The sequence below is a fragment of the Hordeum vulgare genome, chromosome 1H, assembly GCF_904849725.1.
Source record: "Hordeum vulgare subsp. vulgare chromosome 1H, MorexV3_pseudomolecules_assembly, whole genome shotgun sequence".
Lineage (NCBI taxonomy): Eukaryota > Viridiplantae > Streptophyta > Magnoliopsida > Poales > Poaceae > Hordeum > Hordeum vulgare.
In genome coordinates, this window is record NC_058518.1 from 29,247,816 (window position 1) to 29,319,904 (window position 72,089).

General features: G+C 44.9%; 3 protein-coding genes and 1 pseudogene across 3 annotated transcripts; 3 read left to right on the forward strand and 1 right to left on the reverse strand.

The window, feature by feature from the left end:
• The first annotated feature begins 1,985 nt into the window (after positions 1-1,985).
• LOC123405674 (adenylate isopentenyltransferase 5, chloroplastic-like) lies at positions 1,986-4,712 on the forward strand. The gene is made up of 2 exons (XM_045099280.1): positions 1,986-2,121; positions 3,498-4,712. Exon 2 carries the CDS (start codon positions 3,508-3,510, stop codon positions 4,684-4,686), a length of 1,179 nt encoding a protein of 392 aa, XP_044955215.1. The 5' UTR covers positions 1,986-2,121; positions 3,498-3,507; the 3' UTR covers positions 4,687-4,712.
• Positions 4,713-16,541: 11,829 nt separating this feature from the next.
• On the forward strand, positions 16,542-25,036 carry LOC123405686 (annotated as a pseudogene).
• A 14,364-nt stretch (positions 25,037-39,400) lies between these two features.
• LOC123403110 (glutamyl-tRNA reductase 2) lies at positions 39,401-41,825 on the forward strand. Its single transcript, XM_045097110.1, has 3 exons — positions 39,401-39,932; positions 40,040-40,281; positions 40,397-41,825. Exons 1-3 carry the CDS (start codon positions 39,728-39,730, stop codon positions 41,528-41,530), a joined length of 1,581 nt encoding a protein of 526 aa, XP_044953045.1. The 5' UTR covers positions 39,401-39,727; the 3' UTR covers positions 41,531-41,825.
• Positions 41,826-41,913: 88 nt separating this feature from the next.
• On the reverse strand, positions 41,914-46,591 carry LOC123403009 (protein Rf1, mitochondrial-like). Its single transcript, XM_045097018.1, has 2 exons — positions 45,606-46,591; positions 41,914-43,036 (listed from the first exon to the last, which is right to left on the reverse strand). Exons 1-2 carry the CDS (start codon positions 46,462-46,464, stop codon positions 42,525-42,527), a joined length of 1,371 nt encoding a protein of 456 aa, XP_044952953.1. The 5' UTR covers positions 46,465-46,591; the 3' UTR covers positions 41,914-42,524.
• Between the last annotated feature and the right edge of the window lie 25,498 nt (positions 46,592-72,089).

A 72,089-nucleotide genomic window follows, 5' to 3' on the forward strand; every position in this document is an offset into this window, starting at 1 on the left:
CTTCGAGTCAAACTTATTTGTGGCGTGCACGACCTATCGCCCACCACAGCTAATATCGGCGTCGGATTTTGGATCTGGTTGCAGGCATCCATCTATGACGGGGTCTTTTCCACATCTGCCACTGCTGCCTACAAGACCAATGGAGGGTTCGCGTATCCACTCACCATTGGAATCATTAATCATGTGGCCACACTCAGCGGTGCTTATTTGTGTTGAGTGGTGTATTTTGCCAGCTAGTGTTGTGCATGTAGCTCTGGCGGTCGTGTTGTAGCATCCGCCACTGATACTTCTCCAAATTTGTTGTGGTGGGTGACAAGGTGCGCCCTCCACTACTTTGAGTTCACCTATCAGCCCTTTCCCGGTAGTCTTCGTAGGCGAGTTTGACAATCTTGATGCTTCATCTTGATTCCACACCCGAGGACTCCCTTGGTTCCAGCATCTTTGGTTGTTCTTGTTGGCTCCTCCTCTTTGGCATCTTCCTCAATCGTAACCATGTGTTTTTCACTTTTGAGTATGAGAAGTGCAAACTCTTCGGACATCTGTGGAGGTCTAACCAGTAATCCTAAAGTAATGATTTTATTTGGTTTGGATCGAAGACCCCTACCAAATCTGGATAGTTTGGTAGCTAAGTTTAGTAGTGTTGTTGTGGCAGGTTTTATCGAATAGTACTCTCACAATTTTTAACAAAAAACCAAACCGTTGCCGAAAACTATTGAACTGAAAGGTCCCATCAATAGTTATTAGGTCAAGTTTATCGTGGCTCGAGGCCGTTTCTATTTGCATGTCCCATTGAAAGAGGCATCACCCCCCGAATTTTTGGCGATTTCATCAATAAAATCTCTCGACCCACGTGCACATAAAATGCAAATCGTGGTTTGGAAACGACAAAATAACCAAAATCTTCCTTCTGGTTAATTAGTGACCGTACACCTTTCATTAGATTACGTTATTCTATATATGCTGTTTGTGGATTATGCACATCCGTGTTAGAAGTCAATCAAACGACAAATAATGGCGGTAAAGACCTAATCTTTGAGCATGAATTCGCTTGACTAGAAGCCGGTTTACTAGGACCTAACGACGTCATCTTTTGTTTCTTATAGTGATGGAGAGAAGTTCTCGAACTTTTTATTGAAATTTGGTATTAATCTTAATTTAGTTTACAGAAAAGTATTTAAGGTGCATTTAATTCTTATAGATCTACGCCCAAAATAACCATTATGCGCTACTTAGGACTTTTTTTAAACCGGTACGGAGCTGTGGTATTCTCGAATACACATACGAACTCGGTTCATGTATACCGACTGCTATGACTACTAGCTCGTTTCATAATAAGTGACGTGGTTTTAGTTCAAATTTGAATACATACTTGAAACCATTTAACTATCATGATTTCACAATATTCTGTATCTTCTCCTACTTTCAGATTTGTAGTGTTCGAAGTGCATGTGTTTCCTTCCATCCTTAATGCATTAACTAGCAACTAAAAAGGCATTAACTAGCTAATTGTTGCTCCGCATATCTGTATGGTTAGGTAGTATTTGGATATACATTCATATTTATCGGTATATAAATGGCAGATAATTAACGGACGCTTATCCTACTACAGTCTAGATGGAATACTTTAAATCATGTCATTAATGACACATACGGTATATGTATAATATAAGTATATGTACTGCTATATATTGCTCCTTCTGTTTCATAATATATGAGTGTTTTTTACATTACTGTAATGTCAAACACGCTTTTATCTTATGAAACCGAAGGACTATATCTCAAGGCTCATATATCATGTGTTTTCCTCTGAATGTTTGGCAGTCTGAATTTGAATAATGAGATCCCAATTAATATACGCTAAAAATGGACATGTTTGTGTTATTCCAATTCCAGGGTAGTAACGGTAAGCTTTAGGATCAGGCTTTGGAGTCTGATGCCAAACTGCCTATAAATACACGAGGGCTAGCCTCGTTCTGATCACCCGATCATCGTTCTTGCCTGTACATCAACCTAGAAGGCAACCTAGCTAGACCAGCTATCTGAGTTGAAACTCCGGCGGCCGGCAACCACCGTGCAAAGATTTTCCACGGCTAGCTAACTCGTGGGTGATCTCCTCATCTGGTAAGCAACTAAACATATACTCCCTCTGTTCCAAATTGCCTGTCTCAAAAATAAATGTATCTAGACGTATTTTTAGTTTTAAATACATCCATTTTCACGACAAGTAATTCTGGATAGAGGACCTATATATATATGAAAGAAAATCAATATAGCTTTTTACCAGCTAGCATTCAGGGGTCACTTGTGTTGGTCGTGAATCCTCTCATCGTATGTTTGTGATTACTTTTTTATTTTAGATCAAGTTTGTGATTTTGTTTTAGAGAACAAACAATTAAACAATGTTATCCGCAAAAAACATTGACCATGGTTTAGTTTTTATCCTATGTATAACTGAAGCTAGTAAATCAGCTAGCGATCAATATCCAATAAAAACATGCAGTTCCCAAGGTTAAACTAAGATCATGCATGTAAACTCAAGCTGGTTTATTTTAGATCTGCTAATCTACAAGTTATCATATGACAGAATGTGTTATCATATGATGTAATGGTATTCGATTAATTGCTGAAAAGGTTATATTTTTTGTTGTAGATCTAGATCTGCTAGCTTGCTATAACAAGCCTTTTTCGTTCATGATGATTTAGTGTAGAGCAAGTTGAGAAATAGGGATGTACGGTCATCACCTCTTCTATGATTAATTATATTAGTCACATTTTTTGAAAAAATATATCTCATTATGCTAGTGTATTCAAAATTATCATGTCACAATTCGTCCTACTTTGTGTTAGCCTTATTAGAAATCATATATATTTGTTGTATTCAGACTTGAATATATATATATTCAATTTATGTACAGTTGGATGGGTGTCGTGGGTACAAACCATTACATTGTGTATGTGATGGTGCAGCATCCCATTGGTACAATCCATGATCTGCCACTAGCTATTACCGAGTCCTTAGTATGCACATCTTGCCAAGCTTGCTCCATCGTAGACGATATATCTGTCATTCCTTTTATCTTAACAACGTTCTTAGAGTTGCTTAGCGCATGGTTTACTTGCACATTAAATTACTTTGTACTGTTGTGCACCCATATTAATCTGATTTCTAGTTTGTGCATGCCAATTTACATGGTTGTACATATATATGTATATGTGTTTTTCCCCTATATATAGAGAGAAAGATTAAATTAACTGTGCATACACATTCTTCTCTCGGGTTGCTAAATCTCTCAATTTGAGACTTAACAAAAATGCTATATTCGTGAGACCTTACATGTAGATTCATTTTTTTTCTTATTTTTTATTATATGTATATAATATATATATTATGTCACTTTATTGAGACTTAGACTGAGATCTATGCACACCCTAGTATTTTTTCTTCTCTGAGTGAGTAGCAGTAAACATGGGTTACCCTCGTATTGTTCCTTGAGCAGCTGCTGATCAATGGAGTGCAAGGGCGTGAACGGCCAGTCCCCCAAGCCCAAGGTTGTTTTCGTGCTTGGAGCCACGGCCACCGGAAAGTCCAAGCTCGCCATCTCCCTCGCCCGGCGCTTCGGCGGCGAGGTCATCAACTCCGACAAGATCCAGGTGTACGACGGCGTGCCAATACTGACCAACAAGGTGACCGAGGAGGAGAGCGCCGGCGTGCCGCACCACCTCCTGGGTGGCGTGCATCCCGACGCCGACTTCACCGCGGACGACTTCCGCCGCGTGGCCGAGGCCGCCATCTCCCGCGTCATCTCCGCGGGCCGCCTCCCCGTCGTTGCCGGTGGGTCCAACAACTACGTAGAGGCGCTGGTGGAGGCCGACGGCGCCGCGTTCCGCGCCGCCCACGACTGCCTCTTCCTCTGGCTCGACGCCGCGCCGGGTTTGATGGAGTGGTACACCGGCCTGCGCGTCGACGACATGGTGCGGCGCGGCCTGGTGGACGAGACGCGCGCCGCCTTCGAGGAGGGCGCGGACTACACCCGCGGCGTGCGGCGGGCCATCGGCCTCCCTGAGATGCACGAGTACCTGCGGGCGGAGCGGGAGGGCGCCGTCGGCGCGGCCGAGATGGCGGCCCTGCTCGAGCGCGCCGTGCGCGAGATCAAGGCCAACACGTTCGGCCTCGTCCTCCAGCAGGCGGCCAAGATCCGCCGCCTCAGCACGCTGGAAGGCTGGGACGTCCGCCGCGTCGACGCCACCGCCGTCTTCGCGTCCATGGCCGAGGGCTCGGGCGGCCACAAGGAGGTCTGGGAGTCGGCCGTGTGGGCACCGTGCCAAGAGATGGTGCGCCTTTTCCTCCATGCTGAAGCTGCCACTCTGCCAACTGATCTCGAGGTGGATGAGGCTATGGCTGGGCTTTCCCTCGGTGTCTCGGTTATCCCCGTTGCTGCAGTCGGTGACGTCGGCGACGATGATGTAAGCGTTGTCCTGACCCCGCCAACAGTACTGCACGAGCATGAGAATGAAGGATCCATAAACAAGGATGGTGCTGCCGGCGTTGTACTCAATGGCACCCACGACGTCGTGGACAAGGATCCTGCCTGCGGTGGCGGCGATGGTGAGGATCATGGAAGCAATGCCGGCGTTGCTCAGGCTGCTCCGGCAGCAGCTGGAGCTAAGCCGGACGACACAGCCTAAGCTAGCTGGGAACATGCATGCATGCATGCATGGCTTCATTACCGGCTTTGTCGCATTCCATGGTGCTTGGAGTTCTCCACTCGTGCTTTGGACGTACTCCTCCACAGTCGGTTGCATGCAAGCATGGGAGATAGTGGCACAAGTCTCATGAGCTTAAGCTAGCTTTACTGTTTAATTTATCTCTCGTTTTCTGAATAATCATGAAACATCGCATGACTATGGTGATCGAATTTAAAGAAATTTGTGTTGTTGTTGTTATTATATATGTAATTCAACTGGAAATTAAATTTGTGTGAGTCGCTTTGTTGCCGTTTGTAAAATCTATGAAAACCCTCCTACTCCTCCGTAGAGGAGCCGCAGGGATTATATTGAGGGCAATGCTCTGCGTCGGCGTGCCGCCTTTCAACAGGCCGTGCGCGGGCCGCACGATCCACCAACCACCGCGCATCCGCATCGTTGGATCTTCATGCAACATTTTTTTCTTCCGATGCAGCAATTTTTTCAACGGTTGCAATAAAAAATAAAAAAATTAGCAAAAAATATCTACATGATCGTAGCAAGAAAAACGAAGCTGATGGTGCGTGGTAGCAAAAGTCAAACGCCGGTTGTGACAAAATCTACGTGAACGTGTATGTAACTTTTTTAGTGAACGGTTGCAGCAAAAAATGATGCCGGTTGTAGCAAAAATTAACACGGTTGTAGCAAAACAATACTGGTTGTAGCAAAAAATCTGACGAACTGAGGTTGCAACCAAACGTGTATGCAACTTTTTTAGTGAATGAATGTAGCAAAATTCAAAAAAAATGTTGCATGACCATAGCGCGTGTCACGTGGCTGTCTGGGAAGGGGATAGCGTGTGTGTGTGTGGAGACGATCGGCGCGTCGTTCGGCCGGCGCGCCGTTCCCAAGCATTGCCGTTATATTGGTTGAGGCAGGAGAACTCTGCCGTGGCTTGTAAGTAGATCAACTGAATCAACTCGGTTGGTAGTTGTACAGATAGACGACTAATAGGGAGAGGGAGAGAAGGAGAGTTTGTTGAGATTACAACTGATAAACTTATCTCTAATTCTAACACTCTCCCTTAATATCAACTATCTCATATTAAGATTCTTCTTGAACTCCTTCAATAACTTGACGGGCAAAGCTTTTGGAAAGCCATCTGCTACTTGATCTCTTAATGGAATGAATCTTTTGTCCAATTTCTTCTTCACAAAGTTTAAATAGGACAATAATATAGTATAACAGTAGCACATGCCTTTTTTGCATGTTTCAAAATTCAAATAGGACATTATTTCTTCATACTACAACAATACATATTAGTATTGTAGATTTACAAACCAAACAAAATTAGGACAATACGTGTACTGTTTTTGCATGTCTCAAATTGTGCATATATAATAGAATTATAGAATAATTGATATTACATACCAGATAAGAGATAACACTTAATAGTAGAAAGCAAATAAGGTGATAACAAGGTCCTGTACAGCAGTGCATATAATACATATTAGTGTTGCTGCTTTGCAAGCATATAAGACGGTAACAAGGCGAAAGTTCAAACGAGGTTAAACAAGGCCATAAGAAGGTCCAGAAAACACAAATAACATGGTTCTTGCTCTTTGATTCTCTCACAACTCACAACCAAAAGTCCAAAGTTGGGTTCTTCTCTCACAACTCACAACAAAAATCACTAGTGGAAAACGGGGCTATAGTCCCGGTTTGTAAGGGCCTATAGTCCGACCCCCTGTTGGGAAACGTTGCATGGAAAACAAAAAATTTCCTACGCACACGAAGACATATCATGATGATGTTGATCTACGAGAGGGAGAACGGATCCACATACCCTTGTAGATCGTTAAGCGGGAAGCGTTAAGAAACGCGGTTGATGTAGTGGAACAGATTCGTGATTCAAATCACCGACGTCACACGATCCGTCCAGATCTAGCACCGAACGGACGGCACCTCCGCGTTCAGCACCCGTACAACTCGATGATGATCTCCGCCTTCTTGATCCAGCAAGAGAGACGGGGAAGTAGATGAGTTCTCCGACGGCGTGACGGCGCGCCGGTGATGGTGATGATCTATTCCTGCAGGGCTCCGCCCGAGCTCCGCAGAAAACCGATCTAGAGGAGGAACTATGAAGTAGAGGTTTAGGATTGCACGTGGCAAAGTTGTGTCTCAAAAAGCCCTAAACCTCAAGTATATATAGGAGAAGCTAAGGGGTAGGGATTTCCCCTAGGGCGCCGGCCGAGAGAGAGGAGGGATCCTCCTCCAAGTCGGTTTGGAGGGAGGAGTCCCTTCCTTCCTTCCCACCTCCTCTTTTTTTTTCTCTTTTCTCCTTTGATTTTTTCTCTTGGCCGAAATAGCCCTATTGGGCTGGCCTCACCAGCCCACCAAGGGCTGGTGCACCACCCATGGGCCTATTAGGTTCTCTCCCGGGTGGGTGGCCCTCCCGGTAAAAATCCGGAACCCATTCGTCACTCCTGGTACATTGCCGGCAATGCCTGAAATCTTTCTGGAAGCCAAATAAAATAATCCTATATATCAATCTTCGTTTCCAGACCATTCCGGAAACCCTCGGGACGTCTGTGATCTCGTCCGGGACTCCGAACAAAACTTCGATCTCAGCACCTATAACCCAACTATACTGAAACGCACTACAAGAAATATGCTCATACATGACGTTTTTTAAGATGTCGTTGATGAATTTGTCATAAATCTATGACGATTTCATCCGAGATCGTCGTAAACCGTTTGAGGGGATCAAATCTACATATAAATTACGACGATGTGAGTCAAAAACTTCGTAACCGCATAAGATGACATCGTCATAACTTTTACAACGATTATAAAAATCTCATAACATGTACTAACTATGTTGACATGTTACTCGTGGGTCCATTCTATCTGACCTTATCCTAATTTGTGAATCAACCTACTATTCTATCACTCCAAAAAATCTCGAAAAAATCTCATAAATACTTTGGATCATATATTCCTCAAATATGTGAAAACCCTTTCTTCCATAGTTCAAAAATAATTCTGCAATATTCATTTTCCTATTCTGTTCAGAATAGCACTTTATGAAGGAAGTGATATTTCTATTTCTTTGATTACCCTCATATTTTTTGGACACTCTTTCCTATCCAAATGATTTTTCAGACACTCTGTTCAGAATAGTACAATAAGACATCATTTTTTAGAATTTTTCACGTGAAAGTTGTCACACGGATTCATGTGTTTTATTCTCATTAGTGGAACTAGCAAAATGGTCTGTGGGTTGTCACGGAAGAAAAAAAAACATAATCTCCAATAATGGTGACCACATTATGTTCACATATCATCGTTTGATTTAGGAAAAAAAATATATATCATGGTTGTCAAAAATCTTGGTAACTCAAAGATTTATTCTGAATTTCAAGATTTTTTTAGAAAACATACAATAATAATCCGATCCATCAAACAGTTAATTCTTCAAAATTCACACCAGTATATTGTCACAAAGACTTAGAAACATTAATGTTTAACTACATATATTAGATCTTTCGTGAACAATTTTACAAACATGAGAACAATTTTAAAACCGAGAACATTTTTTATAATTTACAAACATTTACTAAAAATCATGAATATTTTTTATATTTCGAACGGGTTTAAATATTTTCTTTGGATTTGGCGACCAATTCAAGAAAATACAAACATAATTTTTGATGTTGGAGGATTTTATATTAAATTCACAAACATTTTTTGAAACGCATGAAGTTTTTCTGAATAAACAAACATTTTTATAAATCAGTCATATATTTATTAAATTCATGGACATTGTTTTTGAATTTGCAAAAAAAATAAAAATCGGGCGCTTTTTTTGAATCCTATTTTTAATTCAAAATAAAAATTCGTCAGCATTTTAATTCAAAATTCCAATTTATTAATATGCAAAAGTTTTTGTAATTCTAAATTATACAAATTATAAATAAACAAAAATGGAACGGAAAATTTTAAATAACAAAAGAAACTATCAAAACAGGCATTAGCTATTTTTAAAATTTTAGGACATTTTTTAAATGCATTAAGATATTTTGAATTAGAAATCATTTTGTTAAATGCCTTTAATAATTTTTAATACATGGAATTGTATTTGAGATCATCGACTATTCTTATTGTACAAACATTTTTCTAAAATTGCAAATATTTTATTGTATATGCGAGCATTTTTTACAATACTCCGAGCAGTTTTTGAAGTCATAAACATTTTAATAAACTGAAAATTATAAAAAATGTTTATTAAAATTTTACTAATAAATATGTTGCTTTATAATTTTCAGTTTATTAAAATTTTAAAGATTATTTGAAGTTCTAAATTATTTAAAATAAAAAAATAAAACGGAATCAAAAATAAATAAATAAACCGAACTAAAAGCAGGCCCCTGTGCATGGGCCGGCCCATAGGGTGTGCTGGATATTCTGCCAGTGTGCAGAGCGTAATATAGGAGGTTTTTACATGGGCCGGCCCAGTCCAAGATTTTTCGCTTTGTGAAACGTTTTCTATTACTTACTGGTGGTATGGTGGGTAATTTATGCAAACTTTAGGGGTAATTTTCCAAGACGGGCGATCAGAAACCGTATTTGCTTTATTATTAGGGAAAAGATTACATCCCACCGGCTGATCCGGTTGACCCATCCGCTGCCTGCTCGTCCGTTAGATCTCGCCTCGATCACGGACCATTTTCCGAAACTGGCTCGTTGTTTCAGAAACTGGAGCGTCGTTTCAGGAACGGGGGCTGAAACTGGAGCACTCCAGGTTCCTCGTCGTGGCTCCTCTGCTACTGGGGACGAGCCTGCCGGAGTCCGGCGAACCGTCGCCGCCGTCGGTCCTCGCCAGCTCGCCGGATCCCCACCTCGCCGACGAGATCCAGCCCCTCGCCGGATCCCCACCTTGCCTGATCGCCGGATCCCCACCTCGCGCGGTGAATGAGGAGGCGTGCGGCGCAGACGCCGGCGAGCTCTCGTCGCCGGGGAGCTTCTCTGCCTCACTGGAGATGCGTCCCTGCTCGCGCGCCCGACTCTCCGTTGCGCATGGATCCCGGCTGCAACATGACTTTCGTTGCAAAAATTCATGAAACTCGACCGTTGCTGCAAAAAATTCTTCCGTAAAAATACCTATGTTACAGAAAAACGAAGAAAAATATATTCTGCAACAAGCAAATTGTTTCTGAAACTCGACCGTTGTTTCAGGAATTAACGGATCCAAACTTTATTTCTTGCAACAAAGCGAAAGTTTCCGCAACTCGAGTGTCGTTTCAGGAAATAAATACTGACCATGCGGCGAGGATGTGGGGCGTTAGATCGGCATCTGACGGCTAGCTTGGTGACGGATGATTTTTAAAAATCATCCTGCGGACGCGTAGCGTTCCCCTTATTATTAGGGAGAGATTAGTGAAATTAGTGGAATAAAAACAAAAGAAAAAACAAAATTCATGCGTTTTATTCTTATTAGTGGAATTAGTTGTCACACGGATCGATGACATGGTGTCCATCCATCCACCCATCCATCCATCCATCTCATATCCATCCATCCATCTATCTATAGAAAAAAAAAGAGAAGGGAAACCCCCACCCGCAGCCCAACTACCCAAAACCTAAGTCAAATCTGATCTAACCCCAACGAGATCTCGGCACCTCCGATCCCCAGCCCCCTCCCTCTCCCGCCGCCCCACCTCGTCCATGGCGATGCGGAACCGGATGTCGCTCTTCCGCAAGTACCGCGACGCGCTGCGCCACGTCCGCACGCTGGTCGGGCGCCCTCCGCCCCCTCCTCCTCCTCCGGGGGCGGCGCGGGCGGGCCGGCGGTGATCGAGATGGCCTCGCTGCTCCGCCCCGACCGCAACTACGCGCCCTCAGCACCGAAGACCACGTAGATCTTGCCGTTGTGGCCGAAGCCAATGCCGTAGTCGACGAGGCACTGCCGGTTGTTGTGCCAGTACGAGTCGCAGCGCCAGCAATCATCGATGGGGTTCCCCGTGCCGCACGATATGTACCCCAGGGTTCAGGGTTCTTGCGACGGCGGCGCGACTTCCTTCTCCCTCTTGCGTTGGTCTAGGGTTTGGCTGAGCAGAAAAGAGAGGCGCCCCCCTCGCCCAGTCAGGAGACGCCATGAGCCGATCGGGGCAGCCGCCAGATCTGAAGAAGTAAGCCCTCAGCCCTCTCATCTCGAGTTCCATCTGTTCCGCTTGGTTTTCTCTCTATTTCCTTGGGATTTCGATGCTGACTTTTTCCATTCTGGTGGTTCGCAGGTACATGGACAAGAAGCTCCAAAGTATTCTAGGTCTTCTTGTTTCGCAAAAAAGGTTCTAGGTCTTCTTCTGAATTAGTATTAATCGGACGCGAGATTTAGTTTGTAAGGTGCCCTGGACGTGTATGTGCTGGTATGACTGTATGCTATCGGGAATGAAGATTAGGCTATGGGATATATGTGACTTGGAATAGTCTTATGTTTCTGTTGGTTTGCACTGCATCTGACTAGCGATTAGTTCATGGTGTCGGTATGTGCTATTTCTCAGGAGCCAGTGAGGAAATTGTGGAATGTTTTTATTCATTTGTTGCGGTCTGTGCACTATTGTGGTGCAGCTGGATCATACTGTAGTGTTATTGCAACGTACAATTGCTTGAATTGGCAGCGACCTCTAAAAATATTTCAGTTGGCATCTTTGTTTGATAAGACGATATAGAAATTGTGAAGGCCGATTCATTTGCTTCAGGTTTATGAATAGAGCTGACTGTAGTTTACGCGTGAACGCAGATGTGTTACATGATTAATATGTTAACTAGTTGCCAATTTAGAATTTAGGTGAAATGGTTGGACCGTAGGCTTTGCTAGGCTTTGTGTTGTAGACTCACTCGTAGAGGGCGAGGCAACGGGCCAAGGTTGAGGCAACGAGGCAGGTTGTACGTATCTCCAGCCGTACATAAAGGAGAGAGGCCTCTCTGGTTTCTGGCCTCTTCTTTTATTCTCACATTCACCAATGTCCATGTTTACTAGTATTTTATTTTTTATGAACTGGATCCCTAAACTGCTTCTTACACGCATTTTGGAGTACAACATTGGTTTCCAGCCGTACAACCCTTTTTCATATCAATACCCATTTTATTTTGCTAAACTTCTGAGAGTGTGTCGTTCCTTACACTCCAGCTTGGGTTTGCAAGTATGTATCCTAACATTTGCATTTGCAAATATCTTGTTCATTGATTTACCGGTTGGTGTATCTTGTTTATAATCTAACACCTGTGTTGATATTTTGAGCAATGGCGATAACTGAACTTTAGTTTTGCTGGTTGATCTGTGTGGTTGAGGTTGCTCGAAACCTTGCATCTTCATCTTTGTGCTGAACTACTTGTTTATGATTGTGTTGAACTTTACTGTTTTGCCTATGCAACTTCTTTATATGCCACAACTTTGTTCTGTTATCACGCTTGACAGTGGAACCCAGTCATTTTGTGTTGCTAGTTGACCCTGTCGTGTTGGAAGTGTTTGCAGTGACACCAAACTTCAACAAGCACCGGGCCAACCTGAAGGTGGGCTCATCATCCGTCAAGTTGGGCCTGGAGAGTAGGAGTGAGGGGGCGGTTGGTTGCTTCCTCTGCTCCAGCTGCTCCCAGTGAGCCAGGGGACCACGACGCCGGATCCACCTCCATGAACATGCACCAGTAGCCATGGAAGATCAGGGTTCTTGGTCCTTTCCATGTGCTTCTTCTCCATGGATCTCCACAACATGGAAACCCTGGAGCTCGTCAAGGTCCCTCTCTCCCCGCCTCTGCCCCCTCCCCACCCCCTCCTCTTCTTGTTTCGGTTTGGCCGCTCCCTGACTCACGCACGTGTGCAGGTTCACCACTTAGAAGACCAACGCTCCTGCCGTGTGCTTCTTCTGCTCTCCCAGCTGTTGGTCGACTCTAGTATGGAGCTCAAGGTATCTCTCTCCCTCACTCTCTTCTTAGGTCCTAGGCTCCTAGCTATAGTGCATTTGAAAATTATTGTCCATGTTTTGATGGTGCTGCTTGTAGTTGTTGCTTGGTTGATGTTCAGGTCTATCCATGCCCATGTCTGGTTGTGTGTTGGTTTACCCAGCACTAGTCTTTTCTTCTTTTTGATTGGCAAAGTCGTTTTTTTATCATTGGATTAAGTAATTGACTGACATTTTCTCGTCTTACTGTTATCTTGAACTTTTGGATGTTCAGTTTCCATGAATATACAGAAACTTTTTTGGTTAAATATACACTGAAATTTCTCTCTGTTTGCGTATAATGAACGCTTATTTCTGTCTCTCTCCTGTGATGATGCATGTTCCTGTTGTATATAGTTGCACTGGTAGTTAGTGTTGTTTCTAGTACAGGATTGTGATGATTGGATGCCTGCCATTGGAAAGCAAATCTTTTCTGTTCCGTACATGTTGTGCCACACTACACTATGTGTCGTGCTATGCATATCTTTTTTCTATATGCCAGTGATAGCGGCTCTTGGCTAGTCTCTCTTCTACTTAATGAATCTTGCTCATTGCTAGCTTCCATGTGGAGTTGTGAACTAAAAAAGTTGTTTGTTAGTGATTAATTTGCCATCTTCCTAATTTTTTTATTTCTAATATTTTTTATATTTATTTCCTTTTGATTGATTCATGTGCAGTGTAATGTTCTTGTAGGATGACAAGTTGTCGCATCTCGAGCATGCCTCATGGGAGAGCGGAATGAAGTCCATTGTACTGTTGGGACAGTAGTAGATGTGTCATTGTGCTATTGTGCAATTCTATTTGTTCTTGCTATATTCCTGTGTAAGGAAATGTATTCATGAGATGACTTATTGTGTTTTGTAAACCTGGGATATGCATTTTGTGATGTTATATGATGGATGATTTTAATTCGACTTCGAGTTCTCTTGATTTGAATATGAAATAGTGTTGGATTTAATACTAGACAAATAATTGGGTTGAAAAGGCCCAACAAATAGAAACGAAACCAAGTTCTGGAACAAAAAGTTGCTGAATTCAAAAATGAAAAAGGCCAAAACTGAAACTGGACCAAATGTATTTGGGCACTAAAAGGCCAGGGCCCAAATTATAATGATAAAAAAAATTGATTTTTTTTACTAAAGTGGATGTAAATAGGCTAAGACCCAAAAAGAAGCCCCAAAAAATAAACCAGCCCATGTGATCAATTGAAATGGGTTGGGCTGATTTCAACCACGACGTTTTGATTTCATCGTAATTTTGCCACGTAGGACTAGGTTTGATTGTCAACGACGATTTAGGATCGTCGTAAAGGTTACGACAATCCAGGAATCGTCGTAAAAGTTACGACGATTTTGATCAAAACGTCGATGCAGTTCATTTGTGACGCTCCGTTTTCGACGCTTGGTTTTTCGTCGTGAGATCGTCGTAAATTAAAAACCGTGACGATGTAGCAACAAAAAAATAGCGTCGTGTATTAGCATATTCCTTGTAGTGACGTCACCGAACCTTAAGTGTGCAGACCCTGCGGGTTCGAGAACTACGCAGACATGACCCGAGACACTCCCCGGTCAATATCCAATAGCAGGACCTGGATGTCCATATTGGATCCTACATATTCTACGAAGATCTTATCGGTTGAACCTCTGTGCCAAGGATTCATATAATCCCGTATACCATTCCCTTTGTCCTTCGACATGTTACTTGCCTGAGATTTGATCTTCGGTGTCCCTATACCTATTTCAATCTCATTACCGACAAGTCTCTTTACTCGTTCCCTAATACAAGATCCCGTGACTAACACTTTAGTCACATTGCTTGCAAGGCTTATATGTGATGTTGTATTACCGAATGGGCCCCGAGATACCTCTCCGTCACACGGAGTGACAAATCCCAGTCTTGATCCATGCTAACTCAACGGACACCTTCGGAGATACCTGTAGAGCACCTTTATAGTCACCTAGTAACGTTGCGACGTTTGATACACACAAAGTATTCCTCCTGTGTCAGTGAGTTACATGATCTCATGATCATAGAAATGAATACTTGACAAGCAGAAAACAATAGCAATAAAATGACACGATCAGATGCTATGTTTATAGTTTGGGTCTTGTCCATCACATCATTCTCTCAATGATGTGATCCAGTCATCAAGTGACAACACTTGCATATGGTCAAAAAACCTTAACCATCCTTGATCAACTCGCTAGTCAACTAGAGGCTTACTAGGGACATAGTTTTATCTATATATCCACACATGCATTTATGTTTCCATTCAATACAATTATAGCATGGATAATAAACGATTATCTTGAAACAGGAAATATAATAATGACTATTTTATCATTGCCTCTAGGGCATATTTCCAACCCCCTAGTCCCGGTTTGCTACAAACCGGGACTAATTTTCACGTGGTGTGGCCCGGATCTTTAGTCCCGGTTGATAACACCAACCGGGACTACATGCTTTGGTGATTTTGGGTTTTGGTGTTTTGGGGTTTTGGGGTTTATTGTTTATTTTTGCTTTTCATTTTCTGTTTTCCATTTAATTCTTTTTCATTTAGAACATATCTTATGCTAGTACATATCGTGCCACGTTATACATATATCATAAGATATCTCGTAGTACCAATCATATATCACAAAATTTCGAGAGGGACCATATATATATATGCATGCGCATATTATATAACACACATATATACAATTTGGTATATACAATTTCTCCTACAACTTGCGGAACAATTATAAAAATCACTATAAAAGTACAAACATCGGAAAATGAATTACTATTTGCAAATAAGATACTAATACATAATGAATATGTAATTATACGACATGGGCTTCAACAAACCGTAAAATTCATTAATCAGGCAACATTTTTATAAAAAAAGAGAGAAAACATGTGAATTTTGAGGTCCTCACTCCTCAACTCAACTTTGGGATAAATTTTAAAGTCTTGACTCCTCAACTCAACTTTGGGATAAATTTTAAAGTCCTGACTCCTCAACTCAACATTGGGATAAATTAGAAGTACAAACATTTTTGGAGTGGTGATCTTTTGGGGCTTGAGTCAATTAATTAAGAAGAAAGGTACTAACGGCGACACTTTTCTAGAAATATATGAAACAATTAGCATTTATTACGGTACAAATAACCAAGCGAGTAGCAAATCTGGAGCGTCTCTCCTAGTGACCGGCCCTGCTGCGTCATTTTCTTTTCTTCATCTCTAGTAAAACCAAGTATACACACATGTACACAAGGTATGGGCCCTAGGTGGCCGCACTCGCCGCCATGGCTTAGGGCCGGCCCTGCCTCCACGCCAGACCTTCATCTTTGTGCTTGATTTTCATATGTACGGCTAGTATAGTAGAGCATTATCTATCAGTCTATGGTCCGATGTGGATTTCCGAGAAACAGAAATTTCGAGCTGAGAAAACATATGCTACCTAGTACCTAGAATCCTAGATTGAATGGAAACGGTGAACCAAGAATTTTGAGCTTGAAAAACATCACATTCTTTATATGAGTACCTTATCCAAATAATTTACTAGATAATCTGAGATAAAAATTTATTTTCTTAAAAATCAGAATTGTTTTGCTTCCCCGGTGAGTTTAGGTAACTCAGCAGCAATTCATTCTTTTGCAAAAACTAGCTAAGCAGTGCCACAAGAGATACATGAAGTCTAAGGAATACGAGTGGTTTGTTAAGTGATAGGTGGTGATAAGTTGATTTATTACTAGTAAAAATAAATTCGTGTAGATAAACTCTTTTGTCTTTTTAAGCCACTTTGTTTCTGTACTATTATTTTTTCATAAGTGTCAAAAATTCTTTTCAGTGACAGTAAGCGGACATAAAGACATGGACCATCACAAGAAGCTCAGTGCTGCTAGATTAACTGATGATCTAGTGGTTGATATCCTCTCCCGGCTGACGTACAAGTCTTTTTGCCGCTGCAAGTGTGCCTATAGGGCCTGGTGTACATTTTCCTCTGATCCAGACTACCGCAAGAAGCTGCCCAAAAAAGTAACCACTGGACTTCTGTACCAAGGTCTCAATAAGTCTGATACCCCGCTTGTTAGCATGTGCCCAGATGACGGGGAAATCGATGGAATTCTTGCTGATTTGCCACACTATGAACATTTGGAATTCCTGGACTGCTGCATTGGTTTAGTCCTTTGTAAGTATAGGAGCAGCTATACTTCTACTGGCATTTGCTGCTTCGTTGTGTGCAACCCAGCAACGCGAGAATGGAGGGTACTTCCTGATACAATCTGTCCGAGTATGATTATGTAACTATTTTAGCGTTTGATCCATCATGGTCACCGCAGTTCTACATCTTCAATTTTCATCTGAAACATCACCATGGTTTGATACTTGGTACCAGCAAACTTGAGATTTTCCGGTCTGAAAGTTCCACGTGGCTTGAGGATGATACCTTGGACCGAAATATAAATATTTCTCGGCGAACACACTTACTCCCTCCGTTTCTAAATATAAGACCTTTTAAAGATTGTATTATAAACTACATACGGATGTATATAGACATATTTTAGAGTATAGATTCACTCATTTTGCTTCGTATGTAGTCTTCTAGTAAAATCCCTAAAATGTCTTATATTTTGGAACGGAGGGAGTATTTGTTAATGGAATGTTGTATGTGACTGTTGCGTATGAAGTTTTGGTGTTCGAAGGCCTGGAGGCCTGGAGGCAATGAGTGACGACATACCGCCCTATCATCAGACCATAAGTTTGCCGCCTGAAGCTTCATACCTGAGCACTTTTACCAATGGTTGCTTTGGCAAATCTTCAGGGATCTTACACTATGCATTGCCACATGAGAATGGTCGCTCAATTGTTGTTTGGACATTGGATGATTTTGGTCATCATTCATGGACTTGGACTGAGATGTGTCATCTTAGTATGACCAATGCCTTTGGAAAGGATGAGTTTGTTCACTACGACGATGGTGGTGATGGTGGTGATGATAAGTGTTTTTGGAACTGCGATTATCGGATTGTCGACCTCGACTTGGAGAGAGGGCATGTTTTCCTCCATGACCAGAAGGCAAATAAGCTTCTTTCATACAAGAGCTCTTTTATGGTACCCTGGGTGAAATATGAGCCGTCAATGCGTAATTAAAGAACGGTAACGATTGAGTTGTACTGCCCAGCTCGAGGGTCCGAATCGTGGACAGTAGACCATGCACCGCGCAGCTGGAGTCCTCCAGTATAACCGTGCTAAGGGCATTTTGGGAAGAAAAAATCACAGTCGTGTGGGAAGGAAAAAAAAAACAGCCCGCCCACAACGGCCAGTCGAACTAGCCCATCGCATCTCACCCCATCCGGCCCTCCCAGTTCGTTCCCCACTGCGGTCAGTACGGTTCCGGCCGTCGTCGGCGTGCGTTGCCCTCCCTCCCCTTCGCCTCGTTGTCGCCGGCACCTCCCACTCCTGCTCCCGCTCCTCCTCATCGTCTCCGCGCTGCGGGGAGCGGCGCCGACCGCGGGCGCCGCGGATTCGTGCGCTCACTAGGGTTCTGGCCACCGCCGGCGTGCGTTGCCCTCCCTCCCCTTCGCCTCGTCGCCACCGGCACCTCCCACTCCTGCTCCCGCTCCTCCTCCTCGTCACCGTGCTGCGGGGAGCGGCGCCGACCGCGGGCGCCGCGGAGTCGTGCGCTCACTAGGGTTCCGGCTACCGTCGTCGTGCGTTACCCTCCCTCCGCCGCATAGAGAGAGCCTGCTCACGCTCCTCCTCCTCGTCGATGCGCCGTGGGGAGCGGCGCCGTTCGCGGGCGCCGCGGAGTTGTGCAAGGCGTGGCTGCTGCAGTCCATCCCCACCGACATGCCCCACCTCCGCCGCCTCCCGGGGGTCGTCTCCACAGGTACCGACCGGCTCCCCCTCTCCACCTCCCCACAATCAGCGAGAATGTTCTTGCCGTGGATCCATTCTGTTTGGTTCCTGGGGAGTACCAAAGTAGTTAGATTGGCGAATCCGGAGCATGGGTTAATTCTCATTTTGCTAGGCTCTGTTAATTGAGTACTGAGTAGTGAGGTTTGTTCTCTATAATAGTGTTTCAGCATAACCATGTGCCACTGAAATGCCACTAATGTCTTTGCTTCTTGCAGCAATGAAGATAGTATTACTTGCATATTGAAGAATATTGTTGCTGCAAATCAAATCATTAAAGAGGTCCTTAATAAAGGTGAATCACTCGTGAATTGCTTTGTAAGATAACTCAGAGCTCTTCATTTGTTTTTCTAAACATTCTCTTATGAGCAATTTTATGAAGTGCAGTTCAGGATATAATGATTTAACAAGGTATGAGTTAAAAATAGATAAATTGTGGCAACAAATTGAATATTTTGAAGTAATAAGTTCGACTTATGACTTCCTATTGTTCTTCCTGTATTGGCTGGTGGCTTGTGCATTATCAATATCACGATTCTAAGGGTTCTGTAGTTATGATATTCAATTGATAAGTTATTCTACACATTCTTAATTAGATTATATAAACTCAGAAGTAATTTGATGTTGTATTTATGCTGCACAATTTGCATTGTGATCATTTTCAATCTCGTAGTACTTATATTCGATTAATCAAAGTGGCATTTCTGTTGAGATACTCGAGCTCAATTTTCTTCTTTGTTTCTTTCAAGAATTCCTGGCAAGACCTTCAACTCCAAGTTATTGAATATATCAATAGTGATGCCCCCTGTCTTTCTGATTCACAACATCGTGTTCTTATGCAAAGACTCAAAGGGAAGACAAGTCGATTTCGTGGGAACTTGTCTGGGAAACGTACTGAGTACACTGGGAGGACTGTCATATCTCCTGACCCAAATTTGAAAATAACAGAGGTACTTGTCCATAGGTTATCGATTTCTTTATTTTCACTCTCCAATTGATTTTTCATGTCATACATCGAATTTCATGTGGCTATTCCTGTTTTGATGGCTCGAGTCTTGACTTATCCAGAACGAGTTTCATATTATAACATAGAGAAGTTGCGTCAATGTATACGAAATGGACCAAATAAACATCCAGGGGCAAATTTTATAATACAACCTGATGGAACAAAGCTGCAAGTTGTATTTGTTTTTTTTCTCGCAAAAAAATGTATTTGTTTTTTAAAATTCTGATTCTTTTCAACAAGCAGTTTTCATATTTTGCCCTGGACTACATTTAGGCACTTGAAGTACGCTGATAGAAGGATCGCCGCACGGGATTTGAATTATGGTTGTATAGTCGAAAGGCATTTAGAAGATGGAGACATTGTCCTCTTCAGCAGACAACCAAGCTTGCATAGAATGTCAATTATGTCACACAGGGTACAAATTGCTCCATACCACACCATTACTTGCTGAACTAAATAATTTGTCTAACTTTTGATTACTTTTGTATTTAAATACAGGCAAGGATAATGCCCCGGAGAACATTAAGATTTAATGAGTCTGTTTGTAACCCTTATAATGCTGATTTTGATGGAGATGAGATGAATTTGCACGTCCCACAGACAGAGGAAGCTCGTACTGAAGCATTTATGCTTATGGGGGTAGTACTTGCTAACTCTTCTCTGCTACAGTTTAACATTTTTGTTATGCTTTTTTATGCACAAAACTAGTTTGGTAACAAATATTTATTTTTGCAGGTTCGGAATAATCTATGTACCCCTAAAAATGGGGAAATACTGGTTGCTTCCACGCAATACTTTTTGACATCGTCTTTTCTAGTCACAAGGAAAGATACCTTCTATGACAGGTCTTATTTTACTCTCTTGTGTTCTATGCTTGAGCCAATTTGGTACATGTATGGATGTTCAGGTTATTCGTAACTCGCTGAAGATCATAGGTTCGAGTCCTCCAATGGTTTTTTTTTTATGTTTTGTCTGTAATTCAGATTTTTTTAATATGTTAAAAATGGTATTTTGGTAAAAAAAATTACCGGGCTCTAGAGAGCCCGGGTGCTTTTTCGAGCTGAAGAACTGCTACTATGAAGGAAAAGATGCATGAACGATGAATCTACGTGGATCCCCACCGACATGCCCCACCTCCGCCGCCTCCCGGGGGTCCTCTCCACAGGTACCGACCAGCTCGCCCTCTCCACCTCCCCACAATCAGCGAGAATGTTCTCGCCGTGGATCGATTCTGTTTGGTTCCTGGGGAGTACCAAAGTAGTTAGATTGGTGAATTCGGAGCGTGGGTTAATTCTCATTTTGCTAGGCTCTGTTAATTGAGTACTGAGTAATGACTACCGAGAAGAACATTTCCTGACTCTGTAGTATTTGATTTGTGGCGGATATGATGACTGATGACTGAAGTTTGCTCTGTGGAATTGAAGTTTAAGGCTATGTACTTAGTTTTTATGTGTGATGTACTTCATTATTTCTGTTAGATTCATGGACAGTGCCAAAATAAAAATAAGGAAGTGTCAAGGGAGTAGAAACTAACCTGCCCAACACGTAGGGTATGAACTTGACTGAAGTCAAGCCATACAGGTAGTTCCCAAAGGAGAAAGGTAATAGGGGGCTCAAACGAAGCAGAGTCACAACCTTGAATCCATTTTCACGGATTGCTTTATCAATCGCCGGAAACTTCTTGTTTCCTTCAACCATCTTAAGAATACGCTCTCTAGCAAAGTACCTAGCGATGAGAAAGGCCACAGCGGCAGCTAGCTATACGGTTGACAAAGTTCAATGAGAAAATGCATAACATCAGAATGAAAACAAAAATGTTATTCATGTTGAAGTTACTTACTGTCCCACTGATTGAAACCATAGCAGTACCAGTAACACTACCGAATAATAGACCTGCAGTCATGGTCAACGGTACTGCTGGAATTACAAGAACCTGAATAAAAAAAAACACCATCATTAGTATTGATCCAAAGTTGCAACCCTAAATTCATTGCCAAGATCTGTAGTGCAATAGCTACTTTAGGTGGAAATGATCATAAGCCTTGACAAGAAGGTAGAAGACGCATCACTGCAATGTTCCTAGCAGTGCTCCCCTTCTTCCCCCAGGCAACCCAACACACCGCTGTGTTGCTGTTACCGGGCGCTTGCCGGCTGGCCCTGCCTCCACCCGGACGACCCAGCCATCATCCTGCTGCTGCTGCTGCGGGGCGTTGGCCCTGCCTCTGCCATGCCCAAACTCCAAAGCTGAGAAACAATGGCACTGATCAGTAGGTAAATTAGTGGACCGGGACAAGCAAACAACACTACAATATTCATTTGAGCTGACATCATGTATGTGTTGATTTCCACATTGATGCATTTAAACATTTAACCGATTGAATTAAAAAAAGATTTGTCTGTATGTATGGATTGAACCCAAATTGATGCATTTTTTATACATGTCACAGAAAAAGATGCAGATATATTTTTGCTATCGCCACGCAACAATAGAAATGTCTACACATATGGGAGGAATGGATGGGCAAACTGTTGATTCAGTATTTTTTATATCCCTTATTATTATTTGTATTTTTTTGTCTTGTTTTATGTAGTTTGTTTTATCGTTAAGCATTGAGTTTAAGTTCTATATATATTGTGCATTGGAGCAAATTTTTGTATGCTTTCTCATGACGTGGTTCCTGGATAACTATTTTTTGGATAGTTCTTTGGTATACATTAAAATTTTACGACCGTATTTTGTATTTTGTCCTGGATAACTCAGCCTCATTCTTGCGGATACGCGATAAACAGTGATCCGAGTGCTCTAGCAAATCAACAAGTGACATTCTCCTATCCATATTCTTATGAAGCCTAGAGTTTAGGCTTTCGCTACGCTGATTGCTCTGCATGCCAAGGAAATATCTACCTTTCGTATAGGCCTTAGACCACTTCTTCCTCAGCTCGTACATCCTCATAATCCAAGCATCTTTTTCAGAGATATCATAATCCACCATAAACTCAACCCAACGTTTCTCAAACTCATCGACATCCCAGATGTGATAAACAAATTTCCTAAAGTCCTTGAGCTTTTGCTTCCGTAGGTTTCGTATCATGTTTTGCTCGATGTGCCAACTGCACAACCGATGATATGTGTTTGGCAAAACCGCCGCTATTGCCTTCGCCATCGCATGCATGTTCACCATCGGTGATTACTGATCTAGGATGTTTCTACTTCGTTGACTCCAAAAATGCTTCAAGCAACCACACAAAAGATGCCTCGGTCTCATCCGAGACAATACCGAAGCCAAACACGGTTGTGCTGCGATGGTGATTCACTCCTATGAAGGGGACAAATGGCAGGTTGTATTTGTTCACACGGTAAGTGCTATCAAAGATCAACGACGCCACCAAAGGCATCATAGTCAATCCGAGACTGTGCGTCTGCCCAAAAGATGTTCAACAGATGTCCTTCACTATCAGCGGTGTACTTGGAAAAAAAATTCGCCATCTGTGTCTTTTCGGGCTGCCATATAACGGAGTACAAATTCGGCATCACGGCCTTCTATCTTTTCCTTCTTGTACTTGGCAACAAAATTATACAGGTCCCGAGAAATAAAGCCTACCTTGCTGTAACCACCACTATCCTTCTCCATTACTTCCATTATTTGATGTGTCCGAAGGCCACCAATTTCATACTCAATGACATCAGCCTTTTGCACATCACTCAGTCCGCGATGTGATCTTATGAAAGCTGTCTGGTCAGGCTTAGCGAGTGGATGGTTATGTTCGTCCACAAAATCTTTTACAAACCATTCACCATTATCCATACGAAACTCGATCTCCATCCGGGCGCCACATCCACAACGTGACAGCGGCCTAGGAGTTCGCACTCGTTTAGTTTTTTCGAAGTGCTTCCTCGCCCGATATCCTTCTTTACAACAGACATAAAGGCGACGAAAAGCTATGTTCGTGCCCGACTTCCTGGTCAGTTCTTCCTTCCTAACACCAAAACCCTTTGACCGAGCATATGCATTATAGTAATTGTAACCTTCTTCCTCGCTGCCAAAAATTTGACTGATCACCATGTCATATTCTGCAATGTTCTCGAGGGTGGCACTCCCATATTCCATGTCAAACCCTGCAATTAAAAAAGAATCAAATCTGAGTTATTTGAATTCCACTCGTGAAACTTAAACACGTATCAGTAACAGTGCTTGTGTATATAATCAAACAGAAACATTACATATACTCCAGTTAGCACTTCCTGATTTGCACCAACAGTAGCAGCACCATAGAAGAGTGATTTAAGCAGAAACAATTTAGTACTACCTGCAGACTAGTAGGAATATGCAGATTTGCCCAAAGGCCAAACTAGTAAGAATATGCAGATTTGTCCAAAGGTCAAACTAGAAGAGTGATTTAACCAAAAACCATAGGAGAGTAACACGCAGATTTGTCCAATCGTCAAACTAGTAGGAATATGCATAAAAGAGAAAGATCATTTGTCCACGACTCTCAAAATATGCAGATTTGTCCGCGACAGAACAGAGGTCTGTGCATCAGGAGCATTCAACATTCAGCTGAGCACGAGTCAACAACAACAATGCATACTAATAAACACCATATGCCAAGATGACAATGTCATCCATAACAACATTTGTTTTCGCGTGCGTGCACTGCAAGATCTAACTGTGATTTTTTTCCCATCATGATGCAGTACTAATTAACATGATTTGTTGATAAAAATTCATGGGTCACAAGAGCAGTCCTTACCAGGTTGAGGAAGCGCTGCGGAGGTCCAAGATGGCGGGGCCAACTACGTCGAGTGGCGGTGGCGGCCGCGGCGGCGACAGGGAGAACGACACGAGCGGCGGTGGGGAGAACGACACGAGCGGCGGTGCCCACGACGGCGAGTGACGGCGGCAGCGACGGCGGCGCGTGGCGGCGACGGCAGGGAGAAAGAGGAGGGAGCCGCGACGACAGGGACATTGACGCGAGCGGCGGTGGCCACGGCGGCTAGTGGCGGCGGTTGCGACGGCAGCGGCGGCGACGGCAGGGAGAAAGAGTAGGGAGCCGCAGAGGTCCACAAGGGCGGGGCTACAGCGACGGGTGGCGGCCGCGGCGACGGCGACGGGTGGTGGCGGCGGCGACGGCAGTGAGAAGGAGCAGGAGCCGCGGCAAGGATAAGGACGCGAAGGGTGTGACCTACTTCGTGGGCGTGAAGTGTGTTCTATAGTTAGTAAATTAACTAACATATTTTTCTGCCCATTGTATCCGTATAAAATTAACGGTTTGATTATGTTATACTGCTGGCTTCCCTCTGAATAGTATAGGGTACCGTAAAAAAAACTCTTCATACAATATCAATGCGGGGAAACTCAACGAGATACAAGATGCCTTTGGGTGGGATCTATACTATGTCTACGTGCCATGCTACTCAGAGCTTCCAGCCCAAGAACCTTAGGTTTAATTAGTAAATGTCAACTTCTGTTCAGTGTGCATCTGTGGTTGTTCCACTGCGATGCTGAACCACCTTGTATATTATGCTAGTCGGTGTCATCGGTCCAGGAACCCTGCCTTTTGTACTTTGTTGTTGATGCAGAGCTGATATGTTACATTCCTCTATTAACCTAAAACACTTCACCATGTAGTTAAATACCTTGGTTATGTTTGTTATATGTAAGGATTGATGTGTTGCTTAGGCTCTGTTTGTGGGGATACAACTTATTTTTGTTGCTTTGAACTGAATTAGCGTTGCAATCCTACATTACACCTGGACCTATGCAAATTTGGATAATAGCCCTGCAAATCAAAAACATTGGGGGCCTATCAAAATTGGTGCCGGTGACCAAAACCACCAAATGCATTGCTTTTGAGAAGTGATATCAATCCAAATAGATTGTCTTTATATGTTGTACTGAAAATAAGCATACCCATCATTCTTTCCCTTTAAGATGGACTCTGAGAACTAAGGTATCTGCATTGCAAAATGATTTGGTGTATCCTTTTCCTGCACATGTAATGGCAAGAAATATTTTTCCTCGTTTTTTTCCCGCGACTTATGCCCCCGGCACCACTCCTTGGCGTCTCTCCCTTAGTAAAACCATGCAGATTTACTTGCTGAAATTTAAACGTGCATACAGTTGGTACATTGGTCGCATATGTACAGAATACAACAATTCATTACTCCTATGTAAAATCTTACTCATTACAGTGCTTTGGGAAAAGAGAAAAGGAAGTATATATGCTATATCTGCAGGGTCAATAGCTCCTGTGCGACACATTTGATGTGAATTGGATCCTGTGCGACATATTTGATGCGAATTGGATCATGTGCGACGTTTCTCTGGCCCAAATAGCCAAAGGCCCATTCGGGCGATTAAAATGGTCGTCAACGGGAGTGAGGTTATGTTTAAGACATGTGGGTCCTACTTGGCAGATCGTCAACTTACAGCCCCACTTGACAGTGCATCTACTAACGAGCCCCACTTGACAGTGCATCTGTCCCCGTGCCTGGCCTGTCTGTCTGAACCGCCCGTCTGAAGCTCTGTTGCTCCCGGCGGTGAGCCGAAGACGGCGGCGGCGCTTTTGTTGCAGCGGCGGAGCTTTCGATCTCGGCGACGGCGGCGGCTGTGGTGAGTGAATCCGGAACCCTTGTCGAGCCCGTTCCCTTCTGTGTCATCTCACTGCAGTTCCTGTTTTCCTCCTCTGTTTTTTTGGTCGATTTGATCCAAATTTGGGTGGGCCGGAGGGGGGCTAAAGGTGATGGAGCCTCCAGAGACAACAACAACGTTGACTAGGTAATCTGTGCATCCTTTCCATCCTATGCGATGCCTCGTCTGCTTCCACGAGCTCACAGTGCGCGCCATTGAAAAACAGGGCCGATGATGCTCAGACATTTGAATTCACTATCGAATTCTTTCCTTCTAAGGCGAAGCTAGGTGATGGTAGCTTGCGGGACATAGAGGGAGATACCATTGTGAAATGGGAGGTTGAATTATCAGAGATTGATCCACAAGAACTAGAGAGCATGGAAGAGAAGGCCGTGAAGAATGTGGTGGAAAAAATTGGGGAGAGCATTTTTTGGGGTCCAGAGCAAGAGGTAGCATTGTTATGGTTTGATAATTGGAAAGGAGAGTATGTGAGAATTGAGGATGGCGAAGAGATGGTTGATGAAATCGATCGACAAAATGGCTGGACAACCAAACAAACTACGTTTCGTGCAGAGCTGGTTGATCTGAAATTAGATTCTAAGGTTGGATATGTTTCCTCAAAATTGGCTGCACAAATGGTAGATGATGATTGGGCTTCAGAGAGGCAGATAATGCCCATGTGTATGGGTGAGGTGACAATATTACATGAGGGGGCTGATGCAGATGCACAAGAGGGCTCTGATCGTGTTGCAAGGGTTCTTTCTGTTGATTGGAATTCGGTTGAATTAAATGAACCAACTGATTTAGTCATTGCACCAATGGATGACACTGAGATGGCCAAAAAATTTGGCATTCCAGTACCTGATGAAGATAAGGAAGAGAATGATGAAACTACCAAACCGCTGATGTGAAGATGTGGCTGGACAGATGATGGAAGATGCTCAAAGAGATATATGTGAAGATGTGGATGGACAGCTGATGGAAGATGCTGCAGATGATGTTGATGATGCACATGATGATGAGTTGGTAAATGTCTATGACAAGGAAAACCCTGTTATTGCAGTAGGGAAGTTGTTCCCAAACATGGATGAATTTAGAATTTGTTTCAACACTTATGCCGTCAAACATGAGTTTGATGCCAAGACAAAGTGGACTGACAGAAAAAAAAAATATGCAAGATGCAGAGGTTTTGATGGAAGTGTCAAGCCTTGCAAGTGGTACATATCTGCTAGACGCCAACCTGATGGAAGTACCATTAGGGTCAATCAAATCCCACACCAACATACTTGTATTACAAGTTCACACAGAGTATCAACCATGACATCACAGCTTTGGATTGCAGAAAAAATCACTCCTATTTTAGCCAAGAAACCAAATACTACTGCAAAGAAACTTAAAGTAGACTTGGAAAAGCAGTACCCAATTAAGGTGAAGTATAACACAGTGTGGAAGGCAAAACAAAGGGCAATGAAAGAATTATATGGTGACTGGGCAAATACATTTAGGATGCTTTATAATTTCAAAGCAGAGGTGGAGAAGAGGTCACCTGACAGTGTTGTGGAGATAGATACTGAGGTAACAGAGGAAGGAAGAGTCCTTTTCTCAAAGTTTTTTATGGCTTTAAAGCCTTGCATCGATGGCTTCAAGGCAGGTTGTCGTCCATATTTGAGCATAGACTCATCGTTTTTGACCGGCAAGTGGAATGGTCAATTGGCAGCTTGCAATGCTTTAGATGGACACAACTGGATGTTCCCTGTTGCTATTGGCTTGTTTCAGTTAGAAACAGAGGTCTCATGGACATGGTTCATGATGCAGTTGAAGAGATGCATAGGTCCAGTGTCACCTTTGGCAGTCCACACAGATGCATGCAAAGGGCTAGAAAATGCAGTAAAGAATGTGTTCCCCCATTGTGAGCAGAGAGAGTGCTTCGGCCATATATGGATGAATTTGATCAAAAAGTTTAGAGGGGAAGAATTTGGTCGCATGTGGCCAGCAGCAAGATCTTACACTAAACAGACATATTCATATCATCTTGGTAAGATAATGACAGCATGCCCTGAATTTGGTCCATGGGTGAACACCTACCATTCTCTATTATGGTATAGGTCACGATTTAACATTGCCATCAAGTGTGATCATATCAACAACAACTTGGCAGAATTTTTTAACAACAAGGTGAAGCAGTTGAAAAACCTGCCCGTGCATGACATGGTTGACCAAATCAGGATCATGATCATGCGCTTGTGGGAATTGAGAAGAAGGAGTGGTGATTGTCTGCAAGGGGACAAGCTTCCTGCAGTGGTACAACAGGTGGTTAACAGGAGCAGAAATCTTACACATTTATCTGTTGAAAAATCTTCTGTGTGGGGTGCTGAAGTTAGAGATACCAAAAGTGGTAGAAGGCATGTTGTTAACACTGAAATGCATGAGTGCACTTGTTTGGAGTGGCAACACACTGGAAAACCATGTGATCATGCCATACTTTTCTTGGCCTCCCGACCAAAGATAAACATGCACCCTTATTTGCACGAATATTACTCAGTAGCAAAATCCAAGGCTGCATATGCAACTCCAATTCCAGCACTTACAGATGAGTCTCAGTGGCCTGAAGTGGACATAGAATTTTCCATGTGTCCTCCCCTAACAAAAAGAAAGGATGGTAGGCCTAAAGAGAGTAGATTCAAGGCATGGTTTGAGAGAGGTGGGAGTAGTAAAAAAGGGAAGGGAAAGAAGGATGGAAAACCAAAAAGGTCCCAGAAAGGTAACAAAAATAGATGCAAGTTGTGCCAGGAACTTGGGCACCGAGCTGGATCTTCCAAGTGTTGTTACACTCCTAAAAGGCCAAAGTATGTGTGCTAATGTTTTTTATGTTTACTATTTGGCTGCATTTTTCAATTACAAACCAATTGACATGCTTAAATTTTTTAGGAGGAAGTGTGCAGCTGAGCCCCTTGTTGTTGAAGATTGCTGGCCAAAGAAAAAGAAAAGAGGCAATGGTTGTAGAAAAAGAGAAGTTATGGTGAAACAATGCAAACTGAGCAAAATGAGCAAGACTTGGATGTGCTGCAAAATGAGCAACAAGACTTGGATGTGTTCCAAAATGAAGATGTGGTCCAAAATGAGCAAGACTTGGATGTGCTACAAAATCAAGATGTGGTGCAAAATGAGCAAGATATGGATCTGGTGCCAAATAATTATCTTCCAGCTGATGTTGTGCAAGCTGAGCCTATATTAGAAGTTGTGTTGCCTAACCCTGTTTTTCCAGAAGATGTGGTGCAAAATGAGCAAGATATGGATCTGGTGCCAAATGATTATCTTCCAGCTGATGTTGTGCAAGTTGAGCCTATATTAGAAGTTGTGTTGCCTAACCCTGTTTTTCCAGAAGATGTGGTGCCAACTAAGCCTATATTGGAAGTTCTATTGCCAACTGAGCTTGATGATATTCCAGCTGATGCAGTGATGAAAACCAAGAGCTTGAGTGAACTGGGTATAGTGGTAAGGAGAAGCACTGATAAAAAGAAGAAGAAGAAGAAGCTGAACTGAAGTGAACTGGGTGTTGTACTATGCTATAGAATAAAACTTTGCGTGAGACAAATTTCCAGTTTGAGACAAAATTCAAATTTGAGCCAAAATTCAAATTTGAAGTTATTTGGTATGCGGTATGGTGTTGTATTTTTCATATGAAATGTATTTGTGTAATACTATTCAAGTTTGAGAAAAACTTCAAATTTGAGCCAAAATTCAAATTTGAAGTTATTTTTTATGTCATATGGTGTTACAATGATTTATGTACTATTACACATGTTAGGTGATTAATCGGAGAAATTTTATTATGTGAAACTTTGGACATGAAAAATGTGCTCCAAATGAGCTTGAAAACCCCCTCCAAGCCCCCGTGCAAAGCCCCATTTGTAAGCAAGTTTTTTTCTTTGACCTTCTCCAAATCAGCCAAAAAATGAAACTTGACATACTAGTCATATAGAAAGATGATTGGCACAAGTTTTATATTTTTTGATTTTTTTAATTAGTTATAGCCAACCCTAACTTTTGAAACCCGTACAACCTCGTATGTGATAGCCACTTTTGTGAAGGGTTTTTCATGAAAAACTTCATAGTCCAAGTTTACTATATTTCCTAGAAACCTAGTCATATAGAAAGATGATTGGCACAAGTTTTATATTTTTTTTTGAATTAGTTATAGCCAACCCTAACTTTTGAAAACCGTACAACCTCGTACGTGATAGCCACTTTTGTGAAGGGTTTTTCACGAAAAACTTCATAGTCCAAGTTTATTATTTTTCCTAGCAACCTAGTCATATAGAAAGATGATTGGCACAAGTTTTATATTTTTTTGATTTTTTTTGAATTAGTTATAGCCAACCCTAACTTTTGAAAACCATACAACCTCGTATGTGATAACCACTTTTGTGAAGGGTTTTCCATGAAAAACTTCATAGTCCAAGTTTATTATTTTTTCTAGCAACCTAGTCATATAGAAAGATGATTGGCACAAGTTTTATATTTTTTTTGATTTTGTTGAATTAGTTATAGCCAACCCTAACTTTTGAAAACCGTACAACCTCGTACGTGATAGCCACTTTTGTGAAGGGTTTTTCATGAAAAACTTCATAGTCCAAGTTTAATATTTTTCCTAGCAACCTAGTCACATATAATGATGATTGGCACAAGTTTTATATTTTTTTGATTTTTTTGAATTAGTTATGCTCTACCCTAGCCCTTGAAAACCTCTCAAAACCCCATCAAAACCCCTCAAAACCCCGTCCAAACCTCTCAAAACCCAGCACCCCATCAGACCATTGGATCACCGTGAATGGATGGTCTGGATCGCGCATTAGGGCTACGTCAGCAGCGATCTGTGGCCTTCACTCTGATTGGCTGGCCTTTTTAGCCCTCTTTTTTATTGCTGGACGAGAAGACGCGTGCATGCGTTGTTGGGCTTAATTAAAGGCGGTCCACCCTTTTATCCATTGGACGAGAAGACGCGTACCAGCCTTACATGCATGCGCGTAGACCTGCCTCCCCTCGCTCGCCCGTAGCCCTGCCTCCCCTCGCTCGCCCGTTGGACCGACACTGCATGAATGCGCATCGATCCAGCGGGAGCACGCTCGACGCCATAGAGAGCAGCAACCCGACCGACGCAGCAGAGGCACGCAGCGGCTCAGCCATGCAGAAGCTCGTCGCCCAACCCGACCGACGCAGCAGTCATCTTTCGGCTCGTTTTAATTGCTCATGTGCGACGTGTACCCTGTTTTAATTGACCATGTGCTACGTGGGGTGTGTACACACTCGATGCCCCCTCGATGCCATGCGGTAGCCATTTCACACTGATGCACACCATGGCTAGCACCCCTATTTAAGCACGGGTTTTAAGCACCCCCTAACATCATCTTCTCCCACCGTCTCCAAGTCCATCTTCTCCTTCTTCTTAATCTCCTAGTCCATCTTCTTCTTCATCTCCTAGTCCATCTCCTACACCTCTCACGCCGGAATATGAACTACTACACCGGGATGACCTACCGTGTGCCGCGCACCGTCCCCGAGATGCTCTACCCTCCCCAAGTCCAGGTGGAGAACACCCTACGGGTGTGGGCGATCTCGAGGTGGAGGGGTGCAAGGGCGCTCACCGAGTTCTTCCTCTCCGCCGGCTACCGCCACCTCCCCAGGGGTTCTTCGGTGATGTTCCACGTGGAGGAGCTGACCAACAATGGCTATCCTATCGGCCTTATTGTGAGGTTCACCAACAGCGTCGATGCTTACAACCTCCTCGGTCGTTTTTTTGGTGTGGATGCGAGTTTATCGCATTCACAACATACAACATCTTCACGGATCTGGACAACATCTTCCCCAACGGCAGCATGCACACTCTCCCGTACCGCACCGACGGCGACGACGAGTGAAGGAGGCCTTGGAGCTTGGAGCACCCGGTGGTGCCATGGGGTGGAGGAGGAGGAGTTAATTTATCTAGTTAGGGTTTAGGGTTTTATCTATCTATATATGTAATCGTACTATATATCTATGTCTTGCTTATTTATCTATGTAATGGTACTATATGTCGTGTTCATATATGTTCTATATATCTATGTCGTGCTTATTTATCTAGGGTAGCCATTTATCTATGTTCTATCTAGTTCATATATGTTCTATCTAATTCTATCTAGTGCATGCAACTGAGTGCTCGCGTTCCCGTCAAAAAAATACTACTTCTCTATTTGAGCAGCTTCGTGAAATCACGGGCTGGTTCCCAAGCATCGAGATGATGCGGAACCACGCCTGAGGCCTGATCAAGGTGATGCGAGAGGACGAGAAGCTCCGTGCCTCCCCCCGGCTACTGCGTCCCACCTTCCTCTCTCATCCTTTGGGCGATGAGGGAGGTGCAGCGTACCACCGACCCGACGCAGTGCGCAAGGTGGTGGATGTACCGCTCATCCAGGATGACGGCACCGCAGCCGGATCCTACCTGTCTTGCCTCGAGGACGGAGAGGGTGACCGATGTTGTCCTCGCGCTGTCGGCTGCCGTCCTCGACCCTGAAGTATAGATCATTCCGCCAGTCTTCACTGGCGGAAACAAGAAGAAGAAGCCGGTGGTGCGCCACTGAGAGCACCTGAAGAACCTCAAGAACAACTGAAGTGCGCCGTGAGGGGCTGTTACTGGTTAGGTATGCTGCTATATGTCAGCATATAAGTTAGAACTACTTTTGGTATATGGATGTAAGCTCTGGTTGGATGAACTGTTGCTGGTGTTGGTTTTACGAACTGATGCTGCATTTATTTGTTGGTGCGATCTGTGCTATCTGTTGCTATCTGTTGTTGGATGAACTATTTTTTATCTATTTGCTATCGGTTATAAGCTAAATTTCTGGTGCTATCTGTTATGTTATCTGCTATCTGTTGTTGGATGAACAACATTCGATTTACATCTGTGTCTCAGAAAAGATCCATCACAGCCCATGACCCAATAACGTTTTTTGTTTGACCATGAACTCTGCACCTCCACTCTGTTTTTTTTGAACGAGATGGACCTCCACTCTGTTAACTGAAGAATTATTGCACATTATGAATTGCTGCATTTTTTCATCAATTGCTGCATTTTAAAATAATCCATTACAAACACAGGCACGTTTTGCTTCACATAAATTCAAATTCAGCTAACAAATGAAACTCGATTGACACACTGACTGAAACTTTAACAATTTTTAGCGATTGATGAACGTCAAGTAAAAGAAACCCATAGCAATGACACAACAATAAAATGCTCCAGCCATCATATTTGCTTGCTGCTTCAAATCGATCAGTTGCTTTAGTTGCTTGCCCATTTTCTTCAATTCACACCCCAGTTCAGCTTGCCCGTAACAATGACCTGATCTGTCCGCCAAATGGGGGGCGTGTTCCACAACAAGTGGTGCCCCAAAATTGAGCCCTTCGGTTGATCCCTCCAATTTCAACCTCTCAACGTACTCATCGAGCCACTCGAAATACCCGCATTTCTGCAGAACCTGAAAAACAGGGGTCGGCAACTCATGAACTCTAGATCCAACCCTACCTCCATCGCCCAAATTTGACAAATTTTTTTTGGGAGAAATAGACCATACGATTGGTGAAGTAGACAGATCTAACCTGCCCCGGCTGTGGCCTGCTCAAGCATTTCATGAAGTCGCGCCCATGGTTGCCATTTTCTTCCCTCATACAAGTCAGACGCTTCACAGGCTCCATGCGTGGGCAATCGGGGCATCTTGTTAGCGGCACTGGACCGTACTTCCTCCATTGGCGGGAGGCCGAGCTCGAGCTAGACATCACTCGCCGGCGACGCGCTTCCTCGCCGGAGAAGAGGAAGAAGAAGGTGGGGGAAAGGGAGGAAGGGCAAGCAATGAGGGGAGGATGGGCTGGCTCGGGCCCGGGCACGCGGATGAGCACGACCATGCTTATGTGGATAAGTTGTGGGTCCCGCACACATGCGAGTAAGTGGTGGGTCTCATGTTGACGTGGATAACTGGTGGGTCCCGCGTGTCATAACTTAACCCCTTGAGTTTTGCATTTCATGGTTAAACAGAGCCATGTCGCATTGCAGCTATTGTTTGCTTCAAAGATGTCGCACCAGAGCAATTTTGACCAACAACGTCGCACTGCTTCCATTCCGCATCAAATACGTCGCACAGGAGCTATTGACCCATATGTGCATATCACGTCTGTAAACTCATCGAGGAAGCTATGGAGGGTTATTTCCGATCACAGGTTATGAACTGATGTTGATTCTTTCGTCTTCATAGTCTTCATACCACCGGATAAAGTTTGTTCCAAAACATATCACATGATGAAGCTTGGGGAAGTTGTGGTTCATGTTACATCGCTCGATGAGTGGCAGCGGCATGGGTTTGGGCGAGTCCATCGACATGTATAGTGTGCCACACTTTTGCAGCCTGGAAAACATTACTAGCTCCTGTTATTCCTGCTTGTACAAAAAATGGAAAGCAATATGCTACATCTGTATGCATGTGACATCAAAAATTCATGTGCAATAAAAGACCACACCTTGTATAATCTAGAAAGATGAACTATTTAGTAATACTCTCTCCGTCCGAAAATAAGTGACTCGACTTTGTACTAACTTTGTAGTAAAGTTAGTACAAAGTTGAGCCATTTATTTTGAGACAGAGGGAGTACAACATATCCAAGCAAATCTTCCAAGCATAATCATAGGTAAAAAAAGAGAGATGAACTGTAGAGGCACATAACGCTGGTTCAGATATCACATTTCTCCCCGTTCCAAAGTCGGCTCATGAAAATGATACCTCTTGGCCAACGGATCACTCTATTATCTGTGAGACCGTTGTGTGAGAAATACATTGGAGGCCCATGTGTATTTAAGGTTCTACTTAGGTGTTCTGGAGAAATGTCCAAAGAGGCAAATGTCAGTTAAAACCACATGTCATCAGTATACCATATAACATCATATAACATAGGTCACCATATTACATAGTTCATCATATAACATATAACATATAACATAGGTCATCACATCACATAGGTTATCACATTAGATATAACATATAACATAGGTCATCATAGATAGCTTGAAGCATCGTACTTAATAGATTCTTACACATCATAGTAGAGTTCATCATAGGTCACAACTTAAAAAGCAACACTGTAATTTCAACTTAGGTCACAAGTACACATCCATAGTCCACATTTAGTAGTTATAAACAACAACATACTTCAGAAAAGATCAGCCAAGCATGCTTCTTCTACATATTGATCTGGATCTAGCTCTTGCTCTACATCTTTTTCATTCTGCCAAGATGTCCTGGACCCCCTTCAACTTCTGCATGTTCCTCTCCTTTGACCTTAGCAAATCAGCAATGTGAAGCTTCAGCTCATCCCTGCCTACAGTGAGCTTCTCATGCCCCTTCTTCAGATCACCCATGTGAAGCTTCAACTTTGAGCTCCCCTGTGTGAGCTTTTCCTAAGACTTGTTGAGTTCATCAACCTGCAACTGCAAGTTTCTACTAGCTTCATTGAGTTGTTGCTTCTCTTTCAAATGTTTGAGCTTTAGGTTCTCGATGACAGTGCCTTGAGCTTGTGACATGATCATCAGGACTTTATACTTCTCCTGCAGCTTGAAGATCTTTGCATCTTTCTTCTCCATATCTGTCTTCATATCAGAGTCAACTGAGTTGGTAACCTCATCCACCTTCATCCTATCCTCCTGGGCATTGAAAGGCCGATGCACATATTCAACCAATTTGTCATAGGTGGCATCGAGTTTGTTTTCTCCTATGTCAAATGGTGAATAGTAAGTGAATTCTCAAGGTTATCCTTCCTCCTACCACTCCTGCTGTCTTCATACATCTCCCATAGCTTCAGCAAGACATTCTGCAGTGTAGGACACTCTGGGTCAACTCAGTCAACAAAACCACAATTCTCACCTTCCTGCAATGTAAACAACACATATATTGTTGCTAACTATATAAGTGATTTCTAATTGACACATGACAACACTGAACCCTAGCATGTGCAATGTAAACAACAAGTTTAATGTAAGCAACAATTATATTGTAAACAACATTGAACCAATCTCCTAGGCTAATTATGTAAGCACTGAACTATTAACAACTCCCCCTAAAAATTAATTGAACTATGAGCATCCCACACTTTAAAATAACTAAACTTTGAGCAACTAACAATTAAGAAACAACTCACACTTTGAGCATCTGACACAATCAGTAAGGTGTCCAATTAAAGACTCACTGAACACTCGCTGAATTTTGAACATCTGACACTAAACACTCACTGAATTTTGAACATCACACAACAAACAATCATTTTGCTGGCCAATTCATGACTCGGGTAGATTAAACAATAAACATCTACACTGCAAACTAAGTTGTTGACATATTACACAATCTGCATCAGCACATAGCTCATGTAGATTAAACAATTACAGAATCTGCATCAACACATGGCTAAACTAAAATATGACCATCGGATCTGCCAACATAAACTATGCACTGGACCATGCGCTTACTATCATTGTTAATACAAAAATTACAGCTTTTGTGCAGCAGCTGACCTTATTAGGACACACTAAGAACCTCCTGTCCGTGTCAAATCCTTCACAGGCCACATGCCTTTCAGCTGCCAGGCCATGGTGCTCGCAAGGAACCTGCGGTGTTGTCTCAACGACCATGTACTCTTGGTCTTCAATGCTAGCAGGGACCTACAACAGCCAAACGAACAAAGAATCCCCCAAATCAAATCAAACCCCCCAAGAACACAAAACCTAACCCTAACCTAGTTCTACAACTCACCTGGTACTGCATGCCATCGGAGGAGGAGCTGATGTACAACAGGCTGGAGTAGTTGTTGCTGCTCTCGTCCTCATACACCATGGCACGACGGTGGCGATGATCGATGACGAATCGGAGGGGGAGGGATAGGGCTCGAGGAGAGCGGGAGAGTGCGTCGGGGGTCCCGCTCGGTTCGATCGAACCCGCTAAGAGGATGCTTGGATACGTTTTAGTCCCATGACTAAAAGTAATGAGACTAAAACTTGCTAGCCACACCCATGCTTGGATCCAAATATTAAAGAGACTAAAATCAAGTTAATGAGCATTTATTATCCTCTAAACCCTCCAATCCAGAACTTGTCTGAGGAGTTAAATGAGGAGAGAGAGGACTAATGCACATTTTAGTAGGGGTACCCCTGACTAAAAGATTTTAGCCTCAAGACTAGTTTTAGTCTCTCTTTAGTCAGGGGTGCTTGAACTTTAGCTTCTTAAAAAGACTAATTTAGTCAGACTAGTTTTAGTCCCTTGGATCCAAGCACTGACCGCGTCGGCCTCGGCCTAGTTAGCAGAGCGGCACACGCTGGTTGGCCAGCGTGTTACCTGATAGGTGGGGCTGCACGATTAGATACACGGTCAATATAGGGTTATACGGCTATCAGGCCTTTTTACAACAATTAAACCCTAAAATGACACTGAACTACTGTCAACACGATGTATGAACTAACATGATGCCGAAGTGTGCAATTAACTCAGCAGGAGTAAATGACACAGCGGCATGCACGTCCGTCCATAAGGAGGGCCCGATGAGACGAGGCGCCGAATATGCAGCACTGATGGTGACCCAGAGTGTGGCCAACACTTCGACACGCTCGGCCATCGCCCCACAGATCCAGGCGTGAGACGGCCATGCGAACCTCGCCAGGAATGGAAAAAGTCCATTTTAAACCCATAATTTGTAGAAGTTTGGCGAAAGGAACTGCCAACTCGAAATCCCTGTCGATTGCACCCTAAATTATGTAATCCCGGTCCAAAAGAAACCTGGGTTTGTTTGGCAAACCGGGATTGGGCTGCGCTGCTAGGGGCACGCGCCGAAAAGACTGGGCCAGCCCATTCAGGACCATCTCGCTCTCGGACTTCACAATGTTTACGAAAATAAAAAAAGTGTGATTTTTTCACGAATTTTAAGAAATAATCACGGATTTAGAAAAAGTTCAACGATTTTGAAAACAAGTAAATGGTTTTTCAAAATTAGAATTCACTGATTTTCGAAAATATTGTGAAGTCCACAGGTTATTATATACGTAGGAATACATGTAAAAATATATTAATACATCGTTTACAGTTTTTTTAAATGTCCCAAACATATTTTTGAAATGTATGAACATTTTCAAAATGAAACATACATTTTAAAATTACACACATGTATATTTTTATAATATTTAATTGTTTTAGAATGCCACATACTATTTTTATAATATTTAAATATATTTTGAAATGCCACACAGAAAATGAAAAATAAAAAGAAAAAGGAAAGAAAAGTTAACTACTACTCTCTGCTTTTTTCACTGAAAGCTAACTGAGGTGACGCTGTATGGCCGACGGCGGCGGCTGCAGACGGACAAAGCCTCCATGCTCGACGACGCCGTCGAGTACCTCAAGCACCTCCAGCTCCAAGTGCAGGTCAGCAAAATACCGCTCTGCTCAATTTTTTTCAACACAAAAGTTTATGCTCCATCGCTACTGTTTGTCTGAATATTCGATAGCTAGTGAAAATATTGTACTGTACGTGCTACCTACCGGGTACCGGCTGATTATGATAATAACACAGCAGCAGTTCTAGAATTGTGATGAGGACGGATGGTTTCAGCGAGGTGTCAAGCTGCTGCAGCTGCCCAACATCGGAGAAGTCGCGCTAGTGATGGTTCAGGCTCGTCAGCTGCTCAGACGCCGTTGACTCTAGTCTCTAGCTCAAGCTGCTCCAGCTGCCCAGCGTATGTTTTTTTTTACAATTTTTAATGAAAAGAAAAAGATAAATGGGACGGCCCGTTAATGCGCCGCTGCGGACGCCATCATCTCTAAAACGGGCCGGTCCACCAGACGACTACGAGCTCTCATGCATCCTTTGTCAAGCCCACCAGACGAATCCCAGTTGACACGATGACAAGGTTCAGTTTAAACCGGGATTACATAATTCAAAATACAATCGACCGGGATTTTCACGTGTAATTTATTTCGTCCGAATAATACAAGTTCAAAGTTTAAATTAGACTTTTTCCGCCAGGAGTCCGCCCTTGTCCCAACTGACGAGAGAGACACCGCCAGCAACCCGCCGCGGCGTCAAAGGATGCGGCAGCGATAAGGGGAGCGGATAGAGCGCGGGCGCGCAGCCAATCAGCGCCCGGATGCCGGCACACGCCCCTCATCCCCTCCCGGATTCTCTTCCACGTCCACGGCTTAACCAAGCCGTGGGGGCGGCGCCCGCGCTCCCCTCATCGCTGCCGCATCATCCCTTACCCTCCTCCGGCGCGCTGCCGCCAGGCCCCTTCTTCCTCGCACACGCGGCGGCTCATCCCTCCCCCCTCCGAGAACGCGCGTATCGGCCGGTGGGAGAAGCGGCCGTATAAGGGTCTCTCGTGGGCCGGGCTGGCAAGGGAGGAAGGCCGCCGCTGCCTTTCGTTTCTCTTGTTGCTCCGACTGATGATGGCGGGAGCGACGTCAGCCGCGGCCGCATTCGCCGCCGCCGCCGCCGCCGCCAGCGCCAAGGCCGCCGCGTGCCCCTGGGCTGCCGCCGGCGGCCGGAGGCGGTCCGGCGTCGTGCGGTGCGACGCCGGCGGGGATGCCCAGGCGGCGTCCAAGGCGGCCAGCATCACCGCGCTGGAGCAGTTCAAGGTCTCCGCAGACCGTGAGCCCCTCCCCCCCTCCTCCAATTCCACGCGCTCCCTCCGGCCCTGCCATGTAAGCTTGTGCAGCTGCGTTTAGTTGACAATGCTTTTTCATTTCCACTACCAGGCTACATGAAGGAAAAGAGTAGCATCGCTGTAATAGGCCTCAGCGTACACACAGCGCCGGTGGACATGCGTGAAAAGCTCGCTGTCGCGGAGGAACTATGGCCCCGTGCTATTTCAGAACTCACCAGTCTGAACCACATCGAAGAGGCTGCTGTTCTTAGTACCTGCAACAGAATGGAAATATATGTGGTGGCTTTATCATGGAACCGTGGTATTAGAGAAGTAGTAGACTGGATGTCAAAGGTGAGAGTTATTTGATCAGATGCTCTTTTGCCTTGCTTAGCTAGCTCTTTTTGGTTGCTCAAGAGCACAGTATTGTCAATGAAGCTCTAATGCTCATGCTGTTCTTCTTTTGCAGAAAAGTGGAATCCCTGCTTCCGAGCTAAGGGAGCATCTCTTTATGTTGCGTGACAGTGGTGCCACACGCCATCTGTTTGAGGTATCCGCTGGGCTCGACTCTTTGGTTCTTGGGGAAGGACAAATCCTTGCTCAGGTTAAACAAGTTGTTAGAAATGGGCAAAATAGTGGAGGCCTGGGAAAGAACATTGATAGGATGTTCAAGGATGCAATCACGGCTGGAAAGCGCGTCCGCTGCGAGACCAACATATCAGCTGGTGCCGTGTCTGTCAGTTCAGCCGCAGTTGAGTTGGCCATGATGAAGCTTCCAAAGTCCGAATGCTTGTCAGCCAGGATGCTTTTGATTGGCGCCGGCAAAATGGGGAAATTAGTGGTCAAACATTTGATTGCCAAAGGATGCAAGAAGGTTGTTGTGGTGAACCGTTCGGTGGAGAGGGTGGATGCCATTCGCGAAGAGATGAAAGATATCGAGATTGTGTACAGGCCTCTTACGGAGATGTATGAAGCCGCTGCTGATGCCGACGTTGTGTTTACAAGCACAGCATCTGAATCCCTATTATTCACCAAGGGGCATGCGGAGGCGCTTCCTCCTATCTCTCTTGCCATGGGTGGTGTTCGGCTTTTCGTCGACATATCCGTCCCAAGGAACGTCGGTGCCTGCCTATCTCAAGTGGAGCACGCACGGGTATACAATGTTGACGACTTGAAAGAGGTGGTGGAAGCCAACAAGGAAGACCGTGTCAGGAAAGCAATGGAGGCCCAAGCAATCATCACCCAAGAACTGAAGCGGTTCGAGGCGTGGAGGGACTCGCTGGAGACGGTCCCGACCATCAAAAAGCTGAGGTCGTATGCCGACAGGATCAGGGCATCCGAGCTCGACAAGTGCCTGCAGAAGATCGGGGAAGACAACCTCAACAAGAAGACGAGAAGGTCTATCGAAGAGCTGAGCACGGGCATAGTGAACAAGCTCCTCCACGGCCCGTTGCAGCACCTGAGATGCGATGGCAGCGACAGCCGCACCCTGGACGAGACGCTCGACAACATGCACGCCCTCAACAGGATGTTCAACCTCGACACGGAGAAGGCGGTCCTCGAGCAGAAGATCAAGGCCAAGGTAGAGAAGACCCAAAGCTGAGGACCAGGAGACGGTCCTCCGTTCTGTATATCTACTTATACCACCCCACCCCGCAGAATGTCGCTACATTCTATCTAATCCCAGTATTCCTTTTTGTCCTCCACTTACTGCTGAGTTCATCACACTCCAAATGTGTTGTAGAGATCGAGGAGCAGCGAAGCATGTTTGCTCCAGAACTGCCTGCCTGTGTACATTAGTTATTGTGGCTGCTGTGGTTAGAGCCCAATTTTTCAAGCTGTACTATATAATACTCTGTTGGACGAAATAAACAGGAATATATCAGTGTGTTAATGGATGCATTCGTTTTACTGTATACATTGCATTAGCGACTGCATTTGAAATGTTGAGTATTAATAACGTCTCCGAACTCTCAAGGTGCTCGTTCTGCTTAAATGGTTTCAGGCGGCTCCTTTCTTCTTCAGTGTTATCTGGAGCGTTCATCTGTTGTATCCCTATGAGGCCAAAGTTGCTGGACACATGAATGATCAGTTGGCCGATTTATCCTTTTGTTCGATCAATACATGGCTGCCTAAAAATTTTGGTCGTTCATGGAATTTGATGTCTATTTATTCCATTCTTCATCTTCATGCATCATCCAAATGCAAATGATTGTTTATTCAGTTATGAGGTGGTACCTGGTAGATTAATAGAAGAGACTAAACGAAAACAAAGATAATTTTTTCAGCCCCTCCTAGTCAACCAGAGAGATCACAGGCATATCGTGGTGCTGGGTAGGATAGCTCTAGCAATTTCAGGACTACACAACAGGTGAATGAAGTGTTGAAGTAGACATCAAATTATGCCACAGAATGGCTAGATTCAAATCACAATCTTTGGATATCTTGACACGCCACAAAATGTACTCAATGAAATATGAGGTGTCCACTTTTTACAAGCAGGCACTTTGGATATCTTATACTGGCAGGAAGGCCTTATGACAAGCAAATAGTTCGCGACTGTACTGAGACAGCCTCATATGCAATGCCTCGGCTAGTCAACCAAATGTGTCAAAAGACTGATACTTTGCAGGAAGCAATTTGATATTCTCCTGATATTTCCCGCTCCTTGAAAAGAGAGACAACATCAGCGACGTAGTTGAAGCTTCAAGTAAGATGTTATTCCCATCAACCTTGGACAAATAATGTCCAGCCTTGGCGATCTCACCTTTTTCCAACAACATTCTGATGATATAATTTATAAGATGAGAGCTGGGAGCTATACCACTCTTCTCCATTGATGAAAAAATATTGTTAGCATCTTCCACTAATCCTTCCTTCAGATAATTTGTTATCCTTATGCTGTAAGTAGAAGCATTGGGCACCAAGCCGCTGGCTGATATTGCAGCAAACAAATCCTTAGCTTCTTCTTTTCTTTCAACCTTGTAGAATGCATTAATCATGGTATTGAGTGTTACAACATCAAGCTTCACATTCATTGCACCTAATTTCTGGAACATGGCGATCGCTTCGTCTGCACAATTATTCAGACAAAGCCCTCTAAGTATTAGAGCAACTCCAGTGAGGCGACCCATTTCGTTCGCCGCCGTCCGTTTGGGTCGGCCCGGACACAAAAGTCGGCCCAACGCGCCTACCCAAACGGACGCGCGTCCGCTTGGCGTCCGCCTGACTACCCATTCCCCGTCCAATTTTGGGCCGGATTTGCGTCGGCGCGGACACGAGACGTACGCTCGCGCGCGCGCCTACTCCTCTCCCCGGGCCCGCCCGCCGGTGGCTTCCACCGCCATTTCCCCCCAAAACCCTCCTGCCCGCGCGCGCTCCCGCCCCGCGCCCGCCATGGACGGCGACCTCGACCTCGACCTCGACGCGGCAACCGGCCTGGCCTCCCTCGCGTCCGACAAAGGCAAGCCTCGCGCCTCCCGGAAGACCGCCGCGCCGAAGCCGAAGAAGGTGCTGACGGCCGAACAGCGGGCAAAGGAGTCGACCAAGAGGAAGGACTGGAGGCACGCGGCGGGCGTGAGGGATGAAGCCATCGCGGCGGCCACCGCGCAGCAGCAGATCACCAACGCCCGCGTTGCGGCGGCAACGAGGGAGGCGCTCTGCATGTTGGGGTTAAACCCTAGCCAACACGGCCTCTTCAACGCCGCCGCGGTCAGCACCGGCTCATCCGCCTTCCCTCGTGCGCTGTTGCCCGACTCGCCCCGCGCATCGTCTTGCAACCCGGTGCCCGGCTTCCACGTCTACCCACAGGCCTCCTGCCTCTTGGGGGAGTGTTCGTCCGAGGTGAGCGTGGTCGCGCCTTCCACGCCCGCGCCCACGACCATCGACCTCAACGCCACACCGGTGGCCGGTGGCTCATCATCCGGAGGCGCGACGAAACGTGCGAGGCAGACGCCAGCCGACCAGCTGCCGGGCGCGCGCAACCTGTTCGACGGAATGCCAGCCGCCGGCAACGACGACTACATGCAGAACATGATCTTCGAGGGTGGTGCACAGTCCGCTGGCTTCAATCCCGGCGAGACACAAAGCCAGGATGGCCGAGGCTACAATGAAGATTAGGCCTCCTTCATGCATGATCAGCTCGGCGTCGTCCTGGACCTGGACGGCTTCCCTCTCGACCATGAGTTCCCAGAGGACTACGGGCTAGAGGAAGAGGACGAGTGTGACATCGAAGCGGAGCCTTTGTTTGAGGACGAGCTCGCCAACCAAGCAGACGGGACGACACCGAAGCGTTAGAGCAAGCGGACCAAGGCATACACGGCTGCCGAGGACAAGCTTCTTTGCGAGTGTTGGAGAGACATTGGGCAAGACCCCAAGACGGGCGCCGAACAAAAGCATTCAACCTTTTGGATTCGTGTTCACCGTGAGTTTCATGAGCGCAAGAAGTTTCCGCCATATCAAATAGCAAGCGCGCTTGGGTGGGTGTCCATTTTGAAGCGTTGGAGGGTGATCCAACAAGAGTGCAACAAGTTTTGTGCCACTCTTGAGAGCGTCAAGGCACGCCCTGTGAGCGGCATCCGTGTGCGTAGCAAGCCGCCCTCTTTTTGTGCCATCATGTACATGATTTTGCATATCATTTTGTCAATATGCTTGCATGAAATACATTTATAGGCATTTCAAGCGTTGGAGGCATTCAAGGCCCAACACAATGGCAAGTGCTTCAACCTTCTCCCATTGCTTTAGGGTGATCAAAGACGAGGAGAAGTTCAAGGCGCAATATGCCGGCCTCAAGTTGCGTGGTCGGAAGCAAGCCGTGGAGGAGGTTGGGGACGGCGAGAAGGCTCGGCCGTGGGGGAAGACCAACTCCAAGAAGGAGGACAAGCGGGATGCGACATCGATCGCCTTGATCGCAACCGTGGAGGGCATGATTACCAAGAAGGACTCAAGGGAGGAGAAGCGCCGGCAAGAAAAACAAGAGCAAATAAACGCCTTCTTGGAGCTCCAAAGGAGGAGGCTTGACGTGGAGGCGGAGAAGCAAGCACGGATGCTTGAGATGGAGGCGGAGAAGCAAGCCAAGATGCTAGAGATCGAGGCCGTCAACGCCAAGACCAAGGCAAAAGAAGTGGCTCTTGCGAACATGATGACCGGGGTGGAGATCATGAAGGTGGATCTCAACACCGTGTCGCAAAGAAAGAGGCCGTGGTTCGAGAAGATGCAGGTCAACATGCTCAACTTCGACAACGAGTGATCTATGGCGGCGAACGCCATATTTTTTGGATGCCAGCAGGTGTGCTGGCATGACCACGGGGCCGCAATGGCGTGGTCGAACTCAAGTCCCACCGTTTTTGTGTGCTGACATGTGTGCCGGCCGGCTGGCGAGTGTGCCAGCATGACTGTGGTGCTATTTTTTGAGGCCGGCATTGTATGTCGGCGGTGGCATGTTGCTGGCATGAGACATGGCCGCTGGTATGGTGCTGGCATGAAACATGGCCGCTGGGATGATCGGTCGCGGCCCCTTTTTTTTAAATATGTTGACTGCGGACATAAAATGGGTCGGCGCGTTGGACGCACTGTCGACCCAAATCTAAAACAGAGCGGACGCCGGGCGGCTGACCCAAACGAACAAAAAACGGATAAATTCGCCGTCCGTTTGGATCGGCCCGTTAGAGTTGCTCTTATATTGTATATGGGAATGCCCACTGCCGTTCCACTTTTGATCATCTCATGGAACATTTTACTTGCAACGACAGTTCTCCCAGCACGAAACAACCCATCTAGTATGATGCCATATGTAACAGTGTCAGATTTTATTCTCATACGTGGCATTTCCCTGAACAGAGTCAAACCATCATCGATCCTTCCATTTCTACAATAGCCATTAACAAGCGTGCTGTATGTGACAACATCAGGCTCAACACCAACTGATTTCATGGCATCAAGTACTCCGAATGCTTTATCCATCTCGCCAACTAAGCAATATCCGTCAATCAGTGAATTGAATGTAATGATATTAGGCCTCTCATCTATGGCTATAACCAAGTCAAAGATATCTTGTGCATCCATAACTCTTCCTTCTTTGCATAGACTGTTTACTATTGAACTGAAGAACACAATGTCAGGACGAGGAATACCTTTGTTCATCATTTCAGAAACCAGCCCCTTAGCTTTAACCAAATCAATGAAGCCGTTGAAGGAGCGGCTGGGGACCGGCGTGGCCTGCCCTAGCAATTCGTCGAACAGGTGGTGCTCGTCTTCCGGGCTGAGCGTCCCGGCACGTACGCGCTCTGTGGCCGCGGCAAAGGCGTCGCGGGGAGACCAGGAACGCGAGGGCGGGGAGATGGAGGTGGAGTAGGAGCTGCGGCGGAGGAGGTGGAGCATCGGTGTGGTGGAGGAGAGGCGGGGGCGGAGGCGGGACATCGGCGAGGTGGAGGAGAAGTCCGGAGGCAGAGGCCAGACATTGGCTCGCTGGAGAGACCAGGAGCGCGAGGGCGGCGAGTTGGAGGTGGAGGAGGAGCTGCGGCAGTGGAGGTGGAGCATCGGCACGGTGGAGGAGCGGCGCGGGTGGAGGAGGAGCTCGTACGCACTGGAAAAATGTCACCCGACTTCTATGCTTCATTCTCACGAATTTTTCTCCTTCTTCCTCTTTGAACGGAGTAGCTCTTCTTCTCGTTGATTTAACTTGCAAGCTATTCTTTTCTTTCTTGAGGATATTAGCCGTTGAATATATGAGCAAATTACTACTCCCTCCGTTCCTAAATATAAGTCTTTTTAGAGTTTTCACTATAAAATTACATATGGATGTATATAGACATACTTTACAGTATAGATTCATTCATTTTGCTTCGTATGTAGCCCTCTAGTGAAATCTTTAAAAAGACTTATATTTAGGAACGGAGGGAGTACAAGATTTCTGTTGAATGTATAGTTTGCATGTATATGTGTATAGCCCGACCCATCTCCTAGCCTTTGTATAGTTAAGGTTAAGGCTCATCTCGTACTCTATATATGTACACATGTACCCAATCAATACATTGTGAGTTGCATTTGTCAAATATCTATGTCTCTACATGGTACCATACCTAGTGTTCCTGACGTAACCATACAGCCGCCGCTGCCGCCGCGCGCCTCTCCTAAGCCGCCGCTGCCTTCACCCGTGCCACCGCTTCCTCCCACCACCACCCCACGTCATCGTCGTGCCGTCCTTCCCTACCGACGCCGTCGCCACTGCGTGTCTCCCTCGCAGCCGCCGTCGCTGCGATCTACCGCCGCCGCCGCTGCGTGTCTCCCTTGCAGCCGCCGCCGCCGCCGCGATCTACCGCTTCCGCACCGCCACCCTAACCCGCACAGCCACCGCCGCCGCGATCTCCGTCCGCCGCAGCCGCCGCTTGCCACCTCTCCCTCGCAACCACTGCTGCCACCGCTCACCACCTCGTCCTCCCAGCCGGTCTCATGGACTCACCGGCCTCCTCCAGTACCAACCCCTTTGCCGACCCCATGCCCTCCGCCGAAGCCATCCGCGACCTCAACATCGACGCCCGTGTTCCCATTCGCCTCGACTCCTCCACCTCCTCGTACAATGCGTGGAAGACCTACTTCAACCTTGTCTTCCGCGAGTAATACCTCATCAAACACATTGATGGCTTCATCGACACCGAGTACATGAAGGGAGATCCGGAGTGGTCCGCCGTCGAGGTCACTCTCTTCCGGTGGTTCTACCAAACCATCTCAAAGGACATCTTACACACGGTCGTCATCGACAATGATGACGCCTACACCACGTGGACCAAGATCAACACGCTCTTCACCGACAACAAACTCCAGCGCCTTGTCTTCTTGCAACAAGAGTTCTTCGGCTGCCACCAGGATAACTCCACCATCGACGACTATTGCATGCGGCTCAAGATGCTCGCCGATGAGCTTCGTGACATCGGCACCAAAATCTCCGACGAGCTCATGCTTAGCACTCTCACCGCCGGCCTCAACGAGTTCTTCGGCAATGCCGCTTCCAACCTCACGTTGATGACGGAGCACTACTTCCAGGCCGTCGTCGCCTACTTGAAGCTTGAAGAGCGCCGGATGCTGAAGGTGAAGCAACGGGTGCGACACACCGCCCTCGTGGCCGGCACCACCCGCGGCGGACCCGCCACGCCCACGGCTGCCCCCGCTCCGCGATCCCCTCCACCACCCGGGTTGTTCCCGCTCCCTTTCGTCCACTACAACAAAACAGACTTTAAGTAACACAATCACGTAACAGATTAAAAAATGTGTGTCAAGGGAAATTACTGTAACACTTCATTTTGTGTCCAACGACAAATAGTAACACTTACTGTGTAAGGCCTCAAAATGTGTTGTAGTGATATCATAATAGTAACATATAAATATGTGTTGGTCAGATGTGTTACGTAGATTTTGACATGGTAACATATAATTATGTGTTAGTAAAATGTGTTACGTAGTTCAACGCAATAACCCATAATCATGGTTGATGCATAGCGTTACACACTCTATTATAGGGAGAACTTGAAAAATGGTCGAACGTCGTCCAAGGCAAATCACCATAGTGAGGTGCCGACGACGGCTGTGAGAAGACAACCTCACTGAAGTAGGCCTCGGGAAGGCTTGTGCTGGAGGCGACATGCCTCCGTAGTCAAGGAGGCCAGAAGAGGCATCAGGATTTTGCCTGAGGTGGAGATCGAGCGATGGCGGTAACCAACCGGAGGTGAAGAAGACAAAAACCATTTTGTTGATTTGTAGCGGCTTGACGCAATTCCTTCCAAAGGGACGAAGAGGGCGACGAGGCAGATCTAGAGTGCTCGTGATGGTATCTTGGCCCAGTGACGACGAATGGCGACCTCGATGAACTTCTCTGGAGGACGAGCTCGAGAGGCCTAAGAGAGAGGACGGTTGGGAGAGAGCTACAAGAAGGAGTGGATAGTGCTTCGTGAAACAAGGCTGCTGCTGCAAGGGATAAGGCTGAGGCGGTCAAGGCTGACAACAATGCCTTACACAGCAGGTGGTGGTGATTCCTTCCGACCAGAATGCTTGTACGCGAACATACACATGATCTAGCAGAAGCACATGCACAACTACATAGCCGTCGGATAGATCGATCATTCCGCCAAAAACAAACACGCCGCACAACACCCGCACGACACGGCCAAGCATGAAGTCGTGCTCCTCGCAAATGTCGATGTGGCCGTGCTTAACGTTGTCGTGCGTCTTGTTGAATTCCCCGACGATCGCGCGAGCCACCAAACACCTCAGCAATGGCGTCTGGCGGGATGCGTGCGGCCTCGCTCTCAGTGGCAAAGCCAGCTATCTGGCAAGGCTTGCAGCTGCCACACCTAACATTTGAGCAAAATGTGCTAGTACACCTACTTGCTGCACATCGATATCGTACTGCAACTCTACAAGTACGTAGCTGGTCGTGATGATGATGTAAACCTCCACCGAAGAAAAAAAAACTAGTACATGCAGGATAAACCGATATGTTAATTAAATTTGGATTTTAGTAGTTGTATTTGTAGAACACAAAGTACTATATATCTAATATTCTAGAGAGTTTTTTGGACATTTGCATTTTGCATGCTTTTCTCTTTTATAAGCTCCACCACACCTGAAAATTATTCCTGCATTCTTCACTACTCGCTCTCCTTCTCTTAGCGTCAGACGGGATTGAACCAGAGGAAATCACATTGAGAGAAGGTTGCCTTCTCCTGACGGCCATAACAGGAGGAAGGGGAAGTCACACGCCTGACCAGACAGGGAGCCGCGGTGTCTGGTTCTCCGCGTGAGTCTCCGTCTTGTGGCGCCCTCCACCAGACAATGCAGTTGTGCTTTCTTCTAGCATCTCTGCTCTGGCGTGTCTCAAGGCTCTTTTGAAACAGGCTTTCGTCCCGCTTTAAAAATAAAGCAAATATTACAGCATTCAAACAACTAGTACTGAACATGTTGGCTTCGGCCCCATACGTACGATCGCGACGAGTACTTTCCGTCGAGTTCCGACCGGCCGATCCTTCAAACAGCGTACATACACGTACAACAAGCAGACAACGACGAGTACTTTCCGCCGAGTTCCGACCGGCCGATCCTTCAAACAGCGTACGTACACGTACAACAAGCAGACAACGACGAGTACTTTCCGTCGAGTTCCGACCGGCCGATCCTTCAAACAGCGTACGTAGATCGTACAACAAGCAGACATAGACATACAGGCAGCTGGATCGATCAGAACTAGTATGCACATGCACGTACCAAACAACCAGACAGCCTAGCTGCTGGATCGATTCTTCCGTACCTAGCTAGCTAAGTAACTTACGTATCAACCTACGAAACAACCAGCCTTCGCCTCGATCAAACGACGCCCAGAGAACACGAGCTATCTAGGGCCATGCGAGCGTGTCGCTCCTGATATTTTGCTTTATTGATCTCAATCGGTCTTTTTAATGTTATAAGCATCATCTCTAGGTTGTCTTTTATATACATCCACAAGGGACTATGAAGTAGACTAGGACTAGGTATCCTAATACTACTAAAACTTGGTTTGACTTTCTTTTCTAATTCTATGTGTACAGAGCAACGTGATTAACTCACATTCACCCCCTAATCACGATGTCCTTACTTCCGATCTGGGTTTCAAACATGATAGCTGCTTTTCATAACTGTTATCATCAGCATGGCATTTGCCGTCCCTTGCAGCATTTTATGGATCGTCTTTACTGTCGTCGGCTCATCCGTAGCTCGATGACAACACTTCTTTTTTGTCGTGTCTTCAATCTTCACCTCTTCTTCGGTGCTTTGTAGACTGTCCTTCGGATCATGGAGGGCACATCTTTTGAGCCTCACCATGACCATACTTTGGTTTAACTTTGAATTCCAAGCTCTCGGCGCTTGCATCAGCCCGTAAAGTGCCTTCTTGAGCTTGTCAACTTCCGCTTGTTCGTCTTTCTTTTCGTAGCTGAGCGGTTGTTCTACGTACACTTCTTCTGTGAGATCGTCGTTGAGGAAAGCAGATTTAACATCCATATGATGAACCTTCCAATCCTCTAGTGCTGCCAAAGCTAGGAGCACTCTCACTGTCTCGAGTCGAGCAACTGGTGCAAACACCTCATCATAATCAACTCCTTGACGTTGTACGTAGCCCTTTGCAACGATTCTTGCCTTGTACTTCACAATGACACCCTCCGTGTCCTTCTTGAGCTTGTAAACCCACTTCAAACCGCCTTTTGGTTTGGAGGTCGGGTTACCAAAGTCCACGTGCCATTGCTCTCAATCGCCTTCATCTCCTCATCCATGGCGTGCGTCCAACTACGACTTTTTCTCGCCCCTACGAAGTTCGCCGGCTCCTCAACTCCGAACAGACATAGTCCGGAGTACTCGAGCGTAACTGGCTTTGTGTACTTGTAGACTTTCTTGAGGGTCTTGTAGCGATGAGGCCCTGAGGAGTCCGTTGTAGCTTGCGACGGAGGTGACACAAATTGTGTCGATGTTGATGCACTTGAGGAAGATGGCTGAGTCCCGAGCGTGTCATCGACATCCGCATCGTCGGCGTACTCATCGTGATCATGACCATCATCTTGATTGTCGTCGTCACTATGCGCCTCGTTGTCGATGTTGTCGTCGAGATCTCCACCCGTATCGTGCGCTTCGTTGTTGCTATCTCCTTGCGACCTATGCACGTCGTTGTCGATGTCGGCACCATGATGATCACTACCATTGTGGTCACCTTGGTTGGGCGTTTTACCAACCACCTGGACATCCTCCCCTGCATCATCATCAGTTGGAAATTCAACCGTGAATATGTTACTGTTTGGAGCATCGTCGGCTGCTGCGCTCCAATTCCACGCTTGGTTTTCTTCAAACACGACGTCGCGTGAAATCCGTAGATGCTTGGTTTGTGGATCGTAGAAGTGGTATGCCTTGGTGCCGGAACTCCTCTCGTATCCGATGAACACCATCTTGGTGCTACGATCGGCAAGCTTTGAGAGGTGCGGCTCCGCCGTCTTCACATGTGCCACGCACCCGAACGTTCGTAGATGAGACACATTCGGCTTACGTCCATAAATTACTTCAAACGGAGTCTTGCTGATCACCGCCTTCGTTGGAGCCCGGTTGAGAAGATAGACTGCCGTCGAGACAGCTTCTCCTCAAAAGGTCCCCGGCAGGTTCTTACTCTTGAGTAAACTCCTTGCCATGTCAACGACGGTTCGATTGCGCCTTTCAACGACACCGTTATGTTGTGGCGTATAATTTGCCGTGAAGAACCTTTTTATGCCAATCTTCTCGCAATAGTCGTTGAACTCGTTCGGCGTAAACTCTCCGCCGCGATCTGTCGATAGAGCGCGAACCTTCAACTTGTGTTCCATCTCCCTTGCAGCCTTCAACTTCTTGAACGCTTCAAACGCCTCATCTTTAGATCGTAGGAGAACGACCCACATATATCTCGAGTAGTCATCTACCACAAGGAAGAAGTACTTCTTTCCTCCGTGAGTTGCCGGGTGATAGGGCCACATAGATCACCATGGAGAGCTCGAGTGCATCACTTGCACGATAGGTAGACTGGGCAGGGAACGACCCGTGGTGCTGTTTTCCATCCAAGCACCCGTCACATACTCGATCAACATGGTCGATAAATGGCATTTCAGATACCATCTCCATCTTTGACATCTTCTTCAAGGCGTAAAAGTTAACATGTCCAAATCTAGCATGCCATAACTACGAATCATCATCACTCTTGGCGAGCCAACACTCCGGTTGAGATTGATCAAGGTTGAGGATATAGAGCCTGTTCCGTGTGCGAGTAACACGAGCTAGCATGTTTTGAAGGTTGTTGAAGATCGTCATCACTCCATTCTCGATACCCACCTTGCATCCATTCTCGTCAAGATTCCCAATAGAGATGATGTTGTTGCGAAGCCGTGGGATGTAGTACACTCTAGTGAGTATGCGATGTTCGCCTGTGAGACCCTCGAAGAGGACAGGTCCTTGCCCACAAATCTCCACATTTGAACCATCACCAAACTTGACCGTATTCTGGTTTGGAGCGGCTTGATATTGAAACCAAAAGACACACATTCCTGGGACACACAGTCCCTACCGTATTCTCCTTGAGCTAAGAACACACAGTCCTCGCCCAACACTCGTGGTAAGTCTTCAGGGTAGACTTCCAAACCCTCACAAACTTGGTCACCCGGCGATCCACAATTGACTGCTGGATTGCTCTAGACCATGACGCCTAACCGTCTGGAGGATGCACAATCCTCAAAGGTAAAAGGCTTCAGTCACACACAGGAACAACTTCTTCAGTGATGCTCAATCACTTGGTTTTTGGTTTTCGGTTTGGTGTTTGGGGTATTTCCTCACTGATGATTTACTCTCGAAGACTCTGAGGAATTCGGGTTGCTCTTATGACAAGTGTCAGTTTCTAACGGAGTAGCCAACCAGCTAATGGTTGTGGGGGCGGCTATTTATAGCCTGGGAGCATCCTAACATGATTAGACATTAATGCCCTTAAATAATATGACCGTTGGTGTGGATAAGATCAATGATGTGGCGCGAATTGCGGTAACGGTCGGGACCCTCAACTGTGAGAGTCCTCATGTCTCTCATATTCCTCACTTGAGTCTTTTGGTAGGATTAGGCTTGGGTTGAGCATCATGAGGAAATTCATTACAAAGTGTTACCTCAAACCCCTTTAATAGTACGGTGTTCCTATGACTCAAGAGTGAAGAAAATAAAACAGAAAGAATAAATCTTCATGCTTCAAAGTCTTCAGATTGATTTTCTTCAGGACACACCGAATTCCTCATTTTCAATATCTTCATGAGGAATATCAATTTCATCGCAATTTCTTCGCGATTCAATTCTTCAACAGAAGACCAGTTTCTTCAGCCGAAGATATACATTTTAAGGGGTCGATATTCATCGAATATTTCAAACTCCTTAGCAACTTATAGATCCTATGTACACTCATGAACACATTAGATACTTAACCTATAAGTCTTCAAACAACAAAATCACTAAGGGGCACTAGATGCAGTTACAATCTCCCCCTTTTTGGTGGTTGATGACAATTAGGTTAAGTCTTCAACGGGGATAAAAATATTAAGTGTAAATACTCAATTGAGGAATTTGAAATTAAGATACAGAGAGACTCCCCGTGAAGATGTGCATATCTTGAGGATTTTGCTTTTCATAGCAAATGCACATTGATGATTTATATCATGGAGATCTCCCCCTGAGTCTTGTAAATCATGCATACATATGACATATAGTATGAAGAAATTGAGAATGCATGATGAGAAATGGTATCTGACGAATTCCAGCCTGCGTGCATTAATATTTTGAGGAATAATCATGCGAATAAAAACGTTCAAAAGCGTCAGAGTACCATCGGGCTTAAGTTACAACTCATTACATGAAACACTTCAGAAGAGCCAAGAGTTTGTAACATAATAAAGTTCATAAGCCCCAAAATATATCCCGCGTGAAGACTAACTCTCAGATTCCCCCCCTTTGTCATCAAGTGACGAAAAGGGACAAAACTAAGGACTAACACCCCGTGAAGACTTTCACTTCTTGGCAGTTGAGGAAGACGTGTGAGGATTATTGGGAGCAGGCTTCCTCCTTGGACCAGTGGCAGTGTCTTCTTGGTCTTCATCAGATTCTACAGTGCAGAATGAATAAAAAGAACTGTCCTTGAAAGTGCGTTATATCGACTAGAGGAGGGTGAATAGTAGATTTTTAGAATTTCATCACTGAGGAAATTCCTTTTGAGGAAATTACTCACTGATCACTAACTTGCAGCGGAAACAGCAAAAGGATCAGGAGTGCAAAGTATCACTACAACAGTTTTTCAGGGTGAAGAAAATGGAAAATAGTTTGCACAGTTCGCAGGCACGGAGAAAACAGATGAGGATTAACTCGCGTGAAGAATTTGGGGTTGAGGAGTTTCAGAGAAAGTCTTCAGCAAATTCTTCAAATAGTGACAATGAAAATCATCAACACACAATCTGAGGAATGTAAAGAGTTGAAGAAATAGAACCCGTTTCATAGTGAAGACATTGGTTGATGACCCAGTTCCAACTGATGTGACAGTTGTACATCTGGTTTGGAGCGGCTTGGTATTGAAACCAAAAGACACACAGTCCCTGGACACACAGTACCTACTGTATTTTCCTTGGGCTAAGAACACACAGTCCTCGCCCAACACTCGTGGTAAGTCTTCATGGCAGACTTCCAAACCCTCACAAACTTGGTCACCTGGCGATCTGAAAGTGCGTTATATCGACGAGAGGGGGGGGGGGGTGAATAGGAGATTTTTATAATTTCATCACTGAGGAAATTACCTTTGAGGAAATTCCTCACTGATGACTAACTTACAGCGGAAACAGTAAAGGATCAAGAGTGCAAAGTTTCACTAGAGCAGTTTTTCAGGATGAAGAATATGAAAACAGTTTGCACAGTATGCAGGCACACAGAAAAAAGATGAGGATTAAATTGCGTGAAGAATTTGGGGTTGAGGAATTTCAGAGAAAGTCTTCAGCAAATTCTTCAAATAGTGACAGTGAAAATCATCAACACACAATCTGAGGAATATAAAGAGTTGAGGAAATAGAACCCGTTTCACAATGAAGACAGTGGTTGATGACCCAGTTCCAACTGCTGTGACAGTTGTACATCTGCTTTGGAGCGGCTTGGTATTGAAACCAAAAGACACACATTCCCGGGACACACAGTCCCTACCGTATTCTCCTTGGGCTAAGAACACACAGTCCTCGCCCAACACTCGTGGTAAGTCTTCAGGGCAGACTTCCAAACCCTCACAAACTTGGTCACCTGGCGATCCACAATTGACTGCTGGATTGCTCTAGACCATGACGCCTAACCGTCTGGAGGATGCACAGTCCTCAAAGGTAAAAGGCTTCAGTCCCACACAGGAACAACTTCTTCAGTGATGATCAATCACTTGGTTCTCGGTTTGTGGTTTGGTGTTTGGGGTATTTCCTCACTGATGAATTACTCTCGAAGATTCTGAGGAATTTGGGTTGCTCTTATGACAAGTGTCAGTTTCTACCGGAGCAGCCAACCCGCTAATGGTTGTGGGGGTGGCTATTTATAGCCTGGGAGCATCCCGACATGATTTGACATTAATGTCCTTAAATAATATGACCGTTGATGTGGATAAGACCAATGATGTGGTGTGGCTATCGATAACGGTCGGGACCCTCAACTGTGAGAGTCCTCATGTCTCTCATATTCCTCACTTGAGGCTTTTGGTAGGATTAGGCTTGGGTTGAGCATCATGAGGAAATTCATTCCAATGTGTTACCTTGACCCCCTTTAACAGTACGGTGTTCCTATTACTCAAGTGTGAAGAAAATAAAACTGAAAGGATAAATCTTCATGCTCCAAAGTCTTCAGATGGATTTTCTTCAGGATGCACCGAATTCCTCAATTTCAATATCTTTATGAGGAATATCAATTTCATCGCAAATTCTTCGCGATTCAAATCTTCAGCTTCAGACCAATTTCTTCAACTGAAGATATACATTTTTAGGGGTCGATATTCATCGAATATTTCAAACTCCTCAGCGACTTATAGATCCTGTGTACACTCAAGAACACATTAGATACTTAACCTATAAGTCTTCAAACCACCAAAATCACTAAGGGGCACTAGATGCACTTACAATCTCCCCCTTTTTGGTGGTTGATGACAATTAGGTTAAGTCTTCAACAGGGATAAAAATATGAAGTGTAAATACTCATTTCAGGAATTTGAAATCAAGATTCAGAGAGACTCCCCCTGAAGATGTGCATATCTTGAGGATTTTGCTTTTCACAGCAAATGCACATTGATGATTTATATCATGGAGATCTCCCCCTGAGTCTTGTAAATCATTCATACATACGACATATAGTATGAAGAAACTGAGGATGCATGATGACAAATGGTATTTGACGAATTCGAGCATGCTGCATTAAAACTTTGAGGAATAGGCATGCGAAGAAAAACGTTCAAAAGCGTCAGAGTACCATCGGGCTTAAGTTACAACTCATTACATAAACACTTCAGAAGAGCCAAGATTTTTTAACATAAATAAAGTTTATAAGCCCCCAAATTATCCCGCGTGGAGACTAACTCTCAAGTTCCCCCCCCCCCTTTGTCATCAAGTGACAAAAAGGGACAAACTGAGGACTAACGCCCATGAAGACTTTCACTCCTTGGCGGTTGATGAAGACGCGTGAGGATTCTTGGGAGCAGTCTTCCTCCTTGGACCGGTGGCAGTGTCTTGTTGTTCTTCATCAGATTCGGCAGTGCAGAATGAAGAAAAAGAACTGTCCTCAAGGTCTGGGACTGGAATTGGCCTGAATTTCTTCTTTGGTGGCGACGACCAGTCGAAGTCTCGTGCAAACTCCAATTCTTCAAGTTCTGCTTCTTCAAATGAGCTAGTGTAGCCCAGGTGCGATAAAAAACCTCATGAAGATAATAGTGGTTAAGCTTCACAGCATTTTGCGTTTCATTGAGGGTTTTCACAATGGTGCCGAACTGGCGTTTGACCCACTTGTGATTCCGACCCACCTTCTGGTGAAGACTGGGAAGAAGCTCTCTGGTATTCATCACCCGAGGAGCAACAAGACTTGGAGGGCGAGTCTGAGTGTCATACCATGAAGAATAAGCTTCGGGCTCTCTGAACTGGCCATCAAGGGGCCGACTGCCTTCATCAATGACTGACTTGCCTTTTCCTTCAACAGGCTCGAAAGTCTTCTTGTTGACCCTTATAGGAGGCATATAACCAACATGGTTGTTGAAATCAGCGTGATAATTGATGCCTGACCTTGTTCTGATGAATCTTTTGATCCATGGAGCATATATCTTGTGGTTAAAAGGACACATTGCATTGTCGGCCAAAGTCCTCAAGAAGAAATCATGGATGTTGATTGGAATACCATGAATGATGTTGAAGAGGATATTCTTCATGATGCCTACGACATCTTCTTCATCATCATGGCCCTTGATTGGTGCAAGAACGCTGCAGAGGATTCTGTAGACCGTCCTGGGTTCATATTTGAGATCATGGATCAGAAAGGTTGTTCTTTGTGGTTGCCCCTTAGCCAAAGGCTTCATGAGGACATCTATCATCTTGTTAGGCAGCTCACGTTCATCATAAAGCTTCACGGCCTATTCTGAAGGAATTGATACTGGTAGTTCACGCAGTAGCTCAATGGCAGGAGCCTTGTAGTGTGTGGTTTGTGTCATCCATTCTAGCACCCATGTGTTGATGTCTGTTGGATCTCCTAACATGTGAAGAGTTGCATAAAATTGAAGAATAAGCTCACTGCTCCAATCACAAATATCATAGCACATTGGGAGGAGTCCAGCTTCAAAAAGGACGTTGAGGACTGGAGCAAGGCATGGTATTTCTTCAAGCTCAACGTGAGGAATATGCGTGTGCTGGAAAATCTTATTTCTTCCACACAGCATAGAGGCATAGTAGTTGAGTTGTGTCCTTGTCCAAAACTTCATATGCCTGATGCGAGGCTTGTCATAGGGATTTTCTCCAATGAAGAACATGCGTTCTTTAAAGAAGGACTCCTTTTGAAACTTTGGCCGCTTGGAGAACGGCTGACGCTACATTGGCTGAAGGTTTTGCTGTTGGACCTGAGGGGAGACAACTATTGCAGACTCTGGGTTGAGGACGATGAAGGCATTGTCTGGGTCTGGTGCATTTTCCTCAGCATGATCCTCAGGGTGAGGAATTTCATTAGCTTGAGCTTCAGTCTAAGGAACATGCTCTGGTTGCGCTACAGGTTGAGGAATGTGGTCTGGTTGAGCTTCAGGCTGAGGAATGTCGTCAACTGGAGCATCCTATGGAGGGTTTTGCTCTGGAGGAGGAATAGGTTCATCCTGAGCCTCAGCTTGAGGGTTTTGCTCAGGAGGAGGAGTTGGGTCTGCCTGATCCTCAGGTTGAGGATTTTGCTCAGGAATGTGACTTTCATCAGGCTGAGGATTTTCACTTTGTTCTTCCTCAGCTTGCTTGTTGACGGAGCCAGATTCATCAGCTGGTGCAGCTGATCCTTGTGCAGTTTCTTAATGAGGAATGGAGGGCTGAGGACTGTCATCAATGCGAATTTTCTCATCAGTGTGTTCCTCAGTTTCGGCATTCTTCATTTCCTCATCTGCCCCTTGCTCCTGGTCTTCGCTTGCGAAGGGAATCATCTGATAAGATGGAGCGCTGTTAAGAGGCACAGGATCCAGAGGAGCATTTTCTTCAAGTGCTTTGAGGCGCTTGGCCTCAGTGTGTTCTTCTGCTGATGAAACTTTTCTCTTCTTGGCTTCTTTTTCAGCAGCCCTGGTCTTTTTCACGTCTGATGCAGACGGAGCCATTTTCTTCACCTTTGAAGCTTTTGGTGAAAGTGTTTTCTCAGTAGAGACATTTTCATCAGCTGGAGCAGAGTCATCAGCTGGCTTTGAAGCAGCAGCTGGAGCAGAGTCAGTCTCACCAGCTGTAGCCAAGTCATCAGCTGGGTTTTCCGTGGTGATTTCCTCAATTGCCGGTTCATACACACGGCTTCCTTGAGGGATTTCCTCAGCATGAGCAGTTTCATCAACTGGTTCTTCAATCAGAGGCTGAGGAGTTGGAACTGGAGGGGCAACCTTCTTGTTGTAGCTGTCAACAGCTTTAGTGGCAAGTTTGATGAAACTCCTTTTGAGACTTTGACGGTCAGAAAGCTTGGAGTACTTATCTGTTAAAGTCTTCAATTCAGCCTGTGTTGACACAAGTGCATCAGGCGTCAGGCTGAGGAGATTCCACCTGAGGAATTTCTCCTTTTTGAGCTTAGCAACCTTGGCCTGTTTGGCTTGCAGCTCCTTCCACTTGGCCTCGTTGATGAATGTGGCCACCATGTGGCTGATGCCTGGGGGAAGTTTCAAATCATCAAGTGGATTGTTGGGGTCCTCATACCAGATGTTGATGTAGTCGAGGATGACTTTTGGGTCCATGGCCAGAGGAATGGAGCTGCCAGAAGCTTGAGCTACCCTCTCTTGCTTGTTTCTGATGATGGCGTGCAGAGTGTCATCATCAAATTCATCACTACCTTCTGATGCAGAAGGGACCTTGATGATTTTGCTTGGGCTGGGTCTTGTTCCTCTCCCAACAGTCACCTTAGTCTTCCGAGGAGTTGGTGAAGACTTTGTCTCCGAGCTTGTTGCAGATGGGATTAAGGAGCTGGAGACAGCAGACACTGGCTTCACTACCGGCTTCTGTTCATGATTTGAAGCCTGTGGTGGTGCTGAGGGTTTTGGTGCTGATGCTGGAGCTGTTTTCTCTTGAGGCTTTGAAGACTTTGGTTTTGGTGGCACATACTTTAGTTGAGGAATTTCCGTACCAGAAGTCTCAGCAGCAGAGGAAGTAGTGTCAGTTGTAGCAGCAGCAGATTCTTCATTGAACTTCCTCACTGCAGCCTCTGCCTGCTTCTTGAGCTTTGACAAGTGTTTTAACTTTTCCTCAGGATATTCATCAATTGTTTTGAGGCTTGAGGGGTCTGCTGCTTGATAATCCTCAAGCGGAGCCCGTTTGCCAGGAGGCTTCACAGCGAATTTCTTCGCGTATTTGGGAGTGACGAATCTGTACTCCTTCCACTCCTTAGCCCATCGGCGTTCTATCTTCTGAAGCCTGATTTTTCTCCTGGGCATAGTTTCATTTTCATCAGGAGTGCAGTAATCCAGGTATATATCCTCAGGGATATCTGCGGCAGTGTTCTGCTCACATTTCTTGCCTCCCTTTTGCTTCCTTTCATCCTCCATTTTCTTCAGCTGATGATTTTGCTGATGAGATTGAACTCTTGAGGATTCTGATGAGACTTGCAGATTTTCTTCAAGAAACACTGCAAATGAGTTAATTTGATGAGAACCGAGAGATTCATCAGCTGACATGTGTGTACCTGTGAACAGAGTATATTTGCGAGGAATTTGGAGAGGTCATATGTCGGGACCCCGATCCTAAGCCATAGGAATCCAGCCTGTAACACATCGCATCCCTTTGTGGTCTCACGCACGGTTAACCCCACGGCTACAGCCTTACCTTAGCCGGGACCGTTTGCGCCTTTTGACTCACGTATGCAATTGTGTCGCTAGCATTCCAATGTCAAAGAACCCGGATCAACAAGTCTAGTCATAAACCAAAGTGGCAGTACCGCACAAGGACACACATACATGACCCAACAAAGCAGGTGTCCGTCATCAGCGAATGTAGACGAGTTGTAGCAGGCTACAAGGACTCCATTACATCGCGTGACATTTCCCCAACGGGGACAGACACAACAGCTAAGAAGGACACACGCCGGTCAACCAATGTGTTCGGAGCAGTAGCGAGCTACCATGGCTCGTTGGATCACAAAGGGGCATTTCCCTGTAAGGAGTGTTACTAAAGTTTACGGCTAGGTAATCGAATCCCATACATATCAAGTACGACACACGTACGCATGGCATACCGATATGTATAGATACATCGATGGCATCACAACATAACCATAAACATACAAGCTTTATTTAAGGGGCTCGGAAGAGCCACACACATAATATTACACAGTAAGGGTCTCACGACCCATCATAGCAGTCATTCAGTTACAAGCGAGCGGAAGTGTTTAAAACTGTCTGAGTACAGACAGGTGAAACTAGAAGGCACATAGCCTGACTATACTATAGACCCAACCTAGGGCCAGATCGTAGCTGGGACACCAGCTACTCGTCGTCGTCGATGTCTATGAAGAATCCTCCATTAGGGTCATTAGCAACCTCTGCAACATTTATTAAGCAAACATGAGTACGGAGGTACTCAGCAAGACTTTAGGATAACTATCTACTCATGCAATGTATCAATAAGGTATTGTGGGGTTTCATGCGGAAAGCCAGCATTTGACTCGTGGCTAGACAACTTGCATTTGTAAATAATTTTGACAACTTGATTTCTCGCACTCGAGTCCACTAACACCATAACAATACTCCATCATGGAATCATTCCGTCTCCATACGGAAATGCCGTCCACGACACTCACGCTTATCTTGACATTTTTATGAGTAGCCATTTAAATTATCTATGAACAATATATGTCTCCAAGTAGTCCATATCCACGGACGCGGCTATTCGAATAGATCATAACCCTGCAGGGGTGTACTTTGTCACACACGCTCTCGCCACTTATCGCCATGTGCACGTCATGCACCTCGGCAACCTTCAAGCGGAAGCCCAGAGAGGGAGTCGGCCACGACCGTTAACCACATTAGTACCTAGTCCAGGTTTATCGCCTATCTGAGAGTAACCTGTACGGAAGTCCGGCCGAGGTTTCCGCCACGGCCTCAAACGATGTGCGCAGGGTTCCCAAGCCCACCATTCGGGTGCCACTTGGTACACCGTGCCACTGCCTACCGCATCACAGCCCACCTCTCAGGTCAGCGCTATGCACGGCCTCCAGCATGACTATAAACACCAGAAACTACTTGCAACTCCTGGACCGAGTACTAAGAGATTAATAAGTAGAGAGGGTCAATTAAGTATCCCAACATGTGGTAGCATCTAGTCTTGGATTACATACACGGAACTCAGTTCCTAAGGACGGTTCCAATGAAACAACCCGCCATGTACTCCTACACAGCCTTTCACCGGTACCTTTACCAAATCAGGTTCAACACACAACCTTTGCTTACCGAACACATTCTCACAATTCTGTTCATCTCCCAGATGACAGACCATACACAACTCTAAGCATATCATGCATAGCTGGATAAGACACATCATGGCTCAAGCAACTACCAGGTATGCTAGGTTGCAAGGTTCAACTATTTACTGTGACAAGGATAGGTCATGCAAAGGAAGTGGGTTCAACTAACGTGGCAAAAGCATTTGAAGCATTTGATCCTAATGCAATAAGTAAGTGCAGGAGCAAGAACATGGGATTTATCGGGATGATCAAAATGGTTGCTTGCCTTGTTGCTCAGAGGAGTGACAATATCCGTCAGACGGATATTCGGTGGAATCTGGGGGAGCGGAGCCTACCGAAAGGAATGACAATAATCAATAACAAACATATGCAATCAAGATGATGCATGAGCATGGCATGAGGATGCAAGGTGATATACTATTATAGCTAACATATATTAGGTTTGAAGTTGATTTGAATCAAATTCAAATATCACTTCAAACGAGGTGTTCTCGGATACCATTTTAATTGATTCGACCTGATGCTCACATCAACTTGCTTTTAACATGCATGGGATGACATGTTAGGTTGCTGGTTTTTAATTGGAACAGTGTTTGATCATGTCATTTATAGTGAAATCTAATTATTTCCCAAATTCCATCTACTAAGTATTTATAAGAATTAACTTATTCATTAATCTACATGTTTGGGTTCTGTAATATTTTCAAACATGTTTGAAAATGACATATTCAGATTCCTTGAATTTTTCTGATAATTTTTCATATATAAATTATTTTCATTGGAGTTACAGATTAATTTCTATGAATTTTAGAAGTTTTAAACATTTCTGGAATTATTTTTATACTAGAAAACCCCTTTATTGCATCACTACTGCATCATCATGGCGTCAGCAGGTCAACTGACCTGATCAGGTCAAACCTGACAGGGGGGACCCACTGGTCAGCGTCTCAGGGGCTAATCCCGCGCTGACCAGCCCCTAAGTGAGTTTGACTTGGCCTTGGGCCCATTGTCAGCGAGTGTTTAGGGTTAAACCTACTGGGTTAAGCTAGCCACGTCGGCCCCCACCGGAATATGGCCGACGGCGACCACGGGCGCGGCGGAGGGCTCGCCGGAGTGAGCTAAACGGCGCTACGGGCGTCGGTTTTGGGCACGGTTTAGCGCTACGGACAGCCAGAGAAACGCCGCATCTAAAGGGAGAGGAGCTGGACCCAGTGGTCACCGGAATCCACGCCGGCGATGAGGTCAGCAGCGGCTGCGGCTCGGGCATCGACGGGGGTGCCGATGCAGGGGACTAGCGAGCTGGGAGAGGGGCCCTACGCCATCTACTGAGCTCGGTCTCGCGAGCGGAGTACCACAACGACGACAATGACATGGCCGGCGACGAGGTCCTTCGGGCTCCGGCGGCTAACATGGTTAATAGAGGGGGAAAGCCTCGGGAATAGGGGGAACGGGAAGAGGAGCTCATGGCGGATCTTGTGAGGCTGCCGGCAGGGTCGGGGAGGACCGGAAGACGATGGATCGACGACGACCGGAGCTTCAGGGAGAGAGAGATCCGAGAGGGGAAAGGGGATCGAGAGGCCTAGGGGGGGAGATAGAGCCGCGGGGAGGAGGATAAGAAGGCTCAGGGCATCGCGCTGGCGCTCCTGGAGGCCTCCAGCAGCGAGCAGGCAGACAGGAGGTGGCCGGGCTTGGCCGCCGTGCTCATCTTCTCCCCTGCCTACTGGCAGGAGGAGGAAGATGACCAGGGCGCCCCTGGTGGGCTGGGCCGGCGACAAATAAGGTTTTTTCTTCTTTTCTTTCTCTTTTCTTTTCTGTTTTGTTTCTGTTTTGTTAACTATTGATTTGCTATATATTTCAGCTCCCAAAATAGTTTGTAAAACATTTTGAACACACCAGAATATTAGTTTGAATGTATCCAACCATTCCTAAAGTTTTCAACATTTTTGAAAGCTTAAAGTTTCTGTTTTCAAATTTTAAAATTGAAACCAGTAGCTTTTTGCATATATTTAAAATGCGAAGAGTATAAAAGAAATGGTTTCCTTCATTGCTTATTTGTTTCCAAGAATTATCAGAAAAGTTGAACTTTTCTTGAAGCCATTTTGGGTTCATTGATTGTAACTAGTTTGAAATTTCCTTTAATTTGAGAAGTGGCTAGGGTTTGTTGAGTTTTCCTTCACCACTTACTTTGTTCTTGTTGAAAATTTCCTAGATGCAATGCAAAGAAAACATGAGCACAAAGCTAACTTGATTAAGGTGTGAGGGATGTGACATCATATGCGTTCTCAGATTTGAAGAAATGAAATATTTTGACAATTGAGGAATTTGACCAGTGGTTGAGGAATTTGTCTAAGCATACTGTTCTTGGATTCCAGAGTTGTACAGATCCGAAAATTCGCACAACTGTGGAATCTCATGAAAATCTTAGATGCTTAGTGAAGTTCATCAATAGTTTGGTGATAGGTAGTGTTTGAGGAATAAGAAACGGATGGATTCTTGAGGAAAAACAGATTTGACATCTCAGAGGTAAAATAGTAGATAAAACTTGCTGTAAAAATAGGGTTTTTATTTACCCTAGATGGCGCGCACGAAGAACAGAGAAGTAGTAGCAGTAGATGCTCTTTCAGTGCGTGTCCAATGCGCCCTAACTCGACAGCAGAGGACGGCTACGGCGGCGGCGGACGAAGATGGTCCGGCTCCGGCGTGGTTTGGGCGACGGATGAGTCGAGGTAGTCAAGCTCTTCTTCGCCGGCGACGAGACTTCTAGCGGTGGCGCTAGGGCTTAGAGCTTTGCTGTAGCAGGAGGGCGATGGAACGAAGAAGATTTTACCGAGGGAGATGGGGACATATTTATAGCCAGACGGTAACTGTTGGCGCGAGGAAATCGGACCAAATAGCCCATGTCTCTATGTGTCCGCAGGACACGTGTAGCTCACGAGAGAAGCGGTGGAGATCGTGGAGATCGTGGTTATCCGAACGAGGAAAGTGGGGTTAAGTTACTGTGCATTAATTTTTTTTGAAGATTTTGAGGATTTTGTTACGAAATCATCAGCTGACAAGGACGCAGTGAAGATTTCGAACAAAGTTTCAAGTAGAACGCATATGAAGAATTGAATAGACTGGATGAGAGTAGCATAGAGGGAAATTAGGGTCCGATCACATTCACTTAGATGAAATATCAAAATGAAGAAATAGCTATAAGTGAATGTTGTTGAGGACTTGAAATCACAGTCTATCTAGGTAAACGAAAATCATCAAGTGTTTTTGAAGATTTGAATGACTTGAGGATTTTGTGATAAAGCGTCATGATGATGAATTTCAGTTTTGAAGAAAAACGATGTTGAAGACCAACTGTTTTGAAGAAAATCAAATTTTGAAGAAATGAAACTTTGAAGAAATTCAACTTGAGGAATTTCACGTTGGGCGGTGGCGTGACCCACCATATAAGAATGTTGATTACAGACGTCGCGTACAATTTTCGTAGGGCCATGAGAATCAATTTCTTCGTTGATTTCCTCACACTAAGAGTGATATTCTTCATTGGTTGAAGAAAATCGATTCATCGTGTGTTGCACATCTAAGTCATCAATTTTGCACAAGTGTTAGGATGTGTGCATGTTTTTACAAAACATTTGAAGATCCTAAGATATTTAGCTCACACCGCAACTTGCAAAACCTTTTCTCATCCAAGGGCTTAGTGAAGATATCTGCCAGTTGATCATCAGTCTTCACATGGTCGATGAGGATATTACCCTTGAGGACATGGTCCCGAAGAAAATGATCACGAATCTGGATGTGCTTGGTCTTCGAGTGTTGTACTGGGTTGTATGCAATCTTGATTGCACTCTCATTGTCGCAGTAGAGAGGCACATTCTTCATGTTGATCCCGTAGTCCTTGAGGGTTTGCTTCATCCATAGCAATTGAGCACAACATGAACCAGCAGCAATGTACCCAGCTTTGGCAGTGGAGAGTGATACGCAGTTCTGCTTCTTTGAGGACCAGCAGACTAGTGATCTTCCTAGGAAATGACATGTGCCGGATGTTGACTTGCGATCCACACGGTCACCAGCATAGTCAGAATCAAAATATCCCACAAGATGAAGATTTGAGCCCTTGGGGTACCATAATCCTAGTGTTGGTGTGTGAGCTACGTATCGAAGAATATGCTTCACAGCCTTATGGTGTGATTCCTTCGGTTTTGCTTGAAAACATGCACACATGCAAACACTAAGCATTATATCTGGCCTAGATGCACATAAATACAATAAAGAGCCATTCATAGAGCGATATACCTGCTGATCGAATTCTTTACCATTTTCGTCAGTGCAGAGGTGGCCGTTTGTAGGCATTGGAGTCTTGGCACCTTTGCATTCATGCATGTCGGATTTCCTCAGAACATCCTTGAGGTATTTCTCGTGTGATATGAAGATTCCATTGCGTGGTTGACGAATTTGAAGACGTAAGAAGAATTTCAGCTCCCCCATCATAGACATCTGATATTCTTCACTCATCATGTAAGCAAATTCATCATTGTATCGTTTGTAAGTACAGCCAAATATAATATCATCGACATGTATCTGGCACACAAATAGCTCATTATCATAGGATTTAGTGAAAAGAGTTGGATCGAGTGAACCAGGTTTGAAGCCTTTCTTCATGAGGAATTCCTTCAATGTATGGTACCATGCCCGAGGGGCTTGCTTGAGACCATAGAGCGCCTTTTTGAGTCTGAAGACTTTGTGTGGATTCTTTGGATCCTCAAAACCTGGGGGCTAAGCAACATATACTTCTTCCTCAAGCTTACCATTGAGGAATGCACTTTTCACATCCATTTGATATAAGATGATGTTATGATGATTAGCATAAGCAAGTAGTATTCGAATAGCTTCAAGTCTACCAACAGGTGCAAAAGTTTCATCGAAATCTATTCCTTCAACCTGTGTGTAGCCTTGGGCTACAAGTCGTGCCTTATTCCTCACCACTTGACCATCCTCATCTTGCTTGTTTCGGAAAATCCACTTGGTTTCGATGATATTGTGCTTGCGAGGATCTGGTCGTTTTACGAGCTCCCATACGTCATTCAGCTTGAATTGAAGAAGTTCGTCTTGCATAGCTTGGATCCACTCCGGTTCGATGAAAGCCTCAGGAACTTTTGAAGGTTCTGTGATAGATACAAAGGAGAAATGCCCACAAAAGTTAACTAAGTGTGAAGCTTTTGAGCGAGTGAGAGGACCTGGCGCGTTGATGTCATTGAGGATTTTGTCAAGTACCACTTCATTTGCAATCCTCGGATGAGTTGGTTGAGGATTTCGTCTGGACTGAGGAATTGGTTCGGGAGCAATTTCCTCAGGAGCATATTCTTGATTTCCATCAGTGATGGGAATGATTTCTTCATCAATTTCCTCAGTGGGAACAATGTATTCAGTAGCTTTGAGCTTTATTGCTTCCTCAGGAGATAGCTTATCTGGATCAGAAGGCAATTGCTCTCTTTGCGAGCCATTAGTTTCATCGAACCGCAGATCTACAGTCTCAACAACTTTGTTGTGATAGTTGTTGAAGACTCTGTAGGTGTGCGAGTTCTTTCCATAACCGAGCATAAAACCCTCATGTGCCTTAGGTGCAAACTTTGAGCTATGGTGAGGATCTCTAATCCAACATTTTGCACCGAAGACTTTGAAATAACTTACATTGGGTTTCTTGTGAGTGAGGAGTTAATATGAGGTTTTCTTGAGCAATTTGTGAAGATATACCCTATTGATGATATGGCACGCAGTGTTGATTGCTTCAGGCCAAAAGCGATGAGGAGTCTGATATTCTTCAAGCATGGTTCTTGCCATCTCTACCAGAGTCATGTTCTTCCTTTCAACGACACCATTCTGTTGAGGAGTATAAGGAGCAGATAATTCGTGAGTAATACCAAGTTCATCAAGATAATTATGAAGACCAGTGTTTTTGAACTCTGTTCCATTATCACTCCTGATATGTTTGATCTTGATGCCGAAGTTCGTTGAGGCCCTTGAAGAAAATCGTTTGAAGATTTCCCGCACTTCAGTTTTATATAAGATGATATGCACCCATGTATATCTGAAATAATCATCAACTATGACGAAGCCATATAAAGATGCTGCATTTGTTAGTGTGGCATAATGAGTAGGTCAAAATAGATCCATGTGAAGCAATTCAAATGGACGAGTAGTGGTCATGATAGTCTTCGAGGGATGCTTGGATCTGGTCATTTTCCCAGATTCACATGCACCAGAAAGGTGATCCTTGAGGAATTTGACTGATTCGACGCTGATGACATGCTTCTTCTTCGCGAGCGTGTGCAAATTACTCATGCCTGCATGACCGAGTCTTCAATGCCACATCCACCCTTCTGAGGTTTTTGCTAGTAAGCAAGTGGTTGGTTGAGGACCTGTAGAGAAATCAACAATGTACAAATCCCCTCTTCTAACACCTTCGAAGACTTTGGATCTGTCAGATTCCATGATGACAACACATCTATATCTACCAAAAATAACAATCATATCAAGATCACAAAGCATCGAGACTGACATGAGTTTAAATCCAAGGGATTCAACAAGCATCACTTTGTCCATGTGCCTATCCTTGGAAATAGCCACTTTGCCAAGTCCCAATACCTTGCTTTTACCTTTGTTAGCATATGTGATTTTCTTCACAGGTGATGGAGTTAGTCGCATATTCATCAGCAAACTTTTATCACCAGTCATGTGATGTGTGCAACCACTAATATGATATCAATTTCATGAGATAAGAATTTCATCATAACAGAATTATAAGGACGTGTGAAATAGTTTTATTTCATCAATATTAGCTTGCATCCTATCAAGCATTTTCCTCAGGTCTCCAGCAAATTCTTCAGATGATGATTTTCATCTGGAGACCTGCCCTGCAGAAGTGATTAGTTCAATTTCTTCACCACCCACATCTAAAGGGGTGGTAAAGCGTTCATCATCCCGCGAGCACCATATGAGAAAGGGGGCATTGAAGCTAATGCACTTCTCTTAACAGTAGGGGGGTTAAAGTACTTATATGAATATGCAGAGAACTGGTTTGAGAATTTATGAACATAATGATTTGAAGAATAACGCTCATATTCATATTCCTTGTAGTTTCCCTGCATGTTAGAAGCATTAGCACGGGTATGAGCATAGTTTTGACCAGTTGAGGATTTTGATCCTCTTGAAGACTTCGGTCCTCGTGAGGAATTTGATCTAGGGGTTCAGATTCTTCATCGGTGGTGTCATGAGGACATTCACCTGAAGATTTTCAAGGCCACTTTTGGGAACCCAGATTTTCCTCAGGGGAGGGCCATTCCTGCAGTTAGTTCCAACATATCGAGCAAATACTTCACCAGCTTGATTTTTGAACAGTTTATAGTTGGAGTCAAATGACTCATCTGAGGAATAGGATAATTCACATGAAAAGCCAGTTAGATTGGATGGATCAAAAGGAGGCCCAGTAGAAGCAACCCATGAGGTTTTGGGATACTACTCAGGTTTCCAATAAGATCCATCAGCATTCAATTTCCTCTCAAAGGCAATTCCTTCTTTCCTCGGGTTCCTGTTCAAGATATGCTTTTTGAGCACATCACAAAGGGTTTGATGTCCTTTGAGACTTTTGTATATGCCTGTCACATACAATTCCTTCAGCCCTGCATTTTCATCAATGACATTTGTGTTTTCCTCAAGTGAGGAATTTGACACTACAGGAGCAGTTGAAGAATTTGTAGCAATTGAAGCATTTGATGATTCTGGTGAAGAATTAGCAGTTTCACGTTCAATGCATTTAAGACATGGAGGAATGAATTCAGCTTGAGCAGCGCTGATCTGTTGAGCTAGTAATGAATCATTTTCCATACGAAGATCATCATGAGAAATCCTCAGCTTCTCTAGATCAAGCTTCCTTTGAAGAAATTCATAGGAAAGTTTCTCATGATCAGCGAGGAGTGTATCATGACGATCTTGAAGATTGTTAAATCTAGACTGAAGAGTTTTCACATCTTCAGTGAGGATTTGGGTAAGATTCATTTCATCATTCAACAGATCATCGCTTCTATCTAGCAATTTCTGAAGCTTTTCCAGGGCAGTTTGTTCTTTAGTGGCAATGATAGCAAGTTTACTGTAACTGGGTTTTTTATAATCATCAGGTTCGCAGTCGCTTGAATCAGAAGAGGAAGCATCATTCGGTACCTTTGAACCTTTTTCCATGAAGGAATAGGTTGGAGCGAAGTCATCAGCATAGTCATCAGTGTGGATGGTGTTATCATTTTCTTCAAGGTTGAAGATTGACTTGCTGACGAATGTGGTTGCAAGTGCAAGACTAGCCTGTCCGGATTCTGAGTATTCCTCAGAACCCTCCTCTTCATCACATTCCTCGGATTCTGCCTCGGAATCCATTTCCTTGCCAATCAGTGCCCGAGCCTTTCTGAAACTAGTCTTCTTGTGCGATGAGGACTTTGAAGATGAGGATTTTGAAGATTTCTTCTTTTTCTTCGACTCATCAGAACTGTCATCCTTGTATTTCTTCTTCTTTGATTCCTTTCCCCAACGAGGACAATCAACAATGTAGTGACCTGATTTCTTGCATTTGTGGCAGGTTCTTTTCTTGTAGTCCTCAGATGAAGATTCTGATTTCCTCATATCTCTTCTTGAAGATTTACCGAACTGGCCACGTCGTGTAAACCTCTGGAATTTTCTCACGAGCATTGCAAGCTCCTGTCCAAATTCTTTAGGATCACCAATGCTATCATCCGAGTCTTCTTCTTCAGATGAGGAAATTGCTTTAGCCTTCAGTGCACGGTGTCTAGAATAGCTTGGTCCATATAGATCTCTCTTTTCTTCTTGTTGGAATTCATGAGTATAGAGTCTTTCGAGTATATCTGTGGCAGCCCGATGCCGACGTTCCAGAAGATTCCCCTTCTATTTTGTTTTCGTCGTGTGTCTATTTTATTTTGTCGCATCATCATCGCATCATGCGCATCATCAGCATTGCATTGGCACCCCGTTGCCGCCAGTTTTCAAAGTTGCATCCATTGTTAGTTGCCGGCTCTCGTCGTTGTCCGTTCTAAGCCCGACCACACACGCACGCGCCCGCGGCATCATCAAAACCCTGTTTTAGAAGTGCGTTTAAAACTTTCTCTGATCGGGGTGAAACTTGGCATGCGGTCGTAATTAGTTAAAACCAGGCCGCCTGTCGAATTTCGTCGCGATCGGAGTCTGTCTGGTAACCGAACGGTCGACCGTAGCGGCACCGTATTCGGTCTATCGTCGGACGTTTTTTGTTGTTTTAAAAATCGCGTTGTCGCGCCGCACCTTTTCCCTATCTTCCCCGGCTAGCCACTCTACACAGCCCATCCAATCCATTCTCGTGTTCGTGACCGTTCATTCACCATTCCGTGGGCGAAAACGGATCCTGATTC

Bases quoted from the DNA above. Each gene is read 5' to 3' on its own strand.
- LOC123403110 (XM_045097110.1), top strand. From the start codon at position 39,728: ATGATGGCGGGAGCGACGTCAGCCGCGGCCGCATTCGCCGCCGCCGCC. The intron at 39,933-40,039 runs GTGAGCCCCTCC...TTCCACTACCAG, and splicing joins GTTCAAGGTCTCCGCAGACC to GCTACATGAAGGAAAAGAGT. The intron at 40,282-40,396 runs GTGAGAGTTATT...CTTCTTTTGCAG, and splicing joins TAGTAGACTGGATGTCAAAG to AAAAGTGGAATCCCTGCTTC.
- LOC123405674 (XM_045099280.1), top strand. From the start codon at position 3,508: ATGGAGTGCAAGGGCGTGAACGGCCAGTCCCCCAAGCCCAAGGTTGTT.
- LOC123403009 (XM_045097018.1), bottom strand. From the start codon at position 46,464: ATGCTCCACCTCCACTGCCGCAGCTCCTCCTCCACCTCCAACTCGCCG. The intron at 43,037-45,605 runs TAAGAGCAACTC...CTGGAGTTGCTC, and splicing joins GGGCATTCCCATATACAATA to TAATACTTAGAGGGCTTTGT.